Source organism: Amborella trichopoda, chromosome 9 (genome assembly GCF_054954075.1).
Source record: "Amborella trichopoda isolate Santa Cruz 75 chromosome 9, AtrichopodaSantaCruz75HAP2 v2.0, whole genome shotgun sequence".
NCBI classification, from domain to species: domain Eukaryota; kingdom Viridiplantae; phylum Streptophyta; class Magnoliopsida; order Amborellales; family Amborellaceae; genus Amborella; species Amborella trichopoda.
In genome coordinates, this window is record NC_142344.1 from 55032664 (window position 1) to 55104752 (window position 72089).

At 34.7% G+C, this 72089-nt stretch overlaps 2 protein-coding genes across 9 annotated transcripts; both read right to left on the bottom strand.

The window, feature by feature from the left end:
* Positions 1–17959: 17959 nt before the first annotated feature.
* SSE1 (shrunken seed protein (SSE1)) lies at positions 17960–34944 on the bottom strand. 6 transcript variants are annotated; one of them, XM_011630082.3, is made up of 9 exons: positions 34502–34944; positions 34249–34306; positions 33760–33973; positions 32669–33018; positions 26528–26781; positions 26075–26142; positions 25914–25975; positions 25559–25671; positions 17960–18348 (listed from the first exon to the last, which is right to left on the bottom strand). In XM_011630082.3, exons 1-8 carry the CDS (start codon positions 34568–34570, stop codon positions 25610–25612), a joined length of 1137 nt encoding a protein of 378 aa, XP_011628384.1. In that variant the 5' UTR covers positions 34571–34944; the 3' UTR covers positions 17960–18348; positions 25559–25609. The 6 variants fall into 6 exon arrangements, with proteins under 6 accessions (XP_011628384.1, XP_088702137.1, XP_088702136.1 ...); XM_088846011.1 differs by having other exon boundaries at positions 26528–26792; XM_020675729.2 differs by lacking the exon at positions 17960–18348 and adding an exon at positions 24820–25337.
* Positions 34945–49608: 14664 nt separating this feature from the next.
* On the bottom strand, positions 49609–58340 carry HMGS (hydroxymethylglutaryl-CoA synthase / HMG-CoA synthase / 3-hydroxy-3-methylglutaryl coenzyme A synthase). Of its 3 annotated transcripts, none has more exons than XR_016040209.1 (12): positions 57905–58340; positions 55847–55953; positions 54822–54954; positions 54569–54712; positions 53657–53815; positions 53025–53094; positions 52458–52533; positions 52287–52342; positions 51736–51823; positions 51182–51322; positions 50904–51053; positions 49609–50143 (listed from the first exon to the last, which is right to left on the bottom strand). XR_016040209.1 is itself a non-coding variant. In XM_011630081.3 (12 exons), the coding sequence occupies exons 1-12, from the start codon at positions 57974–57976 to the stop codon at positions 49940–49942; spliced, it is 1404 nt and encodes a 467-aa protein (XP_011628383.1). In that variant the 5' UTR covers positions 57977–58340; the 3' UTR covers positions 49609–49939. The 3 variants fall into 3 exon arrangements, 2 of the variants coding, with proteins under 2 accessions (XP_011628383.1, XP_088702139.1); XM_011630081.3 differs by having other exon boundaries at positions 53021–53094; XM_088846013.1 differs by having other exon boundaries at positions 53021–53094; positions 55847–56784.
* Positions 58341–72089: the final 13749 nt, after the last annotated feature.

A 72089-nucleotide genomic window follows, 5' to 3' on the forward strand; every position in this document is an offset into this window, starting at 1 on the left:
TGGCAAATACAGATAAAAGAAGAAGATAAATATAAAACAACATTTAATGTCCCTTTTGGACAATATGAATGGAATGTTATGCCTTTTGGTCTTAAAAATGCTCCATCTGAATTCCAAAAAATAATGAATGATATCTTTAATCCCTTTTATAAATTCATGATAGTTTATATTGATGACGTCCTCGTATTTTCTGAATCTCTTGAACAACATTTTAAACATCTTCATACTTTTGTTCATACAATTAAAAATGCTGGATTAGTAGTTTCTGCTAAAAAGCTAAATCTTTTCCAAACAAAAATTAGATTTTTAGGACATAATATAAATCAAGGGACCATTATCCCAATTGACCGATCTATTCTCTTTGCAGATAAATTTTCTAACAAAATTTTAGATAAAACTGAATTACAAAGATTCTTAGGATGTTTAAATTATATAAGTAATTTTTATCAAAATCTAGCTCTTGATGCTAAACCTTTATATGACCGATTAAAGAAGAATCCTCCACCTTGGACTGATATTCATACTTTGGCTATACAGCGACTCAAACTTAAGGCCAAAGAACTTCCATGTTTAACTTTATCTGATCCAACAGCTTCTAAAATAATTGAATGCGATGCTTCTGAATTAGGACTTGGCGGTATATTAAAACAATCCATTAATTCTAAAGAACAATTAATACGCTTTACTTCCAAAGCTTGGAATCTTACTCAAAAGAATTATTCAACTGTCAAAAAAGAATTACTTGCTATTATTCAATGTGTTTGCAAATTTCAGACTAATATTTTAAATCAACACTTTCTTATTCGCACCGATTGCAAAGCCGCTAAAGATATTCTGCAAAAAGATGTTCAGAATCTTGTATCTAAACAAATATTTGCCCGATGGCAAGCTATTTTATCTGCTTTTGATTTCTCTATTGAGAAACTTCACGGTTCTACTAATTCTTTACCTGACTTTTTAACCCGTGAATTTTTGCAGGGGGGACCGCACATACCCATCACACCCTAAAGACGATACGGTTTCATCCTACGGATTTCCATCCTACGGTTTGCAACTCTTTCTTAATAATAAGAATACCAATATGAATAATCCTCAGTCTTCAAATACCAACAAAGGAAAACAACCAATGGACTTAGTACAAAGCAACAGGTATGGGCCCCTTATGCCCATCCATTCCTCTCTAAGTCTGACACCTATGTCACCTCTCAGATCCTCAAATGTACCTGAATACTTGCTACAGACTCCTCCGCAAAGTCCAATACAAACCCCAAGTCCGGCGTTTTCCCCGGCAACATACCCAAATAAACAAGCCTCGACCTCTGCCAAATTAGTCTATACAGACATAACCTTCTTATCAGATATACCCATTTCTGATACTCATGCACAACTTGACCCAAATAAAATAGCTCCCCTTTATCTTGTAAACCATTTGAATCCATCATACGGAGTCAAAACCCGTGAATGATATGAAGCTATTCTTATGGAAACCTGTTCGGTTTCAATTGTTCATTTTTATCAAGGTACAACTAAAGTATATGCTTATTCCAAATTTCAAATCAAAAAATTACTTTCTTATGATGATTGGGGATGCAATCCTCTTCAAGGGAAAAAATTATTGAATCCAGAATTCCAATATAAATATTATAAATATTCTGAGTACATTGACGCATGGCACAAAGTATTCTCCTACCAAAATCCAAATAATACTCATTCATGGTATTTGCAATTCAAACTCCCTATTCTTGAAAGATTCCCAAGTTGGTTCCGCCATTGGTTCTTATTATGGGGATCTCAGACCCAAATTTTACCCGATGCTTTCCAAGCCTTACAGACAATACTTGTACTGACCAAGATGATTTCCATCTCTACTTCATGGCTATCTTCCAAATACCTTGGATCCTAAAATGGGATTACTCTATTTTTGAAAATAATACCAATAATTATGAGTATATTCCCAAACTTGGCAAAACCCTTAAAATCAAATGGTGGGATATTTTCAGTACTAATCATGCCTCTTTATCCCTTAAACGAATACCTCCTCAAACCAGTGTCTTCAATCCACCAGCATATAATACAATTAGTTTACCCACATTTTCGGCCTATCTAAAGAAAATGAAACAAGCACATCCTAATGCTACATTAGAAGAAATAGAGCAAAATCTTCTTCATATATTTGCTCCCGATACTACTGCACCAACAACATCAGAAGAAACTGTCCAATCAGGCAATCCCTTATTTGACGACTTCAACCAAAGACCTGATGCTTAACACGGCCCGACAGTCCGGCCCGAGATGATCCAGATAGATATCTCCACTATTCGTTGATATGACCTCACCATCATAAAGCAAGATGCCTCGACAAGAAAGATTCCCTTCTTCATAAGTGACAAGACATCTCAAAAGTAAAGATTCCCTTCTTTATAAAGTGACAAGACATTTCAAATAGTAAAGATTCCTTCTTTATAAATGACAAGACATCTCCAAATAGTAAAGATGCTCTTTTATCCCATTTGATCGATGTGACTAATTTGGGGTCAAATCATAGTCACGTTTCTACCGACATGGCCTCTTCCCCTTCTTCGTTGCTCACACGTACCGCCACTATTTCGACAACAAAAGATTCGCCATTGCATCCATCACCATCCTCAACGTCTGGCTACTCCCTGCACCTGTCACGTATCCCTCTTCATAAGACAACCTTATCCCCAGGTTCCTTCGTCGCTACGCTAACGAACCTCAGCCACAAGCTTCCCTTCACCTTATCCTCAGGTTCCTTCGTTGTTACGTTATCATCCACAGCAACAAGTTTTCCTGGGTCATTCCTCTATAAATACCCACTCGATCAGTTGAAGAAAACAGACTACATTAAGGACGCAGCAGCAGCAGCAGAAATTCTCAAGCTCTCATATGCTCTTTATGCTCTCTCATATTCTCTCTTCTTCTTCTTCTTCTTCTTCTTCTTCTCCTTCTTCTCTCTTTCTGTAGACAGTAGGTTAGTTACTGCATTCAGTCACCTGTACATCGACAAAGTCGGTAACTTCCATATGACTTCTTTATTTTAATATGTGATTGTAATCTATCTTCCTTATCTTCCTACTATCCTTCTGAGTGGAAAAAGTTTGCCAGTCTCTGTATATGTAACTAGTAAGTTATGCAATTTAAATTTGCTTTTACTTTTAAAATTTGTGACTATACTCATACTTCGTGGATCATATTTGATATATCCTTGCTTCCTGTTTTAATTATCATATTTGTGTTTCTATATTATGTTACTATTCAGCAACAATTAATTATCTATAACTCTGTAATCTTTTCATACTTAAGATAAATAGTGGTAACTACTTAGGGTAAATCTTGCGGCAAAAATTTTATATATATATATATATATATATATATATATATATATATAAGGAACCATTCCCTTATTTGTTTATTTTCTTCAGACAAAAAATCCCTTTTTACCCATTCTTTATGTATGACAAACTTATCTTGGGTTTGAATTCTAAGAACTTCGAAATCGAATTCAGACATGATTGGCTCATTAGGCTCAGTTTGAGAAGAGCTGGGAGTATTTACAGTATAAACTGGATGTTGTACCTGTTTTTATTTTTTCTTAATCCTTGTAAAATGATTTTGTCGTCATGTGCTTTTTCATAATTAAATTGAGGTACTGAAGAAGTCGAACTTCTAGAATGAGTATAAGTTGAAGGTACAATATTCCTGGTATGCAGCCTAGGACCTAAAATAGTATTTGGAATCTACTAAGGGATGGAAACTGAATTTAAATTTCTCCATTTGGATATTCAATTATTTGTTCAGAACAGAAAAATCATGATAAGAAAGAGTAACATTCATATGTAACATTTAAATATAAGTATAAAACAGAACAGAGATAGGCCGTTATATGAAGGCTTGAAGTAGACGTGAGAGGCAGAAAACAAACTTGAAGTATTCCTAGTAAGTACTCATGCTTACAACAGTCACTCAGAACTTATAATCACTCAAACTTACAACAATCACTCAGAAATCACTCAAGCTTACAACACTAGCTATAACACGTAGAAGGAAATCCCAGGGTGTCTTACTTCTGAGGCCTGATCCTCGTTTTATAGAAGAGGGGAGGGCGGATTCCAAATGCGCTTAAGTCCGCACAGACAAGGTAAGATGCCTTTTCTTTCACGTCAAAGCAAAAGTAGGGTAAAAGCAATTATTCTTGTCATTTTTTACTGTAGCAACAGTGTCGACAATAATGCCTCTTTTACTGTAGCAACAATGTCGGCAATAATGCTTATTTTACTGTAGCAATAGTGATTGATGTGTTGCAGTCTTTTTTACCATCATTTTTGGGACACGTGTTCTGAATGGTGATGGAGACATACCATCCCTGATATTTTATCTAATTTAGTTGAGAAAATATCCCTATACAATCATCTTCATTTGGAGGGTTCTGATCTTCGGTTGCTGTATCATTTGAGGAAGTTGGTTTTCTAACTTCTACTTCTTCTTCAATGGCCAAGAGTAATTTTTTCCTAAGCGCTGCTTTTGACAGAGTGGGATTTTTCTGTTACATTAGAGCAATGTAGTCGGAGAATTCCATATCTTATTTTGGTGAAGAGTTCGGAATTGCCTTCATACAGATTTTCTCGAGCTCTAGAAAATCATTCTTATAGTTGTCCCACCATTTAATTGAAATTTGTCTTTGTAGTTTTGGAATACAATCCCACCGGTCTAAATCATTTTCACAAATTTGATAGGACTATTTTAGAATCTAGGGAACCTGATATAGGGCCATGAAATATATGTGATAGTCTCATTTTAGACTAGCTTTATTATATTCAGAGAATTTTTTCTGTGATATTTGGAATTTTTCTGGAAGTATTTGGCTTAATGATCCCCATAACAGGAACCAACTTTTAAACCAGTTTGGAAATTCTGTTGGCTCAGTTCTTTTAAACTGCACATACCAGTTGTGTGTACTTTTTGCATTCTAGTAGGCAAAGACTTCGTCCCATGTCTCAATGTATTCAAAATAATGATATGATTTGATTTTAAATCCTTTTGTAATTAGTGCCCTTGGTTTTAAGGGATTCAGGCCTCAGTCATTATAAGAGATAATCTTATGTATTTGGAATTTTGAATATGCTATTTTCGAGTCATTGTTTTTATAGTGGTGTACTATTGACACTGACCCAGTTTCCATTGAAATAACTTCATACCAATCTCTACATCTTTCTCCCATATTAGGATGTAGATGATGGCGCATATATATGGCGGCTAATTCAACAGGGTCTTTTTCCTTGTGTTCATTTTCGATTATGATCAGCGGGATATAAGCTGTATCAAGAAATGAAGTTCTATCAAGGTTTGGACTATTATAGCTCAAAGGGGATTGTTGAGGTGATATCTGAATCTCTTGAGCTTGCTTTCTTATTAAAGCATTCGAATTTGATGAGGATGCCAGGGATTTTCCTAGGCTAAAACTATTTACAGCCAGGTGTTTTCTTGGGCTATTATATATAGTCCAACCTTTTCTTAAGCTAGAGACTATATCCATTGGCTGTATTCTCGGTTGTTGGCTTCTCCTTCCCTCCCTACAAAAATTCTCTAATAAAAAATTCAGGAAGATTATTTTTCCCTTGAATATGTTCAATATCAAAATTGAAAGCGAAAAGAATACATTGCCATCGAGCGAAAATTTGCTTGGCGACGAGATTTTTGACATCTTTTTTTAAAATGTCTTTGGCTGATTTGCAATCAGTCCATATGAAAAAATTTTTGTTAAGTAGGTCACTTTGAAATTTTGTGACGCAATGTATTATTGCTAAGACATCATTTTTAACAGTAGAATACTTCTGTTGTGCCGAATTCCAGGCTTTAGAGGTAAAGCGTATAAGTTGTTCCTCATCCAGGATTTTCTATTTAAGGATACCTCCTAATCCTAATTTAGAAGCATCGGTTTCAATAATCTTAAAAGCTGTAGGATTGGATAGAGCTAAATAAGGTAATTCTTTGGCCTTTTGTTTTATTTTTCTGACTGTCATGGTATGTTCATCAGTCCAATCTTGAGGATTCTTTTTTAGTCTCTGGAATAAAGGCTTAACATATGAAGCTAAATCTTTATAAAAATTTGAAATATAATTTAGACATCATAAAAATCTCTGTAATTCTTTTTATCTTTTATAATGTCAGGAAATCTGGAAGCAAATTCAATTGCCATATCGATAAGAATTATCCTTGAAAGATATTATGCCCAAGGAACTTAATTTTTTTTTTAAAAAAGTTTATTTTTCTAGCAGAAACAACTAGTCTGGCATTGTTTATAGCTTTAAAAAATATATTCAAATGTTTCCAATATTGGTCAATATTATCAGAATATATGAGGACATCATCAATATAGACCAGTGGTTTAAAAAACGGATCGGTGACCCTGATCGGGCATCCTAAAAACCGATCCAGATTGGCGAATCGACTATCCGGATCGGGAATCAGGCCGAACCCCTCTGATTAAGCCTTAAAAAAATTCAAAAAAATTATTAAAATTTATTATAAATGTTGTTTTTTAGGAATCCAATAAGAAACGAGGGTACTACATTATTAACTTTCATTGTTTTCATCAATTTATGAATATTGAGATGTTCTTTCCCTATATGAACTTATGTTGACCATTAAATTTACAGCACACAAAAGAAATCATAGAATTATCATGGATTAAGTATATAATCATATGTGGACTACAATAAAGAGTTGACTAAATCGATGAAAAATTGGCCACTAAAATAACGAATTGGCTGAAAACCCTAATCCGCTAAAAAAACCCAAATTATTACAACCTAACTAACTATAATATTATATACCAACAATATTTTAAAATTATTTTATTATATAAATAATAACAAATCCAAAATATTTTATAATATCATCTAATTTAAAATGTATTATTGACAACTGTAAGAAAAATAGTACATTACATGATTTATAATACAAAAATTAATAAATAAAATAAAAGATTTGGTTATCAATGTAGAAATTATTAGAATGCTTACCAATTTTTTTAAAATTTTTAGGTTTCTACAATAAATTAGTGGAAGATATTTTTAGTAGAAACAGAGAGATTTCAAATGGCCTCATTGTATGAATCCTATCTTTAAATGAATATTACTAAATTTATGTTAAAGACCATCATGTTATAGAAATATAAAATATAATTAGACCATTTATTCCTAGATTGTATTAAGAAATACCTTTTATTTTTTCGACAAGAAATACTTATTGTGTTATCTTTTTTTTTTTTTACAAGAAAAATATGATACTTGTTGATTATCTTTTTCTTTTTTTTTGACAAAAGAAGAAGATGTTGTACTACATTTTTTTTTCCTTCTAGTAATACTTTTTATTTTTTTTACAAGAAAAATAAAAAAATGATGCTGCCAAAGTACATTTTATTTTTTTATGCCTATTGTTTTATTTTTTTGCAAGAAATACTTATTATATTACCTGGTATTTTTTTTACAAGAAAAATAAAAAAATGTTGTATTATCTTTTTTTTATCTTTATCTTGAAAAACCTTTTATTTTATATTTTATTTTATTTTTTTACAACAGTATAATTTCTGCCTTTGTTTATTTTTTTAACAACAAATATTATTGTTTTTACAAGAAAAATAAAAAAATGTTGTATTATTTTTTTTATCTTTTTTTCTTGAAAAGCCTTTTATTTCATATTTGTTCTATTTTTTTACAACATTATTTTCTGCCTTTGTTTATTTTTTTGACAACAAAATTTTTTTTGTTGTGTGCTAGGGGGTTCGAACTAAAATTTTTTTTTGTTGTGCGCTAAGGCTAAGGGGTTCGAACTCAAAAAAAATTTGTTATGCGCTAAGGGGTTCGAACTCAAAAAAATTTTAGTTGTGCGCTAAGGGGTTCGAACCTTAGACGTCCACCGCAAAATCCAGGTTGTCAACCAGCATGGTTGCGTCGCCTCTTGTGATTTTATTTGATTCTATAATAATATATATTCAAACATCTTGCTTTAATGATTTTTTATGGGAATTATCCCACATCGAATGATGAGTGTTGCTTGATTCTCTATAAAGTCCTTTGTAATGGATGCTCCATTGCGCGTGTAGAAAAGCGAGGGGGAAGACATGTACGGTGAGTTACCACGTGTTGCTCCCGTGAGGCGGCCACTTGTGGCGACGTGTTGTTCTCGTGAGGTGGGCACGTAAAAAAAATATTTTTTCGGTGAGACTCGCGATTCGCTATTGAGAATCGCCCGATTCTCTCTGGACACGGGCGATTCCTGGTTTTTTCGTGGAACCGGCTAGGTAGCAGATGATTCTCGAGTCGAACCAGGCGAGTCCGGCTCAACTCGGCGAGTTTTCAAACACTGATGTAGACAATAATGAATTTAGTATATAGATTAAAAATGTCATTCATAACGTTCTGAAATTTTGAAGGGGCATTTTTTAACCCAAAAGGCATTACATTCCATTTAAAATGCCTGAAAAGAACATTAAATGCTGTTTTATATTTATCTTTCTCCAAAATTTGAATTTGCCAATATCCTAATTTTAAATCAAACTTTGAAAAAATACAGGCATTGACTAATCTATCGAGGAGATCCCTTTTATTTGGAATAGGGTAGCGAATCCATTTCAAAACCTTATTCAAAGGTTTATAATTTATAATAAGGCGTGGGGCTCCCCTTTCAATCTCCGAAGCTTTTTCTATATAAAAAGCTGCACAGCTCTAAGATGAATAACTTTTTTTGATTAGTTTTTGTCAAAGAGTTCTTGTATTTCAGTTTTACAAATTTTTAGAAGTCTGCTATTCATTTTTATTGGCCTAGCTTTAGTTGGAATTTTCTGTTCACTAAAGCCTGATTCATAAGGAAGTTCCACAATGTGTTGCTTTCTATTCCAAAAAACGTCAAGGATTTCTGCACAAACTTCTCTTTCTAATATCGTTTTGAAGTTATTGATTTTACTTTGTATTTGTGGAGATGTTAATTTTTCATCAATAGTTTTATATTTAACCTCTTCTTTTAAATAAAAAAAAATCTTTCTTTCGTAGAAATCTTATTTTTTATGCTATTTATTTCATGAATTCTTGGTTTATCAATGAAGTCAAATTTTACTTCATGTCGTTTAATATCAGCTTTTATTCAAGTATTATCATCTCTAATGGGATATAACATGTTTAAGAAGGGAGTTCCAAGTATCACAGGCTGACTTAATCATTTAACTATTATAAAAGGAAATTTAAAGTATGCACCATTATTGCAAACTGCTGCATCAGATAGTTTATATTTTATTATCATTTTACTACCATCAGCAATATTCAAAACCTGGGTTGTTTTGTTGAAATATTTGGTTGGAACCAGTCCTTAATTTATACAGTTTAGATCTACTCTTGAATCGATAAAAGCAGTAGTTTGAAAAGTGAATTCCTTTTGTACCATTATTTTTATGATGGTAAACCACCTTTGGGTTATCACTTTATCCGGGAGGTTTACATATTTATAATCTTGTAATTTTCTTAACATATTACAGTTATTGGAAGTTTGAGGATCGTCTATTACTTTTGGGAGTGCATCTTCTACTTCTGGTGGCAAAAGATTGTGATTATAATCATGCATTTGATTATTAAATTCTTCTTCAGGATTTTCTTCCTCATTTCCACTTTCATTCTAGTAGCTGCTCATTAAAGAATTTGTACTCTAATTTTTAGAGTTATCAGTTCATTTTGAACCTCATTTATTTCATTTTTGAATTGTAGATTCTTTTTGGTGTTGAGTTCTATTTTGAACTCTTTTCATAATATCACTAAAGCTGCAATCTTCATTAGTAGGAACAAGAGTTGGTTTAGGAGCAAGAGAACTTGAAGGTTCTTTGGCCATGTTGATATAATGAATTAAGGCTTCTCTTTTAGCCTCATAGTCACTTATTTTATCAATTAGGTCAATTATAAGATTTTCTTCCTTAGTTAGAGTATTTAAGTTTAGGTCTTTCAAAAAATTGCACTGACAATTTATATCTTCAGAATCTGAACTGGAGAAAATAATTTCTTCATCATTTATTTATTCGATGAGCATTTCTTCATCAGAGTCAAAAGATTTTTCATAATCGTCTCTTTTGATTAAGAGGATATCAAATAATTGCTTTCTTATTTCAAGGTCTATTTCTAAAGCATTTTTTTTCTTTTTCACACGATATTTATTTTTATAATGTCCTACTTTTTCACAGTTATAGCAAACTGGTATTTTTCTTTTTCCCTTTTGTTTAAAGGAGTGATCTTGTAAGAATTTCTTAAGAAATGTATTTTTCTTTTCTTTTGAATATGGAGACTTTGTCTTTCTAGAATCTCTAGAGTCTCTAAATTTCTGTTTGTGAGAGGGCTTGGAAGTAGATATTATATTAAAGCTGAATTGCTCACAAAAATCTCCCAATTCCTTTTTTCCAGTCACTCTTTGTTTCTCCAATCCCTTCAGCATATATTTCTGTTGATAATTCTCCAAGTGTGTACAAAGAATAAGGAATAATTCCTCCATGCTTATTTGTTTATCTTATCTTAACTTTTTCTCCAAATAAATGAAGAAGTCCAGCAATGAATTTTTCTTTCCATTGGTAAGCTTTACTATTTTCTCTAGATAGCAGTCTGGAATAAAATACATCTTTATACCATTTGAAATGTGAGAGAGTTGGACAATAGAGATTTGAAAGTAGATCCTCCGATCTAGCTGATAAAAGAGCCGTACTCCCTACAAAGTGGAGCGTGATAGTATATATTAGAGTATTTACTGTATCTCCATTAGTAACTATATTCTCAAGGACCTGTCCTGGTCCTACCTCACTTTTAACAGCCCATTGTTTAGTAGCATTTAAGATTTGATTTTTTGCTTCTTCGTCCATATGAAAATCCCACCATCCTCTAAGCCATCCAGTAAAACCACATATAATGGCTTTAGCAATTTCGTAGTCTTGGTTTCCACTTGCTTTATATGCGGTAGCATACACCGTCATATGTTTCATGAAATCGAGAATTTGATTCTCAGACATCCCATCTATATTCCAATTTACTATAGATCGTCATGAATAGGAGACTGAGGTAGTAATGAGGTCATATTCTATTTGTAGATCTACAGGAGTGAGCTTAGGATAATACATTCTTGTTGGGGCAACATGCCTAGTCTTTTTCCCATAGTCAATCATATTAAGCTCCAAGCTTTCTGATTTAAAAGCTTCTTCTATTTTAGATATTTCTAGATTAGAAAAATTTGTCTTGTTAAAGTACTTGGACATTACCTGATTTTTCAAATCTTTTTATCAGTTCATCTACCAATTCTTTATTATCTTATTTCCTTTTAACTCCTTGCAGATCAAATTTTCCTACGGCAATAGTCGGAGGCAGTTTCAATAAAACTGCTCTCTTTTCTTTATCTTCTTTCTTCTCTTGAGGTTTTATTTTATTTAAGATGTTTTCTATTCTATTGGTCAGTTTTCCTATAGTTTGTAGGAATAAATTTGTATAATTATTTTGTTCTATTATATGGGGTATGACTTCAATTTTAGCCATTTGGTTATCAAAATCTTTTGGTTTAATTTTGAAAGGTAAAACTTTTATGTCTTGTTTTTCTCCTTTTAGATTTAGACTAGTTTCAGGAGGATGAATAACTTCAATGCTTTCTCCTTTAACTGTATGAAAGGTTTAAAAGTTGTTTTGGATACTATTAATATTTTGGATAGTATTATCCTGAAATTATGGGTATTTTGGTCCTTCTTTTTTGATGATATACCTAAGCCATTTAAAAAAATTTACATTTGTTTTATGTGATATCATGAATTTATTGAATTTACTATGAAAGAGTTCTTTCAGTCTTTTATTGAATTCTTTGAGGAACCAGTCCTTTATTTGTTTATTTTCTTTAGACAAAAAATCCATTTTTACCCATTTTTTATCTATGACACGCTTATCTTGAGTTTAAATTGTAAGAACTTCGAAATCAAATTCAGACATGGTTAGCTCATCAGGCTCAGTCTGAGAAGAATTAGTATAAACTGGATGTTGTACCTGGTTTTCATTTTTTCTTAATCCTTGTAAAATGATTTTGTCATCATGTGCCTTTTCATAATTAGATTAAGGTACTGAAGAAGTCGAACTTCTAGAAGGAGTATAAGTTAAAGGTACAGTATTCCTGGTATGCAGCCTAGGAGCTAAAACAGTATTTGGAATACTCAATCTAGTTCTTCTAAGGGAAGGAAACTAAATTTCAATTTCTCTATTTGGATATTCAATTATTTGTTCAGGCTCTTTATTTTCGAGAATAGGTAAACGAGTCTCAATTTGTAGAGACCAATTTTCAGGTAAATTTACCTACTTCCAGCATATAGCTTTAGGTGTGACAAGATTGGATCTTTCCATATTTGTTTGAAAAAATATTGTTTGTCCCCTTTTTTCCATTAATCTTGCATTAGGACAAAGGGTGTCCATAACCTTATAACAAATTTGATAAACAAAAGCCAAATTCTGGGGTCCAGGGTCCATGTCAAAACCTTGAGTTTTAAGGTTAAGGGTTAGCACTTTTAATAAATTTGGATCGGATAAAGACACAAAAAAATTTGGAAAGCAGTTGAAATATATGGGTCTATTACAGACACTCGACTCGATCCTTAAAAGAGAGTCACTGAATCTTCTATGTCTACTATCTCTTAGACAAAGTAAACCTGAATTATTTAATCATTCTCTAGTTAATGGTTTTACTACTATTTGTACATGACCTATATGAATATAACCTTTTTTGATATGATATGCAGTCATTCTATTTGAAAAGAGTTGAAAGCTATCTTGATTTTCTATAACTGAGAGAGTATCTTCAATCATTTTTTATTGAAAAACTGCTTTTAAACTCAAAATGTTCTTTTTATATATATATCATTTGTAGGGACCTTTGGGATATTCCAGTTTTACAATTGTTTCTCAATATTATCAATTATTATTTCTTCTCTATTATTTACTCCTAGGGTATTATTACTAGAACTACTAGAAGCGGTTCTATTTGATAGTGTTCTAAACAAATTTGCCATTTTATCTTGGTTTTCTTTCACTGAGTCAACTGGAAACAGTCTCTGTACCTTACAGCCTTCCTAGCTCACGGTGGTCTTTGGGTCACGGTGATTTTAAGTATGTTAACTAGATAAATGTACAAATTGGTTCAGTTTTCTACTGAATAAACCGGCTTTGATACCATAAGTAGCGGAAGCAAGCATAAATAGCAGAAGAGAAATCAATAATGCTAAAAAAGAGTAACATTGATATGTAACATTTAAATATAAGTATAAAACAGAACAGAGATAGGCACTTACATGAAGGCTCGAAGTAGAGGTGAGAGGCAGAAAACAAACTTGAAGTATTCCTAGTAAGTACTCATGCTTGCAACAGTCACTCGGAAATTATAATCACTCAAACTTACAACAATCACTCAGAAATCGCTCAAGCTTACAACACTAGCTATAACACGCAGAAGGAAATCCCAAGGTGTCTTACTTCTGAGGCCGGGTCCTCGTTTTATAGAAGAGGGGAGGGCGGATTCCAAACACTCTTTAGTCTGCACCGACAAGGTAAGATGCCTTTTCTTTCACGTCAAAGCAAAAGGTAGGGTAAAAGCAATTATTCTTGTCGTTTTTTACTGTAGCAACAGTGTCGGCAATAATGCTTCTTTTACTGTAGCAACAGTGTCGGCAATAATGCTTCTTTTACTGTAGCAACAGTGTCGGCAATAATGCTTCTTTTGCTATAGCAACAGTGTCGGCAATAAGGCTTCTTTTACTGTAGCAACAGTGTCGGCAATAATGCTTCTTTTGCTATAGCAATAGTGATTGATGTGTTGACAGTCGTCTTTACCGTCATTTTTGGGACACGTGTCCTGAATGGTGATGGAGTCCTAATATTTTATCTAATTTAGATGGGAAAATATCCCCATACAGTCATCTTCATTTGGAGGGTCCAGAGCTTCGATTTATGTATCATTTGAGGGAGTTGGTTTTTTAACTTCTACTTCTTCTTCAAAGGCAAAGAGTAATTTTTTCCTGAGTTCTGCTTTAGACAGAATGGGATTTTTCTGTTGCATTAGAGCAACGTAGTCGGAGAATCCCATATCTGATTTTGGTGTATATATATAATATATATATATATATATATATATATATATATATATATATATATATATATATATATATATATATATATATATTTATTTATTTATTTATTTATTTATTTATTTCACTTGAGAACAAGTATATAAAAAACAAGGGTGTGGTTTATATAAGGTTGCAACCTTAAACAATCCAATTAAGGCGTACCTTCAAAATTTATCATAACCTGTAATTTTGGTGTAAAAAAATCTTCAGATTATCTGAAAATCTATTTTCATATCTAATTATACAATGTTAAACTCCAAAAATGGTTAAAATCAATAATTTAAAAATCGGTCATCCAATCCGAAATTGGGCGATTTGGATCGGGAATCGCCATGACTGTCTCGGATTCGGTAAAAAATCGGGATTCAGTAGATTTATAATAGTAGGTTGCCGATTTTTTCATGGAACCGTCGATTCATAATAGTACGCTTGCCGATTTTTTCACGGAACCATCGAGTCCAATGATTCTTCACCAATTCCAACCGATTCTTTATTAAGTCAAGTGAAAAAATTGGATGAACAAATTTTTCTTGAATTATTTTTTAAAAAATTTTGAGACAAAAATTACTAATTCCATTTATTTTTCTGATCTGATCCACCGATTCCCCCGATCTTGTTGAAATCGTTTAAGTGTATTTTCTAGAAAATATATTAGTTTTTATGTTATTTTATTAAGAGTGATGTAGTGAAGTTGTACTTGTAAGTTAGTGTAGTAGGAAGTTATGAAACCGCTAGGAGATTAGTAGTTATTATTGTAAGTTAGTAGTTATTGTTGCAAGTGGGTTGTTATTGTAGGAAATATGGTTGTAAAAAGAGAGGTATGTGGTGAGAAAATTGGGACACATGTTTAAGGTTAATCTTGGGTTTCAAGATTGTAATGCCTTTGTGTACCCCGGTGTCATATGTTTTATGGTTAATCTTGGGTGTCAAGATTGTAATGCTTTTATGTACCCCATGTTTCATCTTTGAATGAGTGTTTTTCTTCTACTTCATCTTGATTGTTCGTGTTCTTTCTATTTGGTTGTGAGTCTTGGGCTAGTGTGACATTGTTACATTAATTGAGAAGATGATTGTTCTGGTGTTGTAGCATCTGTCTTTCTCTATAGATCCAACACAGCTATGGGTATGACCGATTGGAGTCACTGATCTGTTTTTTTTAAATACTAGTTAAAATCAAGTAGATCTATAAACATATGAAAGTCTAAAAAATGGACTGTCTAGATAATGTGTTGCAAGATGCATTGTTTCTGAGACTTTTTTTTTCGTTTTTTCTTTTTTCATATTTATGCATCTCGATGTCGAGATGATCGATTAGAGGGTTTTTCAACATAAAAAGCATCATTTTTCGATGGATTTTCAAGGTGCATGTTTAATTCTACATTTTAAGGTTGCAACCTTATATAAACTTTTTCCAACATATTGTATACTAAAATATCATTTGCCTATTTTACAAGGTCACAATTACCCCTATCCATCGAAGGTGAAATCCGATGGCTTACGGTGTGTCACAAAGCTCAATAAATTTTCTTTCAGACTTTTGAGTTTGTCGATAACATACCTTCAGGCACTAGATTTTATATCTAAGGGCTAGACGTAGTTGTGACCTCCTTGCGTCAAAAAATATACAGTCTTCTTATATACTTTCCCAAAAGGAAAACAACAATTGGATTTTAAATTGCTATACAACACTTGGCTTTAACAGTCAAAATTTTTTATGGTCTCTATTAAATCTTAGGACATTTGTTTTTCACATGGATCTTGTTTTTTGGTTTTGCAAGGTTAGTTTTTAGGCTAAGAAGGTTGCATCCCGAAATTTAGAGTCCTAAAAATACTCCTAAATAGAGTTTTCAATGGAGGGAGTATATGATCTTTTGGTGTAGAGAAGTAAAGTTTTTGGTGACTGAGCACTACAGCAAGGACCAAAAAATGTATTGCTCCATCAGATATGTATGGTCTCTTTCACAGTGATAGGATTCAAACTTGGATACAATATCGTAAATATGAACAATAATTGGTCAAAACTGGCTAACTTCATTGTCGTAAGAAAAATTAAAAAACTTTTAAAAAAATTTGAGGAGAAAGGGTAAAGTTTTAAACAAAGAAGGGTGATAAAGGCAACATGATATTAACATATCGGATTTTGAAATGGGATTGAATACTATAAGACTATTTATCATTTTATAAGGTCACAATTGTTCTTAACTGTTATCGTATCCTTCTTTAAATGTTAAGTAGAGCATGATGTCAAATTAGATGGGCACATCACCAAGTTCAAGATTTTTTTTTTTTTTTGAATTTTGTGTTTACTCAATTACACTCTTACAACCACTTAATTTAAAATCTATCTGACACGTGATTGTGAATTTCTTGTGCCAAAAGTAAATAGTCTCTCTATATACTTTCATTTTAAAATTCGATAGAGAACCTGTGTTATCTCCTATAATTATCCCCTTCCTTGAATATTGACTAGAGCATGATGTCAAATTAGATGGCTTGAGACAAATCACCAAGTTCAAGATTTTTGTTTTTTTTTTTTTTTTGAATTTTAAGTTTACTCAATAACCACTCTTACCCGCTCAATTTAAAATCTCATAGACATAAGTGATTGTGACTTTCTTATACCAAAATAAATGGTCACTTTATATATTTTTTCTTTTAAAATCCGATAGAGAATGTGTGTTGTCTGCTATAATTATCCACTTCCTTTATATACGTTTCTTTTAAAATTCGATAGAGACCGCATGCTATCTCCTATAATTATCCACTTCCTTGAATGTTGAGTAGAGCATGATGTCAAATTAGATGGCTTGAGGCTAATTACCACGTTCAAAATTTATTTTGAATTTTGAATTTACTCAATAACCACTCTTACAACCGCTTAATTTAAAATCCGACTTACACAAGTAATTGTGACTTTTTTGTACCAAAAGTAAATGGTCTCTTTATGTACTTTTCTTTTAAAATTCGATAGAGACTGAATGTTATCTCCTATAATTATCCACTTCCCTCAATGTTGACTAGAGCATGATGTCAAATTAGATAGCTTGGGACACAGCACCAAGTTCAAAAACTTTTTCTTGTTTTTTTGAATTTTGAGTTTACTCAATAACCACTCTTACAACCACTCAATTTAAAATCTGACATACAAATAATTGTGATTTTTTTGTACCAAAAGTAAACGGCCTCTTTCTTTTTAAAATTCGCTAGAGACTGCGTGTTCTCTCCTATAATTATCCATTATGTTTAAAAGAAAACCCGGTATATCGCTACAAATCCCTAAATAATAGATACTTTTTGAATTGAAAGAAAAATGTGATAAATATAAATTAAATAAAGACATCACACCCATTATATTTTACAATATTGCTCATAAAACGGTTGTTTAGTGGAGCGAGAAGGGGAGAAAAAACCATATTTGTCATACCCATTGTGCGTGGCCCCTACCCAATATGGTCGGTCCAAACAGATTTTCAAACCGTGTGCTCCTTTTTCTCCTCATAGGGCATAGGTAGGGCGTGAATCAGGAGACCAAAGCCCATCCATGGTCATGTGGCAAGCATGGGCAGTCAAGATGAGAGGACTAAAGCATGGCCCATGTAATTGTATGATGTCTGGACCAATGTTGGTAGTTTCATTTCAGAGTCTTTTTCGATTCGGTGAGAAAAATGAAACTTCGGACGATTCGAAAAAAGAGTTGGATTTTTTAAAAAATTTAATATAAATAAATTAGATATTTATATAAAATATATATAAATAATGAAACAATTTTAAAACTTTCAAAAATATAGATATTTATTTGCTTAGGCCGAAGACACTGAAGCCTTTGGCAAAAATCGGTCCGAGGCAAACTTAAATCTAGCCCAAATCTGACTGAATCAGCAGCACCAAGCTTTGCTACGCTTACATCTAGGCCTAAAATCTGAAGGCTTCTGCCAAAGCAAAGTTGACAACATTGGTCTGGACCCTCCCCACCGCATACAGTTTTTGTCTCTCCATTAAGGCGCTTGACCACCTGATCATGCTCATGTTGTGGCTTCAAGGGCCTGGTCCACCCCTGCACCCCCACACTCTAAACAGCCAGCATTCAACTGATACTCTTTAACCTTACACCATAATCAGAGGACTTGAATACCTTTCCCCAACGAATGGCCCATCTGCAAAGGGAAAGAGGAAAACATCAACCATCGATTCATTCGCAGCTAAACAGCCACGCAACTATAGTCTTGCATCCTTCGGATGCTTGAATTTTATGTATTTTATGTTGGGTCAATACCCGGATCTGACCCGATAGGGTCCATGCCGGCCCCCGACATGGGACGGGTCCACATCATTTGGACCTGAACCGAACCCACCAGGTCCAATTGTCCAAAACATGGACCCAGACCCAGTTTGTGTCGAAACGCTGGGTTGGCAGGTCGACCCGACCAGGTTGCCATCCCTGCCCTTTCATGGCTTCAGCCCTCTGCTAGGGCATGCACCTTTATTAGCACACTTTTGGACTATTTGGCTGGATAGACACGAGGATTTTTGGAAGCAAGGAAAGTTGTGCAAACTCCATGAAAGAACCCTGCAAATCTACCACTAAACTTTTGGGCTCAAAGCATGTAGCTCCTACCCCACAGCCTTTCTCGCTCATCAGGGGATCCTCATTAGGTCTCATTATGGTTCTCACCTGATACCCATTATGTCATCATTATGGTTCGCACCAATCTAAGTTAAATTTTGATGGCAACTCTAAAAGACCCCATTTCGTCGACATTATGGTTAGCACCTATCTAAGTTAAATTTTGATGGCAACTCTATAAAAAACCAGGACACTAAGAGGTATTTTCAGGAACAATCTTAGTGAATCACTCATGACCTTCTCAACCCCAGCCGGAGTTGCAGACACTACCTTTGCCAAGGCCCACTCCCTGTTGACTGATCTCAAAGTGTTTGTCAAATTTTGACGTAACTCTGGTATCTGCAGTTCGCTACATATCACTTTCAAGAAATCATGAAGAGAATCTAATAACCACACGACTCCCTTGCCAAAGAAAGGGGCAGCAAAACCTAACTATTCATTTAAGGGAATATATCTCCATACCTCTTATTTTTATGTTTGATTTCTTATTTTTAAGTTTTATTTCACAATAGACCCAAAAAATTGTAAATTTTGTTTCTTCTAACCACCTTAGCTACTTTGAATTTGTTTTTTAAGGCCAAACAAATCTAAAAAAACTTGCCTTTTCTAAGAGCTATCCTCCCAAACTTCTCTATCTCCTTATACCTTTTCTCTCTCTCCATCTTTCCCATCTCTAACCCCTCACTCTCTCTCTCTTCACGTTTTCCATCTTTCTTCCCTCTTTCTCCTCCCAAATACATAATAAATATACAGAGAGAAAAAGAGTATGTTGTTTAATCCACTGGAAGAGAGAGAGGTGTTTGGATAAACATGGGAAAAGAGATGTGTTTTGATAAACACGGGAGGAGAGAGAGCGAAAGATGCAGCAAGAGAAAGAAAGAGAAGTTTGAGGGATATAAATGAAGAGAGAAGGGATTGAGTTTAAAAAGAGCATGTATTTCTCACATTTGTTCAGGTTAAAAAATAGGTTTAAAGTGGCTAGAAGTTGGAAGATATTTTTTAAAACTTTGGGTTTATTAAAAAATGAAATTTAAAAATAGAGGATATGGAGATATTTTTCCTTGATTTAAACAACTACCCCCGTAGGAGGAAACTTGCTAACAATTTTGTAGAGACCCACACCCACGTACTCTAATTTTATTAACAGTTAGTATATTATGGCACGACCACAAAGCTGTAGAAATTTGCACGTGTACTAATACAAATTGTTAAATTATCAAAAAAAGAAAATAATGACTGCATAGATTTAGGTCCAAACCCGACCACACAAACTTCCTCCATAGCATTAAGCTGACCAAAGTAGCAAGCAGAGACCACATAACCATGCACTAAAACATGAAGCCCAACATAACCAAATTGTTTAACATTAATATCAAGGATATGCAATCTAACATTTGTCTATAATTGTGCCTTTGGAATGAAAGAATGAGAAGTGTCATTGTTTCAGAAATACCTTAGGCACTGTTTGATAAAACAAAATTTAAATATTCTAATTTTTTAAAATATGAATAAAAGATATTGCCCACTTTATATATCTGAATGATATATTATCTTGATGTATGTTTGATCGTAATTTCTTAGATATAAATTATTAGACTCCTTAGAAGACAAGAGAAACCCAAAGCTAACCGCAACCCCCAATCCAACATATTCTACATGTACTGTCATCCAGGTGGGAGTTTGTGGAAACACAAAGCTAATTGCAACACCTAGCCTTGCTGTGACTTTAGATTCCAGCCACTTTTCACCCCTTACCATCTTAACCCAGAAGCTTATAAGCCCGTAGTTCCATATGCCACGAACCTGCCGTGTATATTCTCAAGCTCCACCATATCAAATCTCCTCAAAAACCCAGCAACTCATGCCGCAACCACCCTTGCCACCTCGTTCTGGCCTGGTGTGGACTTTGAAACCCTCTTGATGCCACTAGCGTTGAAATACTCTGATCAAGTGCTCCACTCAATTGTGTGCATGTTTCTCCCACCAAATACACCACATATAGCAGCAGTTGCAGTACTTGCAGTAGCCACTCTTCTGCTTGGTGGGACTCTCGTATTGCTACTACCCCTTTCCCATCCCCATACCCATTCCAACCATACATGCTTCTTTGCACCACTACAACTTCGGTCCCTGTAACTGAGCCTTTCCATCTTACAGATGTGCTTCACCTTCTACTACAGGTTCTCAAGAGAATAAATGGCCAGGAAAAAGTTAGAAGAAGAAGAAGAACCGGAGGGTTTTGATTGAGACAGATCGATATTGGCGTTAGGGCAGATAATCCTCTCAGGTTGTTGGAGAAAACCCACTTTGGTTATAATCCGGTGATTTTCCCACGACAACCTTTGAAGCCATTGATGAGTTGCAGGAAATTATTAGAAATTAGGCTAGGATGATTTTAGAGAGCCAAGCTTTTGCTTCTCTTTCAGACACTGCTTAAACCCTATTGCGTCCAAACCATGTTTAGGAGACCCTTTGGGGGGGATTTGATGGGTGGCAATGAGAATGCTGATGGGGCTTTGGAGGAGGAGAGAAAGTGAAGATATTGCCAATATTGGAGCAGAAAGAGAGCAGAGGCAACCCCCGTTGGATGAGAGAAGGGATGAGAAGGTGGGATTTGATGGATAGCAATGAGAATGCTGATAGGGCTTTGGAGGAGGAGAGAAAGTTAAGATATTGCCAATATTGGAGCAGAAAGAGAGCAGAGGCAACCCCTGTTGGATGAGAGAAGGGATACAAGAGAGCGAGAGAGAGAGCGAGAAGAGGGGTTGTCTGGCACAGGAGAAGACCCAGGCTCTATGTGAACGACAGAGAGAGAGCCCTGTGAAGTGATAGAGAAACAAAATGCCGCCCATAAAATTTTAGTATCCCAAAATTTCAACTCAGAGCTGAATTTTGGAGACTCAAATATTAGACAGTTATTTGGATATTAAATACTATGATTTGATCTTATCAAACGTGGTCCACCAACTTTTATAATTCAAATTACTTTTGATTCTATGATATCCTGTAATATCAGGATATTAGAGGGTTACCAAACATACCCTTAAAGTCCTACTTAGATGAAGAAACACTTGCAAGTCTCACCTATAACCATGCTACCATCAACATAGACACGGAGAACCACGATGCCTAATGAGAAAGTCCCAATGGAAAAGGAACAAACCCAAGGAGCATCGTCGGAAGCAAGCCCAAGTGACATCAGAAAATTTCTCAAAACAAAGTCAAAGCACACTTATCTGGGAATGTAAAGGCTTCAAAGAGAACACAGAAATGGCAAACATTCCATCCGACAATCATGTAGATGTATTCAATATAACTAGGTCTTCCATGCACATCCTCCAACAATTCTCCATGAAGACATTGTTCGGCTCATCAATATGATACTTGAGTTGAGGTATTGCATGTTGTCTGTGAATAATGAAACACCTTACATCCATTCAAGAGATGCCATTATTAAACGACATTAGCATCATAATTCTTAATCAGGTCATCCTAGACAAACTAATACCTCATCTAACTCACTCCTAGTCCTATGAAAACTCATAAGCCGCCAATCAAACCTTATAGCTTGAGAGAGAACAATTCATGTTTGAATTTGAAGCAGTAAATCTGCATAATTTCATAAAACTTTCTACCATGCCAAATAACATATCCCCAAGTAGCTGAATTTTCTCTTAGTGGAAAAAATAAAATAAAATTGCACAAACGTTTTTCTTGCAATAGATATATTTCCATTGTTGGTATAGGAAGGTGATAAAAGAGGCAGAGTATAGCAGGTATAGTTTCTGACCTTTTGCCAATAACTTATAGGTATATCAGACATAGAAGCGGAGATATTGAAGTTCAAGAATATGGTGGTTCCTATGGACTATCATTTTGCAGTACCACATGTAGACAAGAATGATGCCGCTTATTTGCTGAACACATAATATACTATCCCCTTGCGCCTGAATGAATAATATCTACAACAGGTTGGTTTTGGGCCTAATTAATGAACCATAAATGTAAACAAGGATATCACCCAAGAGATTCTTTTTGGGATAATGCTATCACCTCAGAAAGTGGTACATAATAAAACTGAAGAAATTCAACCAACCAGATGCCATCAAGTACAGATCCTCCACGCAATATACCAATGGCACTTAATACCCTTGACAAACCTAAAAGAACTCCAACCATTGCAGCCAACCCACACTCTGACAGAGGGCATACACCCAGCACACCCATACAAAGACTCCGCTTTGATAATTAGTTTAAAGATTTTCATCCCTCTTTCCCAGTTCCCAAAACAACTAATCTCGCTCCTTATCACCGCTCTTCACCTCTTTATCCCTAGACCACCATCCTTCTTCAGAATTTTGACACAAGTACCTCCTAACTAACCAATGTGAATTTAAAACCCTTTCACTTCCGATCTACTAGAGATCGCTTCATAGTTCGTCTGCCTAATCTATTGCTGACATACTCATCCAAAACCGAGTTATTGCAGTGGGAATTTATACATGTGGCCTCTAAAAGAGTGATGAGCCCCTTCCAAGAAGAAAAATTGACCTTTCAAAAGAGCCAACCTCCACTCAAACTTCTTGATTGTTGAGTCACAAAGAAACTTTCAAGGCTTTCCAAGACCCAAAAGTAAACCCAAATACAAACTCCGAATAAAAGCAGCTGCCACATCCCGGCTGCCTCTATTTTTCTTTTCCACTAAGCTAGCTGTCGTTTACTGGGATCCTAACCCTGTCATTACCACCAAAGAAAGGATATGTAGAATGAGTTCAGGAATGTGGCCTAAGGAGATAGCTGCACCTTCTTCTGTTACAAGGAGAAACCAGAAATCAAAATCAGAAAAACAAGAATCAGACTTGATGTTCTAGCTCACCAGAAGCCATTTGAGCTTGTGGACCTATTCCGCATTATTCATTAGGAAACCAGAAGTTGGGAAGGGGGATATCAGATTGAACTAAGCAAACGCCATATGCCTCAGAAACTCCAAGCATAACCAAATCCATCATAGAGAATCATTCATGGATTATTAGAATCATCCCTTAGATGCTCCATCCATGTTAATCATGAGACATAAAACATCAGAATGCCCCCTAAAACTATTAGCGAAGCACTGGTCCTACACCAGACTGATACAAACACCCCACCCGCCTGGACCTCATAACTTAGCCATCATGTATGTCCAAAGGCCTCGTACATGTTAGAAACCTAAAAAGATAAGAGGTAATCCGCATAATATGGTATCAAGCTGCAAAAGAGTCCTTTACCGGACCCATTAATTAGTAAAAGGAAGGAGACTAATTAGGTGAAAGCATCTATCCTTTCTCCTAGATGGTAATGTGAGCATTTAACCTTGTGAGGATTAAAGTTTGATCCCTACCAATGCAACTTTCTTTAGTGGCTAAAGGATGCTTGAAAATGGAAGCATCACCACTTTTAAGAAATGGTTATAATCACATCTTTAACAGGCATTAGCCTTTGAATGAGAGAGCCTGTACATTAACTCACTCTTCTTCAAATTATCTCATCCTTGGCCTGTATTCTCCTGCATTACTCCTCTTTCTTCAATGAAACGGTGAACGTATTTTTCACTAAGTCAAACTGAGTTAATAGTCCCTAGAAGCCACAAACCAATCATAATGGTAAGTATTACCAACGATTTTATTGTACATAAGAGGTAGGAGAAAACGACCATAGAAACATTGAACAGGAACTTAAACAGAACCTAAGGACATTCATGGCCTATATCACACTTTAAAGACTAAATCCAAAATCAATGTGAAACTTATTGATGCAAATCAACAATGAAGTGTTGGCGCCTCTTTCTTTAGGTATCCACAGACCATTATAAGATGTCTCTTTTATGGTTCCCGAATCTGAATACAAAAACATGTCATATGGACATGGACATGCAAATGACAGAAGAATTTTATAATATCTCATATTTATGGAGGCATGCCCGTTGGAAAATTTATAAACATTAAATGAATAAGTCTTAAAATCACCAAAATGCACTAATCTTGTAAATAATGCATGAAATATCCCTAGTTTTGTACAAAATATATAGTGCATTCAACATATGTATCCCAATATTGCTACAACAGATGCAAAACAGATATAAATTAAAAAGAAATTGTCATATGGGACAATCAAGTTCCCTTGCATGACAGGTCGAAATGGATATGCGATCCTTTAGATTGGTCCATGGCTTCAGGCCAAAGTCTGCTCTTTTGTGCTACCAATGATGAGCATTTGGTGGACCACAAAATCAGATTTATCTCAAATAACAGATTAGCATAGGTGACCTCCACCATTTCCACTTTTAGATGTTGATGCTGATGTTAAATAGGCAGCACCTGATATAGCACTTTGACAATTCTTCATATGCAGGAGTAAATTAACAGCCATGAGTGCTATAGTCCTATTGTCTTATTTTTACATAATTCAATCAGTTTATGATGCCGTTGAATCTTATTGAATCGTCGTTCTCTAGCACGAGTACATGGAATCTTCTGGTTTCTGGATATCAAATAATAAAAAATTAAATGGTAAAAGAGCTATATCTATATATAACTATACATTGATGATTATACAGATATCAATACACGCATAAGTAGAAATCAATAAATAGCATACCTAATTTTAGTACTAAATGAACTTGGATTGCTTGAGCAAGGCACAAATTCTACATGACATCATGAGAGAGATCAGGCAGATTACTTCACCCACAGAGAACTCACCTTGATGACACAAAATCTGCACAATAATGTTTGACTCCCCTCAAATTGCTCTCATGACGCTGATGTGTAAGTGTATCGTGTTTGTGCACCAATAATAAGCTCAACAAATTTAGCTGCATACAGTAAACGAAGAATTTAAAACAGATACTGTTTCAGAGAAGTATTACTTTAAATTTATTGTTTTGATAGTCAAATATTAGTTTTTTAAATTGAAAAAGAACGACAATTCACTTGAAAATCAAAGTTCGAACACCAATAACATCAAATTATTACATTCAAGATGAAAATGCATAAGAGCAAGGACTCTTAAGAGATAAAGGTTGAGCAGGATACAAATAATTTAAGGACCACAGACCTGTAAGAAATCCAACAAGCGGAATGGGGTTCAAGTATTTCTCAGTGTTCTCAATACGGCACCTAAAATGAAAAAAGGAAGCAAGAAAACCACATGAAGGTGTGCCAAAAAGAAAGGCAATAGCGATGAAGGGACGAAAGGGAATTTCATTATATAATTACCGTGAATACTTGCTGAAGAAGGGATCTCTCAAGAGATAAAGCGCCCACAACAGCTTTCTTCTTTTCAACTACATCAATCCCATAGTAAGAAGTCATTTCAGATAGGAATAGGATCATTTCAGACAGGAACAGAACCACTTAGATAAAATAAGTACATACAAGGAAGCCTGTATGACAAAAACGAATCCATATAATGAAAACCACATTAGAACTAGATCATCACTTTCCCAGAATAAATGAATAGCAGAGAGAAGTTGAAACTATAATAGCCTTGCATCCTAACTTGAGAAGGCAAAAGGAACCCTAAACATTCTCCGTCTTTCAGGAAATTAATAAATTATTTCCTATTTTATTTTTTATAAACAAATATTCAAGATAAAAAGTATTTATGCTTAATGGATAACTTGCTGTCTTAGCAATTACTATTTCTTCTTGGCAAAGTAAGAGTCTAACCTCATTAGTTTCCTCGCTAGATAGAATATGATGCTTCCCTCCATTTGTGACAAAAGAAAGAATGCCCATTGCAGCAAAGTCGACAGCTAAAGACAGCATCCAAGGTTTCCACGACCGCACTCCATGTTTTCTAATAAATAGGACATAAACAAGTGGCCTTGTAATGAAGAGCACCTCTCCAAGAAGAAATAGTACACCATGAAGTCCTTTCTCAGACCAGATGGAAGCCAATGTTGGCTTTGCTACTGCTGGAGCTGGAAGAACACTAGCAAAAATAACTGTGTAAAATTTGTGTAGTAAATCGAAGATGTGCAACATAACATTGTGTATGTATATTTAGTATTTCACACAAATTATTATAAAAGAAGTACCATCCTATACACCAAACATGGACATTGATGGCATAAGGTTAAAATTTTTAAAGCGATCGGTACCATTTAGTATACTTAGACAAAAGTCTAGAGTCCAAATTGAAACTGCATGCACTAAACCGAAAAACCAAAAAGCATGGACAAGTATTTAACAGAATCATTACCACAGCATTTATGAGAATAGAAACATTGACATGATTTCGTGGATGAATAAGGAGGCTGCACGAAGGAAGTAAGGTATCTAGACGGCATAGGCTCAAAGTGATCGATGCAGGCTCAGACAAACCTAGTAAGGCTGGAAGTAGCACCGTCAAAGAGGCTCGAAGTAAACAGACAAATGGGTGGAAACCTAGCCACTTTAGAGTTACTTTTTTATAAACTTAACCGCTATCATCAAATATGGAGAACTACAGAGATAATTGGAAAAATAAAGCACAACACAACAACGAAATATTAAATACATCTTTCCACTCAAGGTAGCTTGTCGAGAAAAAATTTTCAACTCAAGTTACAACCAGAACCACATATTTAAAGAAATAGAGCAACGAAAAAGAGTCTATTGTAGAAAGAGACTCTCTCACAAGACCATCTGGCCATCATAAGAATCCACATGAAAATTAGCTTCCCTCGCAGAGTGACGAAAAATTCTAGTCTAAAAGACATCCTTCTAAGGCATTCAAGAATCTCATCCATCAGATTTCTGAACCCCCAAGGCTGAGACACCGATGGGGTTCTCAAGCGCATTAACGTGGTTGATTAAATTGCTGTGAACCACGAGTGGGCCTATAGTACCTCAGGGCCCAGTGGGGGAGTCTTGTAAATTTTGAACCAAAGGTGTACATCAATCCAAGAAAATGAGTAGGTTAACACCTTTCAATCCTCTCAAGATACCTCCTACTCTGAAGGGCCAGAGATTGCCCACAGCTATAGTGGAAGTCAAGCTTAAGGCACCCTTCAAGCAGGGCAATCCAAAAAACTCTTGGCTTCATGGATGTCACTGGCTCCAATTCCTGAATCAAGTCCTTTACTCAAGTCCCCAGTAGTTCATTGAAGCTATAAGCCCAAGAAGTCATAGAACCCAAATCGCGCGTTGTTTCCATGATCATATATCATTTTTTCAGCCTTCAAAAATGACATTGTTCTGCTTCTTTAATATACTCCAGCAGATGGCCACAATTGGCCCATTAAGAGAGAAAGTGAGCTATGACGCAAGCTAACAGGATTATTGGATTCTACTATGGACCTCCCAAGGAAAACCCGTCAAAGTTTGGAGGAAGTGCAAAGCTTATAGTTGGAGGGTGGGAACCATGACCAATGGCTTTGATAAACTCATGGCAAGAGGTTCCCTTTATATCATCGGACTGCTCAAGAAGGAATGCCCTTTTCCTAATAGAGTGTTGAGCTGTTACTTAAAAGTAAAAATTGAGAGATATTGTGTTGTTTGTTCTTTCTAGAGAATCAAGATTCAATATGTAGTATTAGGGCCTCCACAACAAAGGCCCAATTTCTCAAGTAGGATTCCCTTTCTGGTTCTAAAGCACAGGGCAAAGGTCGCAGGGAAACTGCCAAACTAGCCTGCTATGATCAACCTTCTCCCCAACCCCCTTCGACTGTCCCCTCAGAGGCCTCTACCCCTAAAGACTCGTCCTTGAGGCATCCCTCCTCAAGATGCCCTCCCCCCCAACCCACCGCATCAGGTTAATACTCTCTTGGAATATTCAGGGCCTGGGACACCCGACTAAGCGGAATGCAGTGCGAGATACTTGTACCCACCATTGTCACACTATCCTCCGACTCTCCAAAACTAAAATGCCTTCCCCCTCTCTTCACCTGGTTAGATAGGGCCACAGGCCCTGCAATGGGATTGCCCTTCCCTCTGAGGGCGCGTTGGGTGATGGATCATCTGGGATCCGTCTCTCCATGCCCTCTCCTCATCTCATGTTACCTCCTACTCAGCGACAGTGGTTCTCTTGGTCCTCTCAAGAGTCTCGGACAGCCTCCTCTGGAAGTTCACGGCCGTCTATGGCCCGCACTCTGAAAACCTAAGAGATCAATTGTGGAATGAACTGGACCTTGTTGCAACAACTCCTCCCTCAAGGTGGTCCATCAGTGGCGATTTCAACATTACAAGATGGTCATACGAGTGCAACTCCCTTTCAAGGATATCCCCGGGGATGCTTCATTTCTATGATTTCATCTCAAGACACAATCTCATCGACGTCCCACTGAAAGGGGCTCATTTCACCTGGTCTAACCACTCTTACATCCCCCTCCCTCTCTAAAATAGATAGATTTCTGCTTTCTACTGATCGGATGCTTCCTTCCCAGGACCCCATGCCATGGCTCTGCCCAAACCGACCTCGGACCACTGCCCTATCCTTCACAACTCCCAGCTCGTGCCCAGAGGGGTCCAAAACCTTTTTAAGTTTGAAATAACTTGGCTCGAAGAACGAAATTTCTCTCACCTAGTCCCCCAGTGGTGGAATTCCTTCGCTTGTCAGGTCTCAGGTAGGGGTGGTTACTGCCTCCAACACAAAATTCGGATGCTCAAATGATCCTTTAAAGATTAGAGCAAGCACCTACCTGGCAATTGCCACTCTTGCAAAGATTTCCTCTCAGGGACTGGGATGTCCTCAAAGAACATCGTACTCTAACAAAAGCCGAGAGGCAGCAGAGAGTCCAACGCATAATTGAATACCAGTTGCTTCTGAAACAAGAAGAAACTTACTGGTGTCAACGGTCCCGAGTCAAGTGGTTAAAACTAGGGGATCGCAATACAGCTTTCTTCCATAAGATCGCAAACTGTAGGAGGCGAGACAATTCTATCACGCATATCAGAGTCGAGGAATCTATCTTCAAAGAGCCCCCTGAGGTCGAAAGGGAAATCCTCACTGTCTTTAAAGATCTCTTTGATGGGTGACCTATCTTTTCTCCTCTTCCCACCTGAGAAGGCTTCCTAGCTTGAAAGACCATTTACCGAGGACGAAATCCTTCAGGCCATACAACAGCTTAGTCAAGATTGAGCCACTAGACCCGATGGATTCCTTGTAGCATTCTTCAAATCCTTTTGGAACTCTCTTTGATCCGACTTCCTCACCTTCTTCGAGGAATTCTTTCAGCAAGGTACCCTACACACAACCCTCAATGCAACATTCGTAGACCTTGCACCCAAAGTCGAAGGGGCCGAGGAACTCAAAGACTGTCACCCCATCAGCCTCATTAATAGCACCTACAAACTTCTCTTGAAGGTCCTCGCCTCTCGTCTTAGAGAGGTATTGGGCTCTGCTATTTCCCCCCAACAAGGGTCTTTTGTAAAGGACCATCAAATCCTCGATGGAGCCTTCATAGCCCATGAACATTCTAAACACCTCTCGAGACCCCCTGGTCTGGTCGCTAAACTAGACCGAGAAAAGCCGTATGACCATGTCGATTGGGAGATCCTCGACGAAACCCTAGCTCGCATGGGTTTCGACAGCCGGTGGAGGAAATGGACCCATGATTGTATAAGCAATCCCCACTTGTCTGTCCCAATTAATGGATCCCCCAAGGGGTTTTTCCCTCTTCTAGGGTCTTCGGCAATGTGACCCTCTCTCTCCCTTCCTCTTTGCTATAGTAACTGAAGTCTTTAGCCACTCAATTCAAAGACTTTTCCACTCGGGACTCCTGCGTGGCTTCAAGATATCAACCCAAGGCCCCACAACCACTCATCTTCAATATACAAACGACATGTTGGTCTTCTGCGAAGCCCCCTCCCAGGAGGTCGACACTCATATTCCTCAACTGCTTTGAATGGGTAACTGGGTTCAAAGCATCAACATGAACCAAGTCAAAAATGATAGGGGTGGCCCTGGACACCCCTTCCACCCAGGCCCTTGCTGATTGTTGGGACCATCTTTTAGAAAGCCTTCCCTCCACTTACCTTGGCCTTCCACTTTACCAAGGCAAACCTAAACATAGCCTATGGGCCCACATCATCAACAAATTTGATCGCAAGTACGCAATTTGGAAGGGCCATTACCTCTCTACTGCTAGGCGAGTCACCCTCATTAAGGCTACTCTCTCTAATGTTCCCATTTACCAGATGTCACTATTCCTTATGCCAGCGTCCATTCACTCTCTGCTCAAGTAGCTAACGAGAAATTTCTTATGGGCCGGTGATGATCATAAGTGTTAAATCCACCTTATTTCATGGGATGAGATTTGCTTATCCCACTATTCAGGGGCATTCAGTACCTAGGGGCTAAAGAAGGCAAACATAGTCCTTTTGGGCAAGTGGTGGTGGCGTTATACCACCCAAGAAAACCATCTGTGGCAGCAAGTGATTCTCCACAAATATCTACTTTCCCACCAATGTTCCTAGCTGCCAAATTGCAAGCCAACGGCAGGTCTTCGGGTAATTGGAGATCGCTTCTTCGAATCCTAATCCTCGTCAAAACTCATATCCATTTTCATCCTAAAGCCAGCACAAAAATTAGGTTCTGGTTAAATCTTTGGATTCGCCAAACCCCTCTAAAAGACCTCTTCCCCTCCCTTTTCCTTTTCACTCTCAACCACCAAGCATCAATCCTAGACTGCTTCCCACCCCAGGGGTCTTCAAGAACATGGACTCCTACCTTCAGACGTTCACCCTCAAATTTTGAAATGCATGAATTTTTAGATCTTTCGTCCTTCCTTCGTTCCACATTCCTACCCCTTTCAAGGGAGGACAAGATCATCTGGTGTCCAGCGCCTGCTGAACAATACTCAGTCTCTTCCTTCTACAAAAAGCTCCTTGACCCCCCACCTTCCCTCATGCCCCAGCCCCCGTTACTGCTAAAGCTTGGTCTACCCTCACCCCTCCCAAGCTTAAGGTATTCATCGTTGAAAGGATTCTCACGGTTAATCAATTGCAAACAAGGGGTTTGCCTATTCCCAACTGGTGTGCACTATGTCAGGCTGCGGAAGAGACCAATGCTCATCTCTTCCTCCACTGCCCTATCGCACAAGATTTTTGGGGTGCCCTACTACGACTTTTCGAATGTCAATGGGTCACTCCCTGCTCGGTTCCCCTCCTCTTTTCTTCTCTCCAGCGTTTGCATGGGCAAAATCTGGTATCTTGCTTTGAAAGGCCTCCATGGCAGCCTTTACTCTGGACCCTTTGGGTCGAACGCGACAATACGATCTTCCGGGGTGAATTCTCATCTTTGACAGCCCTATTTGACAAAAGTAAGTTCATGGTGATCTTTTGGGCCTCCAACCACCCCTGGAAGCAAACTTTTATACTCTATTCTCTTTAATACAAAACCATGAACATTCTCAAAAGAATATGTAATATTATCTACTGAGGTGACTAACATGTCTGATTCTTTAGCTGGTTTGGGTGTAAAGAGGGAAGAATTATGTATATCGGATTTTGGGCCTCCATGGTGTGCAAATTTCTTCTACAATTAGTTCCATGAAACTAATAATTATGAAAAAGAAAAGGAAAAATTATCAAAATATCGAAATAAGAAGCAATTGAAGTAATACGTGTCAACATACCAGGACGCTTGGTGGTTGTATAAGAAAGATGATGAGGCCTATTCAACCAGGATTGAGAACATGTAATATTATCTACTGAGGTGACTAACATGTCTGATTCTTTAACTGGTTTAAGTGTAATGAGGGAAGAATTATGTATATGCGATTTTGGGCCTCCATGGTACATGAAACTAAGAATTATGAAAAAGAAAAGAAAAAATTATCAAAATATCGAAATAAGAAGAAATTGAAGTAGTATGTGTCAACATACCAGGAGGCTTGGTGGTTGTATCAGAAAGATGGTGAGGCCTATTCAACCAGGATTGGTTCGACGTCGTCATCGCATTCTCCCCAAATTTATTCAAAGCAAACAATGCTCTGTTTTCTACATTTCTAGGATTATAACTGTAAAAGCCTTGGGGATAGCCAGGCCCATGATACCCACCAGGCCTTGCAGTTTGAAGCACTGAATAATTCGGAACATTACCAGTTCTAGGGTGGCCTGAGCCATTATTTGCCTGAGAGCCCGAATTATGTGGATCCTCGACATTTGGTGACATCCCACCATGAAAAAGCATCTTATATCCACTTTGTTGCAGCAAAATTAACCGCAATAACACCCTGCATGGGAGATATTCATTTAAACAGAAACCCAAAATTGCAACTATACACTTAAATCAAGGCACACAAATTAACAGAAACTCCAGAGAATAGAGACATTTGTATCCCTGAATGGACCATAAATAAAACAGGGACTCAGCGGACGGAGTCAGGTGAGTTACTTTGCCTCAGTCTATTGCCAAGGCAAGTTCCAGTGCCCAACTTACCCTTTTTAAGAACTCCTAAAAAATCACAAATTTTATTAAAATATTATTATATGAATCAGAAACATATTCTTATATGACTTCTATGTTTTTAAGATAATTTGGGAACTTTTCTTATTACATGCTGTAAATTTTTATTTTGTTTCCTTTTTTAATTTACTGAAATACGTCACGGTACAAATCAATTTTTTCAATAATCCAATTTATACACTTTTTTATCTTTTATTGACTTTCAATGGTTTCTAATACTTACTTTAGTTTTTGCTGATTTTTAATTGTTCACAAAAAAGGAAAAAAAAATTGAAATATTGGGCATGTTTTGGATGTGTACAGGACTCATCCTAGTCCAAGTACTTGAACTCGGGCTGAGTAACTCAGTTCAGGCAAAGTTCCAAAACATTGAATAAAATAGAGATAGATTCTAGTAAATCAAGCAAGTAAAGCGCAATAAGGAACTGAACAAACATGAAGTCCCACCAAAAGCAAGTGGAGAGAGGGGGGAGAGTTATGTACAAAGAGAACTCTCTGTAACCCTTACTTGGAGGCCTCTGTAACAGCAATGAAATTCCACTTCTTGTCATCTCCATAATATTGTTGGGCAACAACTTCAACCAAGGTCTCCAAGTCCTTGACTGTAGATATGCATAAGGACCAAGGAAATGTAGGCTCTTGAGGGCCCATTCTCATTTGGGCACCAGAGGTTTCAATTATATGCTCGTTAATTGCAGTTATAACACCCACAATTGCAGTAACTAGAAAACCCAAGAATAAGCAATCACGACATAAACCAATCTCCAATAAATTATTAAAGAATCATTGAGCAAAAAACCAAATCAATAATGAATTGAATTAAAGAAAAAAAACCATTATATGAAACATTAAACCCATTAAAGAAAAATCAATCAAGACAAACCAATCTCAAATAAATCATCAAAGAAACATTAAGCAAAAAACCAAATCAATAATAAATTGAATTGAATTAAAGAAGAAAACCCATTATATGAAACATATATTTCTTGACACATACCAGCTTCCGGCGCAATTTCTGAAGCCGAGAAGCGCTCGGGGAGAAACCATGTCAAGCCCTGAAAGCGAATCAATCATAGAGAAAACAAATGAATATTAAACTTCCAATGGAAAATAGAATAACAAGCAGGACAACCCAAGTGGGTCTCTCTCTTGTCTGAGGAAAATCAGCAAATAATTGGATGGTATGTCGGTATAGGCAAAGCAACAACATGAAACAAACTTTTGATTTCACAGAGAGAGAGAGAAATTACATTAGCCAAGCTCTCCAAAGAATGCACATATTCTCTGTTCTTCCTAACCCACTGTTTGTATGCCTCCATGGCAGAAAAGGGCTGTGCTATTCCAAGACAAAGACAAGCTCTCTTTCTCTCTCTAACTATAAGCAGATGGCACAGAAACTCTCTCTAACTATAAATACAATCTCTGATGCATCTCTCCTGTTTTCCCTTAACCTCACACACGCGTGCATAACAAGAGAGAGCTAGAATCAAGACGCTGCGTCACCAGTGTGAAGAGGGAGAAACAAAGAAGTGCACCCTTTTCGATGAGGATGAGATAAACACACAGGAAAACAACGTGATCGAAGAGAACCAGAGGTATTAATGTGAAGAAGGTGTCACGTCATCCCTGATATGATAATTGGGGAAAATACATTGCCCCACTATAGCAACAAGATTCTCCCTCAAAGTCGTGTGAAGAGATTTATTGCTCCAGTGAGAGCATATTGTGAATTTGCTCCGTCGGGGTAAAACCCTTTTTTTAGGGTCGCACATACTATGCTCCTGCGGGATCATACTGTTAATACTTCCCTTGCTCAAGATATCTATGCAGCAGAATTTTCGTAGTAAAAATTTTAATGGAGAATCATTTTTAAAATAAAAAATTTTGAATTATAAGTTCTTTAGGTTTAGTCTTTCAAAAATTGGATGGTCCTAGCATAAGTTTTTTTCTAGTACTTAGAGAGTTTATTTCAAAAAAATTTATGGAGATATTCTATGGGTTGTAAAGATTAGTTCACCAGTTTTTGATATCTAAAAAAAAGAGTAATGATCCAGACCCTCCCACACCCATGTATGTAAAACCTCAAAGTATCACCATTAAATTTGGTACACGCTCTAAAAAAGTCAAATCTCATACCCATGTCATAACTTTTCTAGATATATGTGCCAGTGATCTTTTGGAGTCCTACACATATATGTATGGAGGGTCTCATAGGATCATTACTCTCCAAAATGTTATCCATATTATTTTGGTAGACAGAGGAAATGGTTAGTATCCTCCCATCGGCAAAGGAAATCCTTTGGCTTTTCTTCAACCCAAATTTTGGCTTTAGAACCTAATAAAAATAAATAGAGCTCTCTATGGTCATCGGAGAATTTAACATTAAGAACCGTTCAATTTTTTAAAGCCAAGATCTAGGTATTCAAGAACTTAGAATCCAAAATAGAGCCCTCTATGTTCCTCGGAGAATTTAACATTAAGAACCGTTCAGTTTTTTAAAGCCAAGATCAAGGTATCCAAGAGCTTAGAATCCAAAATTTTCCTTGGATATAAACATCTTGTAATAATTAGATGGATTCTGCTCAAGTTATTCTTTTGCCTAAGGGAGTTGTTGTATAGCATGCTCCCATAGAAGTATTCTATACTTGCCCCAAAAAAAGTTTCTATAAGGTTGCAACCGATAGAATTACATGTGCTCGTCAAAAATCCACCATAAAAGGTTATTTAAATGTTGGAAAAGTCTCTAATTAATCATCTCGACATCAAGATATATAAATATGAAAAGAAAAAAAGTTTTTGAATCCATGAAATAGTGTATCTTGCAATGCATTAATTAGATCGTTCATTTTCAAGATTTTCATGTGTTTATAGATTTATTTAACTGGAACTATTTTTAGAGTTTAAAATTTTATAATTAAAGATGAAAATAAATTTTTAAGCCTTCGTAATAATTTTTTATATAAAAATTATATTTATAATAAAATTTACAGGTGGGCCTGGATTGTTTATGGTTGCAACCTTATAAAAATCACACCTTTATTACTTCACTTTTTATTATCGGCCTCTTCCGACATACCCTCAGTCTTACTCTTTCCACATGAGCTTCTCTATTAAACTCATAATTTCTTGATATTTACTTTACAAATGGTTAAATAAGAATTAAAAAGTTATGTGACCTTTTATAGGCTTTCCCGACAAACTTTAAAGGGCTTGTTTGAATGTATTGGTTTCACACTAATTAACTATTCAATAAAATCAATATTGATACTAAATTATTTATTCTATGGCAGTGCTCCTTGTAAAATTAGTTGAGATAGCAACTTATATAAGTTTATTTTTTTGAAAGCTATTTGTATTTTAGTTAAGATAATTTGTTGAAAATCACTTGTTTTTAGCCAGAAACAACTACAAATGGAAGAAACTTATTCAAAATTTAAATAATTAAATAATATTATGCAAACTATATCAATTTTAACTGAAAAAAAACTCTACAATTTTGTGAAAAATAACTAGGTATGTACCAAACAACTGAAAAAAATAATATTATGTAAAATATATCAATTTTAAATAAGATAAACTACTCTCTATAAAGCGTGTAGTTTGTATAAGGTGTCAACCTTAAAAAATCCAAATAGGGGGCACCTCCAAAGCTCATTAAAAGATGTAATTTTGTTAACATAAATTTCAATAATGCCCTTAAAAATTACTTTACATCCAATTATGAAATTTTAAACTCAAAAGATGGTATTGATCGAGAAACTCTACAAAGTGATGAAAATCTTTAGTGGACAGTCTAGCTAATGTATAAGATGTACTATTTTTGGGATTTCACAATCTTTTTCTTTCTTTCATTTTTTACATGTGAACATCTTGAGGTGAGATGATCAATTAGAATTAGAAGGTTTTTCAGCATAAGAACAATTTTTTTGGATGGATTTTTGAACCGTACCCTTTTCTATAGTATAACGTTGCAACCTTATATAAACTTTTTCCTTTGATAAATTAAATGTTGTGCAAACGGGAGGCTTCTCACCTTCATGTCCCTTGTCGAATCTGTACAATCACCACTGCGCCAATGCTCAAGGGTCTCATATTTACTCATAATCACTTTTGTCCATCAAAATTTAAATTGGGTTGTTGTAAGTGTGTTATTGACTAGCTTCAAAGTTAAAAATAAAATAAAAAATTCTGCAATTTTGTGATATACCCCAAGCCATCCAATTTAAAATCTAATGGCTAGAAGTGAATGTGACTTTGTAGCAATGATAAATGATTTCATAGTATACTATCCCTTTTGCCTCACTATGATGTAAAACTTCTGGAGTTGTTTAACAATCCTTAGTTTGGCAACTAGAAATGCTAAAATGAAACATATATCAAAAATGAGAAATATGTTTTTCTTCACCACACCCTCCCACCCTCGAATGGAAGAGTAAAATTCCAAGAAAATGGAAATAGTGGATTTCCCATTTTTGGATTATTTGGTTGTTTTGAAATGTGGCACATATTTTTATATGTTTTTGTTTTTCTAAAATCAAATCAATATTAAATTTGGGAGGCATATATATCTCATTGGGGCGCATTTGTAACAAACATAAAAAAAAAACAATTCAAATACAATAAAATATAAAATATACCCCTCAAAGTATGAGGAGTATTTTGGTTTTAATTTTCCACATTTTTGTATAGTTTTTATAGGTTCATGAGGTTTGAAATACCCCAACATTCACCACTTACTAGAGTAAAATTGAACTTGTGATGATATATTAGGATAAGAACACAAATGTCGTGTGGTAATAGTATAAAAAATTTTAGAGAGAGAGGAATTCTTTTAAGAAAAATAATTCTGCCCCATACTATTTTGTGGTGGTTCTTTCATTGTATATTTATAATTATTTAATACACACTTTCCTATCTTGTTACATTCTCATCTCAAAAGGAAATGGCAATATTTTTATTGTGGTCTTTCCAAAAATTGGAATTGGATATTGTTTCTATTATTACTCCTCAAACTCGACGAAGAAGGCATTTGAAGCTCGAGTTTGAAGCAAATATCTCGAAAAACATCTCATGGCAAAGGCTTGGTGAACATATCGGCTACTTGATTGTGAGAGGAAACAAAACAAGTGATAATTAATCCAAGAACAATATTTTCGCACACAAAATGATAATCTAACTCAATGTGCTTTGTCCATGAAGAAAAAACAAGATTAACTATCATATAAAGAGCACTAATATTATCACCAAAAAGTGTTGGTAGCTGAGGAAGAGGCAACCAAATATCTCAAAGAATAACAGAAAGTCATGTCAATTCTGCAGCAATGGATATCATAGATCGATATTCCGCTTCAGCACTAGAACGAACCACAGTCAACTGTTTCTTAGCACTCCAAGATATGCAGTTAGAACCAAGATAGGTGCAGAAATCAGTAGTTGAACGATGAGTGGTTGGACCTCCAGCCCAATCTGCATCAGAGAAGGCATATAACTCACGGGAACAGACATATAATATTCTTAAACCACAAGATTGTGTACCATTGAGATAACGAAAAATCCGCTTAACTACCTAAAAATGTACAATCGTAGAGGCATGCATAAATTGACACATTGTATTAACACTATACGAAAGGTCTGGCCGTGTTATGGTTATGTGTTGCAGTACACCAACAATGCTCCGATAAAGAGAAAGATCAGGAAATGAATCAGAATTCTTGGGAACATTATTCTTTATTGCCATTGGTGTTGAAATAGGTTTGGCACCAAGTATCTGAGCATGATCAAGAAGATCCCGAGCATATTTACTTTATGAGAGAAAATTCCCACCTGAAAAATAAGATACCTCTAGGCCAAGAAAGTAGTTAACAGATTCAAGATCTTTCATTGTAATTCCCTTCCAAGTTGGGAAATAAACAATTCTAAAATAGCTGAATTATCACCAGTAACAATAATATCATTAACATAAAGAAAAAGGATAATAGTACCTTGAGTAGTGCAATAAACAAATAAAGATGAATCAGCTATGCTACAATAAAACCCCAATGATAATAAATAGGTACTAAATTGATTAAACCATGCCCGATGTACTTGCTTGAGACCATATAAAGCTTTTTTTAATCGGCAAACATCATTTGGATATTTTTAGCTCACATATCCAAGAGGTTGTTCCATAAATATAGGTTCTTTAATAAAGCCATGCAAGAAAGAATTTTTCACATCAAGTTGTTTGATAGGTCAGTGGTGCACAATACTTATGGTGAGCACAATTTGAATACTAGCATGCTTAATAACATAACTGAATGTTTTAGAGAAATCAATTTCAGCAACCTGATTGTATCCTTTAGCAACTAGTATGGCCTTAAGTCTCTCTAGGCTCTCATCAAACTTTAATTTAGTCTTATAGACCCAACAACTTTCATACTTGGAAGATGCGGAACTCGCTTCCAAGTTGAATTAACATGTAGGGCTTCAATTTCTTTTTCCATCGCATGATACCAGCCTGGATGACCCAAGGCAGACTTAATAGTTTTAGGCTCTAAAGGGACAGCTTCAAAAATAGGAGCACTTGAAATTGTTGCCATGGAGTGGAGAATCTGAGGTCTTCGAGTACCATCTTGAGTACTTGTGACCATGTGATGATAATGATGCTCATAGGCTGGTAAAAAATTCGATTTGTTGGTTTCATTAGCGGCAACATATTCATCATCATGATTGTGTGTTGCATCATCATGGACATGTTGGATTGATGTGCAGTGGTCATATCTTCCTCTACAAGAGAAGTTGGAAAACTATCATTGGTGATGGGCAAAGTAGGACTTGAAGAGCCAGATACATCAAAGACGTTCTGCATATGTGGTTTATGAGGACGTGATGAATCAAAAGAGGAAGGAGTTTGTATGTCAAATTCATCACAATCTGATTATTCTGCATAGGTAGACAACTCCCCCTGAACCTGAGCACTATCAAACAAAGGATTGGGGTTAACTAAAGGATAAATATTTTTATCAAATACAATATGTCTACAGATATAGACTCAGCTTGTAGGTAGATATAGACATCTGTAGCCCTTATGTTGGATACTATAGCCCAAGAATACACATAGAAGAGAGCGGTGACTAAATTTGTTTACAGCATAGCTTCGAAGATATGGAAAACACAACAACCAAATACTCAAAGAGATGAGTAGTCTGGTAACCATTCAAACAATAATGAGTATGTTGAATCCATCTTTAAATTGGTAGAGGGAATTCTATTGATAACAAATGTTGCAGTATGAAAAGCTTCAACCCAAAAACATTTAGAAATTCCTGCATGAAACATCATGGTAAGGCTTAATTCTACAATATTTCTATGTCTCCTTTCAACTATTCAATTTTGCTCAGGGTTCCCAAACATGATAATTGTTGCATGATTTCATTGTCACTAAGATGAGCAACAAATTCTTTCTTAGCAAATTCACCACCTCCATCACATTGAAAAACTCGAATTCTTTTATCAAACATCCATTCAGCCATGAGATGAATTTCATAAATGCAACGAAAAAATTCAGATTTTCGTTTCAAATGATAAATCCAAGTAAAACAAATATAATCATCAACAAATACCACATAAAATTGATAGCTCTTATTAGATAAAATTGAAGCATGACCCCATAAGTCTGAATTAATCTTAAAGAGAGGTTCAGTAGAAGTTTCATCAACACCATTGAAATGAAGCTTGCAACTTTTTCCCATCTGACAACTAGCACAAACAAAATGAGATTTATTCCATGCATCAACATTAATTAATTGTTTAAATTCTAAGTAACAAACAACTTTATTTTGAGGATGTCCAAGACGTTGATGCCACTTATCTTCTAACGTTTTTTTGTTCCGATTAGATAATAAAGCTTGTTTCACTTCTTCAAGTGCATATAATCCTCCCTTTCTACTCCTGATGGCCAGAGTTCTCTCTGCGCTCATTTCCTTAATTAGAAATCTATTTGATGAGAACTAAAAAATACAAGGGGAATCTGTTGTAATTGACTAACAGATAATAGGTTCTTTTTCAGTTCAGGCACAAGAGGACATTAAAAAAATTGAATTTTTCAGAGCCAGTAGCAATATTTATATCACCAACGTGTAAAATAGTTAATTGTTCAGCATTCCCAACCATGACTCTATTTGTGCCTCTACAGGAACGAAGATTTTGTAACTTACTTGGATCTCCTGTCATATGGGTAGAGGCACCTGTGTCTGGGAACTATTATAAGTCTTATGAATCAGCTATAGTCATTGCGGCATGGGCCTGATAAATATCGTCTACTTGGTTCGTGTGGTTGAATCGATGCAAACACTTCAATGTAGTATGTCCAAGTTTCCCACTAATTTGATACTTTTCTCGAGGTATCTGACCTGACTGTTGTATATGGGAATATTGTTGCAAGCCTTAATCCATGCGTCGCATAGGAAGTATACTATCGTTTTCTTGATTTTTCTAGGGCACCCCCCAACCCCCATTACTGATCTGGCTAGTTTGAACAAATCTACGTGCTCGAGAGTTGAAAAAACATTGACCAACAAAGTTGTTCCTCCATCTACCTCTGTAACTCTGATTACCTCTATTGGGTCCAAAAAAAATTTGTTATCCAACAAAAACCATATTTCGATTTAGATTTGAGTGTTCATCAAAGACATGAGGTTAATTTTTAATCTCATGGCTTTGAATAAGAGGTATAATTTAAGACGGAACCAGAGGCTTAAGCATAGTAGTAGCAAAACTCTCATATTTTTTTACCAAAGTCCATTAATAAGCCAAAAAACCTTATTTTCATCTAGTATAGGTTTTACAATAGTCGTCAAATCATCACATATACTCTTGAATTTACATATATATATTATGATAAGGTTGAATTCCCTTTCTTACAGAGTTGGAGTTGCTGGGTAAGTTGGAACTCCCTAGCTTGAGAATTACCTACATAAGTACTCTTCAGGCATTTTCAAACTTCTACAGAAGTCTTGAGGCCAACAACAAGGCCAAGACACTCTTCTGATAATGTCCATGTGATCCAAGCATTAAGAAGCCGGTCGAACTTTAACCATGATTTGCAATCTAAGTTTTCCATTTCGCTCTTACTATCAGGAGAAGAAATCTTTTGACTTGGTGTAGGGCAATCACCATTAATAAATCCAAATAGTTTTCGACCTTCAATGAGATAGAGCATTTGAGTTTCCCATAAGAGATAGTTGTTCTGCGTCAACTTAATAGACACAAAGTTTCCTCTATTAAGGGTGGAGGGATAGGGATATTTGTTTGATGAGGATAAAGTATCCATTGGAGCGAGTAGGTATTTGAAGGGAAGGGGTGAGAGAGTGGATTTGAGGGGTTTTTTTTTTGGATAAATTGGGTATGCAGGAGAGGGTTATATGAGTGGTGTATGACTTGGTTATTAGGATAAGAAATAATATGGAGAGTGGAGTTGGTTTTAATGGTGATAGAGGGAGTAGGTTAATTAAGAACGTGACGTTTGAATTTGTGAGAGATAAAGAGAGAGAGTTGGACGTAGGATGGGATGAAGCGAAGAAGGTGAAACAATGAGGAGAAGAGAGAGATTCTAATGGCTAGAAGGGAAAAAAAAAAAAAATGTGAGAAGGAATAGTGGTGTAAAAAATAAAAGATAATGACTAAATAAAAATAAAAGATGGGGAAAGATTGAAGTACCGTGAGTCAAGATGAGGTTATTGCCTGCTTTAGATTGAGAAACGACTTCAAGATGAATTGTTAAGAGGATCGGTGATGCTCTAATACCATATATAAATTTTTAAAGAGAGGAACTCTTTTAAGGAAAATAATTGTGCCCCACACTATTTTGTGGTGGTTCTTTCATTGTATATATAATAGTAATACAATTATGTAATACACACTTTTCTATCTTATTACATGCAATATATACTTTCCTAGCTTGTTACATTCTCATCTCAAAAAAAAATGACAATATTTCTATTGTGGCATTTCCAAAAACTGGATTTTGATGTTGTTTCTATTAAATATTATATCCATTCTCAAAAATATTTAGAGAAATATTCATTAATTATACATACAATAATTATGTTAAAAATGAATATTTGTTTCAAATTAAATAAGAGAAAGGTTTATATAAGGTTGCAACCTTATACTTTTGAAGTAAGATGTACCTCAAAAATCCTCTAGAAGAGAGTGTTACAGATTAAAAAGCCCTCCAATTGATCTTCTCAACCTTGAGAAATATGGATATAGAAAAAAAAAAAAAAGGTTCAAATCCAAGAATGCATCTTGTAACAAATTATCTAGACCGTCTATTTTCAATATTAGTAAGTATGAATAGAATAGCTCCATCTACACTATTTTTAAAATTTTATATTTCATAATTAGAGATAAAAATAGATTTTCAAGCCATCATAAGATTTTTTACATCGAAATTCCATTTTCAAGTGAATTTTAAAGATACACGTTACTTCTATAGTATAAAAAGGGCGCCTTATACCCATTAAACAATATGCATCTAATTAGGACACGGGTATTAATTGGGGCACGCAGGTGGTTGGAAGCGGGACCATCTCCTTATTGCAACTTGGACACTTATGGGGAGTTATGTGCTCATTCACATGACTGGAATTAGGGCCTGGTCCAACAAAAAGTTTCTTTTTGAAGTGGAAAACTAAGGGCTTAGAAAACTAATAAAAGAAGATGAAAACTATGGGGCACGTTTATTTCGTGGAAAATTCGATCTAGAAGAGAATTTTCCTGGTGGGTTGCTATTGTGTCATGTTTTAACTTTGGACCACCACTTTTTCATTTTTGTTCAATGGGAAAGTGGTGAACATGGTAGCACTTGAAAAAGCACTGTGCCAAAACCACTTTATTTTTGTAAAAAGTTATATTCATCATCGTCATCTTGATCACCATCATTATTTGAGTATTATCTCAACTATTTGGAATCAACGATATACATATTTTGATCTGAAAGCTCTTTCGTATATGAAGCATCTTTCACCATAGAAAACTCTCCCAAGAGAGCTTTCATTTCAACATGCCCACAAGAGAATCAGATTCTAAATTGGCTTCTAGTATCTAGCATGGGAAATCCGATTCTAAGTTGTGCTTGTATTGAGCTGTATTCCATTTTTGCAGAAACCAACCCTTCCTAGAACCCTTGTGTGGAAACAACTGCAAAACCGTGATTTTAAAAAACGCCGGGTTGGCACGGAATCGTCAGGTCCGACATAGAAATCGGCCACCTCATGCCGATTCTGTCAATATACTGGAAATCGTCTAGGTTTAAAAGAGAATCAATTTTCTATAATAAAATGTCATTTTGCTACATTAAAAAATTGATTCACTGATCTTGACCAGTTTTTTACCAGTTCACTATTTTTGCATGTATTTTTTTGCCAGTTCACTATTTTTTTCTGCACAGTAAATTGGTAATTCGAACCGGTTTTTGTGATGCCCAATCCTAGTCAGTGATCCATTTTTTAAAGAGAAAATATAGAATGAGACAATTTACTGGTCACATTAATCTTGATCATTGGATGTGAAATTGGATGGCTGCAATTATTCCGTTGACCAAGCTCAAACTTCAAAAGGTAAATGGTTTCATTGTATACAATCCCTTTTTTCAATCACTGCTGCCAAATAATAAGTATTTGGTAAAACCAACATGGAGAAAGTTCTCGTTTTCGCTTATTCTATAACTAGTAATATGCATGTGCAACTTGCATGTGATATGAAACATTAATCACTAAAATATATTTATCACAGAAAAATATTTTCAATAAAATGTGGTCTTAGATATCATTGAATTTATCATCACAATTGAATAATTTTATGAAATAATTATAATTTTTTGAAAACCATGCCAGAAATAAATAATTCAGATATATTATTTGTGACAAAATACGATTATAGGGAGACTATAAATTTCAAATGCTACTTTAAATAGAGGAATCAATATTGATATAGTGCAAATGAAAAATAGTGCAAGAAAGCTAGAGGAGATGGGATTAAAATTCATAATTAGAAAATAAAAATTACTCAAGTATCTTCCAAAAACATAATTAAATCTTACATATGCTTCATCACATTTTTTTTGCTAAAAATGTAGCATTATGGTTACAAAAGCAATTTAATGTTCAAATAGTTATAAAAATTTTAAAATATAAAAATTATAATTAAAATACATATAAAGGAAAAATTTGAGATGAAAATAAATCTATACATCATTTAACATAAGAATCAAAAGAAAAAATTACCAATTTTCTTTAGCATTCATGATCTATGGGCCTTACCTAATAACATATAAATAATTTATTAAAAAAAAAAGTATTTCCCAATAGAAAGACCAAAAGAGACGTAATCCATTTGGAAATAGCGAGAAAAGCTAGAAGAAAGAGTAACATTAATAAATAAGTTATAGGAAAATTAAAATAAATATTATTATTAATAATATGATTCAATAAAATAAATAATAATAATAGTAATAATAGTAATAATAGCAAGGAATGAAACTTGAGTCGTTGAGCTCTGAAAATCTAGCCTCTACCATCTTGACCCAAGCACATTTCCTAACTATTATTGTTATTATTATTATTATTATGTTCAATTAGATAGATATATAGAGAGTGAGTGAGATCAAACCACTTATTTTCTATAATTAAAAAAACTACATTATAACTTGAAAAATATACTATACATAAATACAGACAAATAACATACATTCTACCTTTCTTTTAGATAAATATTTTTAACAAAGAAACCTGCTAGAGAGAGTGGTAGGACAGTCAAGAGAGCGAGCTTCCTCGAAGGATAAGTTTGGGTGTGAGGTTGGGGTGTGAGGGTTTTAGCTTTTTAAGTGAGAGATGATGGGAGATTTTTAAAGAGAGATTTAGAAAGGGAGAGATTGAGAGAGAGATTTTTAAAGAGGGCGAGAGGAATAAGAGAGAAGAGAGATTACCGAAGAGAAAAAGTTTCTTTTATAGGACGTGTTTGTTTTTCAAAAATTATTCTTTCAAATTTTGAAAAAGTTTTGTTTGTTGCACACTTTTCATGAAAAGTTTGGAAACTAATATTTCAACAAAAGCTCTCTTTTGTTAAAAAGTGAAAGATTAAGTTCCTAAGGTGGGAGGAACTTAATCTTCGAGAACTTTTTTTGTTGATCACTATTCACTATGCATAATATAAATACATAATATTAGTATTATTAATATGATATAATATAATATATTATTACTATAACATAATATTATATAATATAATATTATATTATATTTTTATTTTTATTTTATTAATATCATTTATATTATATAGTATGTATTGATTATATATGATATATAATATAATATAATATTATAAATTTATAATATTATATTATTTTATTGATTTATTTTATTAATATAATTTATATTATATAGTATATAGTGATTATATACTATATGTAATATATAATATTATTATATATTTATAGGGTACGGTTTGCATAGAACCTAGGCAAACAAATTAGAACCTACCTTCATATGGTGTCGAGAAATATGGTTTCAATACTAAAAATCTTTGTGATAGCCTTAAAATATATTTTCATCTTTATTTATAAAGTTTAAAGCTTCAAAAATAGTATAGATCGACCGATCTATGAAAACTTGAAAATCTTGAAATTTGACGGTCCAAAAATGCGTTACAAAATACATTATTTCCAAAACTTGAAATCCATTTTTTTTCTCTTGTCTATGCATCTTGATGTCAAGATGATCAATTTGAGGATATTTGGGCATCAAAACATCTTCTAGTGAAATTTTTGAGGTAGACTTCAATTTGATGGTTTAGAGCCTTGGCTCTATATAAACTTTTCCCATATTTCTAGTATATTATATATAATATATATTATATATAATATATAAATATTATATACATTTTATTAAGTATATATTGATATTTTATATAATATTATTTAATATGATAAATTTATTATATTATAAATAAATTATTAAATAAATATTATATATAATATAATAAATAATAATATAAATATTATATGAATAATGATCCTATAGGACCCTCCCCCACCCATGTGTGTAGGATCCCAAAGGATCACCATTAAATTTGGCACGGATCTCTAGAAAAGTTATCATATGGGTGTGGGACTTGACTTTTCTAAAGATCCGTACCGAATTTAATGGTGATCCTTTAAGGTCCTATACATATGGGTGGATGAGGGTCCTATAGGATCATTTCTCATAATATTATAATATTTATTATATTATAAATAATATAATTATTATATTATAATAAATATTATATTATATGTCATATATAATACTAATATAACATTAATAAAATATATTATATTATGTTACATATGTTATATATTTATATTTATATGGTTAATATATATATATTATCAAACACACTCAAAACTTTCTTAACATTCAAACAGGTTATCAAACACAGCAGGTTATCAAACACAATACCCATAAGTTATTTAAACATTTCAAATCATAACATAGATATCTTTCAAAAAAACCAAGGTGCCCAAAGACCGATAAAGAGGGAGATATCGAGAGAGAGAGAGAGAGAGAGAGATTTAAAAAGAAAAGATGAGTGAGAAAGGAGAGAGAAAGGTGAGAGGGGGAGAGAAAACGTGGGAGGTAGACACACATTAATGATTTGTTACATAGAAAGAAAGAGAAAGTACAAGGGAGAGTAAAATGTGGGAGGTAGAGAGTAAATTAAATAGATATGGAAAGAAAAAGTGGGAAGTATAGATATCACACTACAAAAAAGAGTTACATTCAAACATTACACTAAAAAAAAGAGTTACATAAGTGGGAAAAGTTTATATAGAGTTGAGGCTCTAAACAATCAAATTTAAGCTTACCTCAAAAATTTTACTACAAGAAGTTGTTTTGATGCTCAAATATCATCAAATTGATCATCTCGATATCAAGATGTATAGACATGAAAAAAACAAAGGATTTCAAGTTTTGAAAATAATGTATTTTGTAACCATCAAGTTTTAAGATTTTTAAGTTTTCATAGATCTATTGATCTACACTATTTTTTAAGCTTTAAACTTTATAAATAAAGATGAAAATATATTTTAAAGCTATCACAAAGATTTTCAGTATTGAAACCATATTTCTCGACACTATTTGAAGGTAGGCTCCAATTTGATTGTTTAAAGCCTAAGCTCCATACAAACCGCACCCTATATATATTTATATCTTTTTATGCATGTAGGAAGAAAAGAGTTACATAAAAACATCATGCTAAAAAAAGAGTTACCTATATTTAACTAAAAAAAATGTTACATATATATATGCCTTTTTATGCATGTAGAACGAAAAGAATTACATAAAAACATTACACTAAAAACAAATTACCTATATTTATGTCTTAAACGGAAGAGGGAGATTCAGAAAAAAGTCGATTATAAGAAATTAAGAGAGACAAAAATAGAGAGTTCGTATGGGGAGAGAAGAGACAAGGAAGAGAATAATATGAAAGGACAGAAAAGATAGATTAAACGGAAGAGGGAGATTCAGAAAAAAGTCGATTAAAAGAAATTAAGAGAGAGAGATAGAATGTTCGTATGGGGAGAGAAGAGACAAGGGAGAGATTAATATGAAAGGACAGAAAAGATAGATTAATATAGAGGAGAGATGTGGGGAAAAGAGAAAAGAGATGGTTACGAATAAAACAAAACGTGGCAAAAAAATAAGCCAGGCAGTCCTCTCATAGATGCGGGGGAGAGAGAATAAATAGTTATTAATATAGTGAAACACGTCAAAGAATTAACAGGGTAATCCTCTCATATAATATATAACTAGGTAGTATGGCATTTTCAATTATTTTATAATATATGACAAAATAACCTTAGATGCTCAATTCAAACTCCCAAGACCAAAACCATTTACTTTTGATACAAAACCACGTCGTTCATGGACACAAAGTTCAAAACAAAATTTTTTAAATGTAAGAACACAATTTCATCTACTAGATTTCACGGCTACAAATAATTACGACTTTGTACCAAAAATAAATAATCTCATAATATACGAATCCTTTCTTATATATTTAGAATTTGGAGACTTTTGTAGACATCTCTCATATCCCAAATGTGGTATACTCTTTAACTCTTTTGCCATGGCACACACTACACTCTCTCAGCATGTTTGGTAATACTGTGGCATGCACTCTCTCAGCATGTTTGGTGCACTCACTCTCTCTCTCATACCCCAAGTGTGTGGTATACTCTCAAAACTCTTTTGGCATGGCACACACTATACTCTCAGCATGTTTGGTACCCTCTCTCTCTCTCTCTCTCTCTCTGAGACACTGTTGCAAATTCTTTTGAGTGAGGTTAGAGGATTATGCCTCATTTAAATCTCGGGTCCAGGACCTTTCTCACAACCAAAACCAATTATCTGAAAAACATTTACGGATCGGTAAGAGATTGCATGCTACCGATAAAGAGATCAGGGGGCTGCAAAAAGTATGTAGAGGAATAAACCACAGTTTCCCACAACAAATGCTGCTCAAGAACACATTTTCTGCAGCCACCCCAAGAAAAGAACAGAAGATATGGTGTAAGGAAATACATCTCTAAAAAAAAGCTAAACCTATTTCCACCAACTACCACTGGTTTCTTAACTACCACTGGTTTCTTGAGAATTGCCACGTCAGGACCCATTGACAAGCACACCATTGCTCGCACCATCATCCCCAACCTTCTTGGCATAGTATCTTCGGTACAGAGCGTCCACCTCCTTCAGATAATACGTTTCTGGGCTCAGCAAGCTCCTATCCTCACTTGTGACAAACCCCTTAGCCCCATACCTGTGCTCCATAAGATTCATGATCTCGACAAATTTCTCAGGCGAGAACTGCAAAAGATAAGCACATTTTATAAGTACCTCTCATGCACGTCCAGTTTTCTGGAGAGGTTTCTTTATCGGTAACTAGGATAAAGAAAATATGTAAATTGAGATCAGTTGAGAATAAGATAATTGCAAGTTTGCAGACGGGAGTTTATGCGTAGGTATAACTTGTCCAACTGATGCATAAGTTTATGCAGGGTTGCATTTTGATCTAGAAGTTAAATTGCAAGTTTTTAACATGGGGGAGTTTATAGATACATAATTCGTACTCTTAGGATGAAAATTTATACATAAATCAGCTGAACAAATTAGTATGAGAAGGTACCCTAACCTGGCTGGAATATTGCGACATAAAATATGTGTCATGTTAAATTACTCCAAAAATTCTGAATTTTGTTCTTTAAGTTCTTTAATATGTTGGGAAAACCATTATGCAAATTAATCATTCAGAAAAAACAAAAGAACTCATCTCATGTTTGGGACCCCAGGACATTATTGAGGCTGCAGAAGATTCAGATGCAGTGACAAAGGATGATGGCACATTACTACCAGTTTCAAGCTTCCAAGAACATCTCAACATAGGACTCCAGATGACTCGGCAGGGACATCGTAAATATCAAATGCTCAGTCAACACAAAATCAAAAGGGTAGAAAATTCATGTTGCCAAACAAATGGCATATGATTAGTTCTAATGAACGATTTGAACCACAACTCAGGCCTTATAAGATAGTTTAACAGCAAAAAGCAAAGCAAGAAGTACAATACCACTTGTCTAGATTCCAGCTTTCCAGATACGTTGAGCACACTTGCAATATTTGATATGCTAAAAGGATGCTGACCCTCACGCATTCTGAATGAAAACATTGTGGAAGACAAACCACTTCCATAGGAGAACATCAATACGCGTTGACCCACCTGCAAATCAAAATAAATCAAATTTTACTTTTGATCACATTCAGTGAAAGGGAATGTTCATCAGGGAATTGCATGGTGCCAATATTGCAAACCAGAACACATGAAAAAGAACAACCAGGGAGAAATACCAAGGATTCATGTTTATTATGAACAATTGATGCAAATGCCGCATAAAGGGATGCCGTGTACATGTTGCCCACTTGTTTTGGTAGCAGTGTCGACGGCTGCACTTTCACATCGTACTGGGGCTTTGCGACTTGTTGGGTCACCTATAAATCCAAATAAACAACCAAGCAGCTATTGTGTTAATAAGTATCGATTTCAGAATCCAAATACACATCTCTCTTGCTGCCCCTCCCTACCTCTCCCTTGCATTGAGATGCATGAGAGATGGGAGGAACATGGACAATAATGTGAATAGGGGGAAGGTAGCTTTTGATGAGACATCATTTTAGAGGGGATTAGTCCTTGTATAAGTGATTTAGAGTGGTGATGGGGATTGGACCCCTCTCTCGTGTTGTTCCAATTTCCTATTACGAGCTACTTTTATTGATTGTCTATCTTGTATCAACAATAACCATAAAACAATAAAGGTGCATATACAAAGCTGCAAGGAAAGCAATAAAAATGACTCTTGAATAAAGAACAGCCAAATTCATATCGATAGCAAGGCTTAATTGACCTTCTCAAGATCCCGGCTCTGATAGCTTTCTTCACTAGACAAGGTTGAGAATGGCCCCAATTTTTCATACACGTCTTTATTGATAGAGCTTACAAATAGGAAACAAAAGGAAATAGTATAAGTCAACAGAATAACTATTTAACTAGATAACATTAATGATCTTATGATACATACTTCACATGATAGTTTCCCCTACATACGATATTAGAGACACTATCAGTACCAATTTCCCTCAATATGAGCATAATTCTACCAGTGATGCTTCTAGTACTCAATTAAAATTTTCCTACACTTTCTTAGTCTAACATTCATATTGGATGTAACATACATAGCCCTAGAGGATGGATGTATTCATCACAATCTTAGCCAAAAAGATTTGGATTCCCCTGACCGCTAAAGGAAATGTTAACATTTTGTGCTTTCTAACTATACACAAGCCCTAAAAGTTGGTGCAGGCCCAAGTGCACATGAATGTGGATGAGAGAACACACAAACAGATATTGAGAAACACGAAGGAAACATCATATGGACTACATAAGACAGGTAGAAACCTGCCATTCCTCAAAAAATCGTTGAAATAAAGGCGGGCGAAGCTCTTCTGGACAAGCTGCACAATCAAAGTATGAGACAATTAAAAACATATCATTTAATCAAACAGTTGAAGTAAAAAAAATTTATTAAAAAAAATTTTGAATTAAAAACTGTGCCTTATCCAGTCATACCTTATTATATGGAGAATGAAATGCAACATAATCAGCATCAAGAATTGAAAATTGCTTTCCCTCCAAATCCTCAAACCTGAGAAAAGTTGCACAATGAAAACATAAATGGATAATACAGTAAATATATCAAATTCAGTTGGCCAAGGAGATTCTTTACTAGAGTTGACAGAGAATCTGGACAAACTGTTTCATTCTTTCATATTATTTGGTGCTTTATCCCCCTGACATAGTGCTTTGGGTTGCTTTTTCATCTCTAGCCTTTTCCTAAACACTGTCTTTAAAATTTTATACGAGAGAATAATTGACATGAACACCATCTTTAAGATCAGTTTGCAAAAATGTTACAACCAAATCTATGACCATTTATTTTCTCATTAGCTTTTGAAGTTTAGCTTCCTATACAATTTCTTATTACAGCGCAACCCAGAGGAGACAAATATAACATCTATACAATTGTTTTAAGAACCATTAGGATCTTAACCATCTTTACCATCCTGAATATACGTAATACTCAAGTCAGAATATTAACAGAAAAGATCAACACTTCAATGATTCCAACTTACTTACTACAATATCGCTTATAACAAGAGTCAAGTGCCATGAGATAGCAAGTCTGCGAAAGCTTCCCATCAACAACCTTCAAAACAAACAATTTCAATACAAATAGTCAACAACCATCACTGGTTCTACAAAATGATAACAAGGCCATTACGAAACTACATCTCACAAAGCATCCATAATCCATATAAGTGTGAAGAATACCATTATAAACCATACTATTGCTTCTAGAAGCACAAATTACCAAGAAATGATTCATTTCTAAATAATAAAAAATGATCCGTATATTAGAAAGAAAAACAAGCAAATACAGGGTTTCCTAGAAAGAATAAAACAAACTGTCACATAAAATCCAAGAGTCCCAACATCTTCATATTTTAAGACACCTAGAACTCTAATTCAAGTAAAAGGTACAACAAAGAAGACAAAGGTAAAACAATCTCCACAATTTTAACATTAAAAAACAAGAGAGAGAGGAGAACAAGCCACAGAATGGAGAAAATTTGGAAAATCATCATCCACATGCACTAGGACTTGCAATTCCCACAAGCACTAACACCAAAATAAATAGCATGACAAAAACACCAAACTAAATAATATGATGAACCTAAAACGAATCCAAGAAAGGGACAAAGTATTACTGGATACTCGCTTGCAAGATTAGGCTTGTAAAAATCATAAACATGAGACATATGGCTCCCTCTATATTTGCTTTCAAAAGCAATCGGTGCATTTGGTCCAATCAACATCGCCACAGCGGCAGCTCCTCCTGTAGGTCGTGCTGGTCCTTCAGCATAAACCTAAAACATATGAAGACATTGGTGAACACAAATCTCATTATGAGAAACGAAAAGGAGATAATCACCAACACAGAAATGAACACAAGTATGGAAGACAACAGAAGGGAAGCGAACTACATGTGTTGCATGTAATTGTATCTCATTCAACCAAAAAGGCTTCTAAACAATGTAAGATCAAGCAATACACACTTTTTTTTCCTCCTTTTAAATATTACTAACTATCAATATGCCATGCATTAACTTCCATCTAATTTTACATGACTATATGGAAACTCCAAATGCCTCAAGTTTTGTCACCCTGGCTCACACAACTTATCTGCATGTAAACGCTTTCAAGCGTTATGATCAAAACAGAGTAAGTGAATGGTAGTGCAAAGCCTTTTATGCAAAATTAGTACCACATAACATAACCTGCATTTATAAGTGGAGAGTCATCATGGCTCCTTGATAAAGTAAAAGACACAATCATTGCACTATATACCGTAGTCATGTTTCTCCATGATTATAGGCAAGTTGCATAGGTAATCTTAACAAGCAGACATATCATTAGCTCTTTAACTAACTCAACATTTGACAAATAGCCACTTTGGTGATCTTTTCAGTGACACCCCATCCAAGGTTTATATGCCCGTGTAACCAAAAACTTCATTCATTTTGACCAATTCCACCTCTCATCAGTGCACACACAAATCCAGATTACATGGCAGAATAGTTATGATAAATATTGAATTCGACAAAGGGAAGTGATCATACCGCACTATCTGTGCATACAACAAGGCCATACCGCCCATCCCAAGAGTTACTCTCCACCCAATTTACACAATTCAATAATGCTGCAGTTCCTCCATAGCATGCATTTGTAGAATCAACTCCTTCAATATCTGTATTGCCACAATCCTGACAAATAGAAAACAAGAACACAATACCCCATTTATCAGAAAAGAGAGAGAGAGAGAGAGAGAGAGAGAGAGAGCTAAAGGGGGGGGGGGAGGGAAGGAGAGGTGACCTCAAAGAGATCCATCAGCCATGTCTTTATGGACTTGCTCTTGTCAATAACAGTCTCACTGCCTACTTCTAGGCGACCAATTTGTTTTCGATCAATTTGGTATTTCTCTAGAAGGGATGACACAACTGTCATACTGAAATATAATTGCATCAGTAATCAAATCATTGTTGTAGCCAGATAAATGCTACTAATTTTTCATTTCATTCAAGAAGATAATGGTCATAAACACATTATCCTTTCTCCTTTCTATTAGTGCATGAAACAAGGCCAAACTTAAAATAACAGAAAAGCTTGCCATATATATCAGACAAATTTCAGTGTGGTGAGACACTCTATAAAAAAGATAGATATGGTGACCTAAACACAAGAATGCCATCAAAATAATCAAACTAATTCAAATATCACCAGTAAGGTCAAAAAATTGAGTACTGCCCCACTTAGAAAGTCCCAAAATAGATAGCATCCAATCGACATTTAGGATCTTTCCAAAGGAAATAAATCAAACTATAAACAAACACTTCAAATATAAAATAAGCAACAGAGCTCCAGCTAAGTAAAGACATCAGTTAGTCATCACAGACCCAAGAAATATGGTCAAACCCAAGTTAGACTGTTAAAAGTAGAACAATAAATTGCAATAGAGCTCAATAGGGTATCAGACTTCAGAAATTCAGGGGCCTTAGAACAATGGCCAGCCCAGGTGTGCACATATTTCTTCACCTATTTCTTCAAGAATACTTGAAAACATATATTAGAGAATTACATCACATGATGCCCTCAATGCCAGCTTTGGAAATAATTATTTAAGAGGAAGGCTCATGCAGATAGTAAAGCCATGCTTTCTTCTGATCTGACCATGCCCTTCTTTTAAATCATAATAATGCGGATATACTCAATAAAATTTTCATCTAACAAATTTGGAAATAAGTCATAAGCAAATAAGCCAATCAGCATATAAAGCATACGATAAACACACATCCCCCATAAATGAAAAGAAAGCAGAGCATGAAGTACAGTTCTAAGACCTCATGGAAATAACATCTTCCAACTCTGTACAGAAAGCCATGCAATCCTGCCCAAGTCCAATAGTGTATTTCCCTTTGCTTGCTCCATCATGGGCTTCCAAGGATTCCTATAGTTGTCCATGCACAGAATAAGAGAATGCTTGAGAAAATTTCATTAATTAACGTCAAAATTGCAAATTTAACTAATTGTTAAATTTTGCATCAGAGATTAATAGATAATAACAATCAAGGAAAATATTCGGTGAGCAATTAGATATCTATCAAGTAAATCGATAAATAGTTACATATTTAATACCTACACATGATAGATATGTGTATCTAGCAAAAATACTGAACTTCGAACTAGCAAATACATAGAAACCATAGTTGCATATACCAATTAAATCATTACATCAACTGTTTAAACTGGGTATAGGAAAGCAGCTAATCCACAAAGCAATGAAAGATTCTTTATGCATTTTTTTCTTTTCAGAAGTCAATATAGTTACAAATATATAAAAGAGATACTTCAAATATAAAAAGGAAGAGAGTACATAAAGGAGAAACAAAAATAATTTGCATAAAAGAACTCCTAGATGAAAACTTTTCTGACTGATGCACGACCCGAAACCAAGCGAATGGTGATACAAAGTTCTCTAGCTGATGTGCAACCCAAAACACGCTCTGGAAACAAGATACCTCTGCCATAGATTTCCATAGAGCTCGTAATTTTATTTTCCATAACATAAAAGAAACATGCCTCCAAATTACTATAATCCGAATTGACACCACTACCCTCGTACTAAAAAATATATTGGTATGATTCAGAAAGCCAACTCCAAAATAATCATTTGATCGATGCTAGGGTTGCCAAACTTCCAATGAAAATGCAAAGCGTTTCGATGGGTGATTCCTCTGATTACTTCCTGGATACCCTCCCATGTTAGAAAGGTCTACAACTGGTAGAAGAGAAAAAAAAATCCAAAACAAAGAGGTAGAACATCATTCCAAACATGCATCATTTATTCATGATGTCATAGTTATAAATAAATTTGAAACATAAATAAATAAACAACTAAAAGATTATTCATAGGAACATTCGGCATCGACACATCGCAGGGTAACAATCTTGGAATTGTAATAATGAGATTATGCTTATCTTTTAAAAAATTCAGTGAGTGCATAAAAATAATTATTGAATAAAAATATTGTGAGTGTGAGTGCATAAGAATAATTATTGAATAAAAATATAGACAATTTTCACAATATCATTTCTATGAGCTAATAAACTGCAAATTTAACTCAGCCCTAACAGATGCAAATCTACAATAGCTCCAAGTGTGAAGCATGTGGCAATTTTGCACTGGGTAAAATCCATGGTCACATCTAAGAAGCAATGAGAAAACATTAAACAATTAACCACATTCACATCTCTCAAGAATCACATTATTCTCCATAGAAATACTATGATTACACCTTCACTAAAACCCTATAAATCCAATCTCCTAAAAAATTGTCCTTCTTCAATGAAAGCCCAACTACTACATCCAAAATCAAGAAAAGCCAGAAAGTCTAGATTAAACGAACTGAGGCAATAAAAACCATAAGAAAGAACAGTTAATTGAACACAACCAACACAGGAAACAAAGCAGAGAGAGAGAGAGAAACACACACAAACACATGGGAAAATCAAGAAGTGGCACACAAAAAGAGAGAGAGACCACAACAAGAATCGATCAGGATAACAGGATTCAGAAAAAGAAGAGATCCAAACGATATCATATCGAAATAACGACATGCAGAGACAGCAAGAGCCAAAAACAGACCAAAAGAAAATGATCCCCATTGAGAGAGAGATAGAGAAAGCAAGAGCTGAAAGAGACCAAAAGAAAATGATCCCCATTGAGAGAGAGAGAGAGAGAGAGAGAGAGAGAGACCTCAATGAAAACAAAACAAAACGGGAAAAACCAGAAAGAGAGAGAGAGAGAGAGAGATATCTAAATAGAAGGGGGCCAAACAAAATGACCCACCCCACAGTGAAACACAGAGAGAGAAGAGAAACGAGGAGAGAGAGCATGCCTGCTGAACGCACGCTCGAGGGAAGTAAATGTCCATGGCGAGGATCCCCACATTCTTCTGCTGCGAACCCATCTTTCTCTCCTGTCTCTCTCTATCTCTAAAACTCAAAGGAATAGAACTCCGGCTCTCCTATCTCTCTCTTAAACTCGAGCTCTCTCTCGTCTTTCTCTCTCTAAAACTCAGGGGAAGGAAGGTGAGGAAGGCAGGGGATTAGCGGCAAAGGGTGGTGGGTACGAATTCCTTGCCCGCTATTTCAGTGCGAGCGTGCCTTCAAAGTCGGACACACGCCAACCTGGATACCGCATGCACTAACAGGTCGCAGGACCTCACTTTCATAGATACACAACCCTAGAGAGAGAAAACAAGAGAGAGTATAAATGCTGTAGAGAGAGAGATTCGAGGTTCAAATGTTGCAGACTCGTGGAACAAATGCTGTAGAGAGAGAGAGAGAGAGTAGAGATGTTTTTTTTTTTAAAATGGAGAGGGGTTTGAAATACGAGGCCTGCGAAGAGCAAATGCTTAGAGATACTTAGAGAGACTAAGGAGATGGTTCAACGGATTACGAAAGTTCGAGATGGAGAGAGAAAGACCGGACATTCCTAGAGAGAGAAACTAGATGGCATAACGGACTACGGAAGTTCGATAACGGGCCACGTTCAGTGTTCGATTGCTCGCGCGATCCAATTTGGACTCAGCTGAGTATCCCTAGTTCGTTGGTCAAGCTGGAGGACATTTAAAAAGTTATGAAAATTTTAAAATAAGAAATTTATTTGTAATATATTTTTTATGTTTTTTTGTCATTTTTGCAAATAGATGGAAGAGTTTTGGAAAAGAATGCGTGTTTTTTACGTTTTTCTTTCTTTTAGAATTATTTCTAAAAGGGAAAGTTTTTATAAAGATGCAACCTTATAATGTAAAACTACATGTGCCCTTTAAAAATCCATCGAAAAATATAGTTTTAATATTGAAAAACCCTTTGATTGACCATGAAAAGATAAAAAGATTTTAAGTATCACAAATAGTGCATTTTACAACATATTATCTACACAGTCCATTTTCAAAATTTTCTTATGTTTATAGATCTCTTGATTTTAACTATTTTTTAAGTTTAAAATTTTATAAATAGATATAAAAATAGATTTTGAGATAATCCTAATAACATTTTACATCAAAATTATATACATGATCAAATTTGAAGGTGCACCTTACCTCTATGCCTAATTACCTCTACACCTATGTATGCCAACTGTACCCATTTCTAAAATATCATCAATCATTTCTAAAATATTGATTTTTTAAAATTCATTTTTAACTAAATTTTTAACCTCATTTAGATGTGTTTTTTTTTTAATTTTACTTTAAAAATAGGGAAAAAAAAAAAAAAACTACACTTTTTATGCAACTTACTCCCAAGTCCCAACCTAATTCTTTCTCTCACTTTTTTCCCCAAAATAGACTTTCTTTGTAAATACCCCCAACCAAATAAAAAATAAAAAAATTACCGAAACTACCAGTCTTTACTTTTACCTTACCCATTCTTCTCTATCCCACCAAAATAGGGGCTCCGGCATTGTGTAAGTGCGGTTCGGCAGTGGGGCTCCGGCACTGTGTAAAGTGCAATCTGGCAATCTGGCAATCGGGCTCCCGCATTATGTAAAGTGCAGTCCGGCAATCAGGCTCTGGCACTACGTAAAGTACGGTCCGGCAGTAGGGCTCAACCACTGTGTAAAGTACGGTCCGGCAGTTGTAAAGTACGGTGCAACAGTTGCAAAGGGAGGTCCGACAATTGCAAAGGGCGGTTCAGTAGTCAGTTTCGGTCCAATAGTTATCTTAGGGCAGTCTGATACTTAGGGGCTCCGACCATGTGATGGTGTGTTCAGGCAATGTACTATGGGGGTCCAAAAGTCAACATCAAATCTGGCTAAAGTGATTTCTGTGTACAATAAAAGTACTTCCATCTAAAAAATAAATTTTTTTCCCTTTGGGGTATTTGCATAGAAAGTATGGTATTGTGTTTTTTTTGTAATTTACCCTAACAATACATGGACTTTGCCCACAAAGTCAAGTAATTGGATTCAGATTTCGACTAGGGTTGGATCGATTGCTAAGTGTGCGGTTCAACCCAACCAGTGTTGAAAACCATGACTATAGGATGGAACTTGACCATAGTCCAATCCTGAGTAGCTGAATAACTCGAGCTGAGTTCCTAGTTCCTTGGCCCTAGTTGGGTAGGTCCAACCAGGGGTTAAAAACGTGTTAAAAAAAAAAAAATGCAAATACCCAAAATCTATTTTGGGGAAAAAAGTGAGAGAAAAAGTTAGGTTGGGGTAAGTTGCATAGAAAGCGTAATCTTGCATAGAAAGTCTATTTTGGGGAAAAAAGTGAGCAAAAAACTTAAGTAGAGGGTAAGTTGCATAAAAAGTGTAGTCTTGGGTTTTTTTTATAATTTTTCTTATTATTTATGGGTCGGGTCTAGCTCGAGTGTAGACCATACTTGGTTGAGTTGAGGTCGTCTCGATCCATTTTGTTTGTATAACATAAAAGTAAGATACACCTCAAAATAACTTAAAAACAAACAAACAAAAGGAAAAAAAATAAAGAAAGTAACAAACACCTCAATAATCTAGTGAACAAAAATTGTGCTTATGTTGGAAGAATTTCCTCTTGATCGTCTTAGCCTCTGAAAAGTCAATTTTAAATATTAAAAATAGTGTATATTATAACACATTATTTGAATTATTCGTTTTCAATATTTATTCGGTGATTATAGATTTTGTTTGATCTATACACCTTTTAGCTTTAAAATTCATAATTAATGGTGGAATTGGATTTTAAGATCATATTAGGAGTTTCTGACACTAGAATTATATCTTCTGAAAGGTATGTCTTATTTTGATTGTTTAAAGTTGACAATTTATGTAAACTGCAATATATATAATGAGAAATGATTCTATAGGACCCTCCCCACCCATATGTGTAAGACCTCAAAGGATCACCATTAAATTTGGCACAGATTTATAGAAAAATCAAGTCCCACACCCATATGATAATTTTTCTAGAGATCTGTGCTAACTTTAATGTTGATCTTTTTAGGTCATACACATATGGATGGGGGAGGATCCTATAGGATCATTACTCATATACAATTGACCTTTTCCTATATTGTTCCAATTCTCACCTAGACTCTGCCAAGTCAGTTTTAGATTGGGATCGACCCAACCCAAACCCGACCATTTAGAGACGATTTCTTCCTATGAGATCATTGGAGTCCCAATCTAGGCCAACTTGGGGAGCCCTAAGTTGGCCAAGCAATCTTCAGCTACTGCTGTAATTGTGTTTGGCCCGAAAAACCCAAGATTGAGTTAGCATCACTTCTTTTTGTTCTGTAAAATATGATTAAAATTTTTCGTTAAAGCTTCTCCAAATCGACTTAAAATTGGCCGAGTAAACCGAAGGTGAATGATACCGAGTCCCTCGAAGAGACCCAAACCACATTTTTTCTTTATTTTTCTTTTTTGTAATGTTGCCCAACGACTTTTTGTTATCGCTACTTCACCACCATAAAGAGGGTGCACAAATGCATGGGAGAAAGACACTAATCTTAGACACATTCCTGGAGAGACAATCAGAGAAGACATAAGGACAAAGACCACACAAAAGTTAAAGACCACACACAATACTAAAGAGAGTCCAAAGACCACACAAAAACAAAGAGCTGCGTACCGCCCCAAGGGACTAGAGCCAGGCCACGTACAAATACAAAGCGAGCAAGTGAGGAGAGAGAGGAACGGGAGTACAAAAGCCAGTCATTTTATCACATGTTCGGTCTCTCATTTAATTTCTTTTGGAAAGTATTTGACGAAGAGTAATGATCTCAGACCCTCTCATACTTATGTGTGCAAGACTTTCAAAGATTACCATTAAATTTTACACAGATCTCTAAAAAAGTTATCATATAGGTTTGGGACTTGATTTTTTTAGAGATCTATGTCAAGTTTAATGGTGATCCTTTGGGGTCCTACATGAGTGTGGGAGAGTCTCTCCAGGTTATTTCCCTTTGATGAATCTGGGTCCACATCCGTTATTATGCGAGTCTTGAAATCCAAACCATTCGTATAATTGGACAGGGCATATTTTCTTTAAGGAACCAGGCCGGTTTGATAACTGGAAGGTAAATGTTTTCTGGAAATTAAAAGTTTCTCTTTGCTGGAAAGAAAAAAGTTATTTAAAGAAGTTTTGTGTGTATATATTTGATAACTTGCTGGAATGTTAAAATTTTTAGGTACCTATGCTTTGACAACCTGTTGAAATATAAAGTTATATTTATTTAAATTTTATTAAAATATTATATATTAAATACTATTTTTATATTAGATATAAAATAATATATAATATATATTGTATTTTAAATATATGTTACATACATAAAATATATTATACAACAAAATATTATATATATTATAATATAATATGTTATATTAAATACATATTATATATAATATATATAACATAATATAATATATAATATAGTGTATTTTATTTTGTTTATTGTATAATATATAATATATAATAAAATGTATAATATTACATAAACGCATAATATATATAAATATATATTATATATAATATATATAACACAATATAATATATAACATGGTGTATTTTAAATATAAATATAATATATATAACATAATATATAATATATTGTATTTTATATTTATTCTATTAATATATATTTGTATTATATATAATTCTATAAATATTTATTATTATGTAATTAATATATTATATATTATACAATAAAATATAAAACATATATCATATATAACGTAATATAATATATAATATAATATATTTTATAAATATATATTTATATTATATATAATACAATAAATTATTGTACTAATATTTATTTGTATTTTATATATATATATATATATATATACACACACACACACACGCACGCAGGATAGGGCATAAGGAGCCAAGTTCCTATTTTAAGTTCTATCATTTAAGATGGAACTTTTTTTCTTAAGCAGAAGGGAATGAGGAAGTTCTAGGTGGAACTTCTTTACTGTGTAAGTTCTATGTATCAAACACAACTTGTATAATAATGGGGAAGTTCCTTCTTCCCCTTCCTATTATCAAACATGCTCATAGAAAAGCACAAAATCATTTTTTTTTTTAAAAAGTATATCATTAGACCATTTATCTTTTATACAAGGTGGTCACAATAAATCTTGACCATTGAATGTGAAATTGGGTGGCTGTATTTATTTTATTGACCAAACTTCAAGCTCAAAAGTATTTTTCTCAAACTTTATGACACATCCAGACAGGCAATTGTGACATCCATATTCCAAAAGTAAATGGTCTCATTGTATACAATCTTAAGGGGAAGAAAATGTGAGAGATAAACTCTCCTAAACATGAGGCAAAAAGTATACACTTTGGCTTGTAATGGAGAATCGCAGACGACCTGATACAAATGTTTTGCTGAAATTATGTTGTTTCTTCGGAGATTACACACAACTGAAAGGAAGAAATTGGCAAAAGCCAAAGGCGATTTCTCGCCTTTTCGCTCCTCTTTTGACAATGGCTTCTCTCTGATAAGAATATTAAATTCTTTATTTAGAGCATTTAGGGAAGAGAGTAGCCGAAGAAGAGGCACAAAATGCTTTTCCTCTTGAATTTGGTGTTGATTTTAAAGAAGGAAAATTGTTTCATGCGGGCTGGACCATATTTCTACATAAGCAGTCTAGAAAGTGTAAAGCATCCATCTTAAATATGGATGCAAATAGGTGTTCTATTTGAAAGCAATAGAAACTAACGGTCCAAACATTTTTTTTACTAAAATTAATATTTTTAATTTTTAAAATTATTTATTTTTTCATATTCATGATCTCCATGTAAAGGATTACATGTTTTTAAAAATTAAATCTTAAAATCCATCTCAAAAATAGCTTTATTAAGAGGCTGGCATTTATACTTATGCGGGCTTGGCCTCATAGAAACCGAGTCCTTTAAAGAAACATTAAACTCAAATTGAAATTTAACGAGAGATTGATGAATATGGCGATGACATTTTTTCTGTGTGTAAAACACTGGATTTTGATGTGGACCTTACATTTATAGTGTGAGATTCTTATAGAGATTGCAACCGTGTATAATTTTTTCCTTTTGTTTTACATGGGCTTCCACCACCTCGGGGCTTCTGCGAAATGATTCGAAATTCCAGTACTGCCCTTGCAAAAATAATAGAGAATTTCTATACACGTGAACAACAGTAAAATGAAGAAAATCACGAGGGATACTTTCGGTATTAAAATCATTTAATATAGTAAAGTATCTTTTGGACTGGAGAGTTGAAAAGTAGTGCGCTATGGCCTTTATAAAGCCGTAAATGACTTTTTGGTCTGGGTATATAAAAGGTGAAGACTTTGATATGATTTAAAAGGGCATATATCATATATATATATATATATATATATATGTTGGTGACCTTTTTCAAGCCTTTTGGGACCTACTAGTGTGGACACCAAGTGTGCACTTTAGCAATGGCCACTCAAAAGTTTGCCCAAAAAAGGGTAGGTGTCTCCATGTTACACATGCCTATCAGATGCATGTGATAATGTCTGATTCACATGGGCTCAGGCTCAAACTCAGGCTCAGGCTACGGATTGGACTCATCAAGGTCTCAGAATTGGGATCAGACTCGCCTGTCCCAAGGGTAATTACCTTGTTCGACTCGAGCAAGCCTTTTGAGTTTGAAGAGTAATCTTTTTGGATAATAGGGTTCAAGGGCTGATTTGGGGTGAGTCTTGAGATTTTACCTCCAAGTCTATTATAGCTTTGACCCCGAGCCAAATGGGGAGAGTCCTTAACGACCAGTTTTACAACCTCTGGACAATAATACCCATGGTAAATATGACTTATTTATATTAAAGAAAAATAATATTAGAGGTGATTATGACACTCTTGTAACGGATTATTGTCAAGTAGTGAGATTTTAATACAATGGCACTTTCAATAGCCAGAAGATCACATGCACTAGATTCACTTACTCAAGTAAAACATTTACTAGTATTTTCATGAACTCAAATTTTGGGGGTGTAACCTCCTCAACCTAGCAACCAACCTATGAAAAAGAAAAGAGGATCATACACCCCCTTATGTGTCCCTGAAAAGAATAACATCCTATTATTTAATAAAGACCATCCAATATTAATACAGTCAAATCTAAGTATTTAGAAATTTCCCTATTTTTAAAAGTTCTCATTTACTTACTATAAAGCGGATCCCATACTTTCAAGGGAAACTTATAAAAAAACATCCTAAAATGAATTATCTATGCAACTTACCCCCACCCCAATCTTTTCTCACACTTTTTTTCCCCAACTACCTTTCCTCGCAAACCCCCCTCCTAACCTAACAGTAACATGAAATATGACTAAAGTACCTTCGTTTCTTTTCACACGGCCTTCTCTCTCCTGTTTCCCACAGTAAAGATACGCTCCGACAGTCCCAATGTGCGCTCCGGCGATACTTTGTCTGACCCACAATGCTCCGGCATTCTGATAACTCGATCTGGCAATGCAACTACTCTGGCAGTCACAATGTGTGCTCCGACAGTGCTTTGTCTGACCCACAGCGCTCCGGCATGCTTAGAACTGCGCTCCGGCAGTCTGAATGCGCTCTCCGGCAGTCTGAATACGCGCTTCGGCATTCCCAATGTGCGCTCCGGTAGTCATTTGTCTGACCCACAGTGCTCCAGCATTCTAAGAACGCGATTCGACAGTGAAAATACACGCTCCGACAGTTTGCTCTGACAATGAAGTCTCTGGAGCCACAACGCTCCGGCAGTGCTCTTGAGATTCCACTCCGGCAGTAGTATACTGCCCTCCGACACTACTCTACTTGGGATCCGCAAATTGATTTGGTTTGCGCGAGAAGGGCATTTCCATCAAAAAAATAAGAATGTTTTACCTTGGGGGGTTTTTGCGAGGAAAGGTTGTTTGGGGGGGAAAAGTGTGAGAAAAGATTGGGGTGGGGATAAGTTGCATAGATAGTTCATTTTAAGGTGTTTTTTGTAATTTTCCCTACTTTCAAATCTTAAAGATCCCCCTAAATAGGTCTTTTGTTTAGGGGAGTAGATGTATAGCATGCTCCACAAGAGCACATTACACACACTCTTTCCATTGTTTGCAATACTTTCTACTTATTAAATTTAATCCTTGAATGCTTCATGGCTTGGTTGTTCTTGAATGTAATCACAAGTATAGGAAGTACCCACAAAAAAATTATAACCATAGTTATGGGTACAACTTGAATCATGCCTTCATATCCCAGCCCTAAGTATTTGATTAGAAATCAATTAGCATGAAGCTTTAGAATCTTGAATCTACTCTTTCATTTCAAGAAAGGATATGATCTAGGTAGGTATGGCAATGGACCCGAGACCCGACAATCGGACCCGATCCTGTTTCGGGCATGGGTCCAAAAATTGGACCCCGCAGGTCGGGTCCGGGTCCGGGTCCAGGTCCAAATATTAGACCCGAACTCTATTATTATTTAAATAATATATGAATATATATAACTATATATTCTTATTTAATAATATTTGAATAAATATAACTATGTATTTTTATTTGCAATATTTAAATAATACATATATAAGTTTAATATAAATATAACTATTTATTTTTAATTTATTTTTGGGTTGTGTCCAATCAGTTCCGATCTGGTCCCGGTCCAGCTGGATCCAAAACTGACGCGACCCATTGCCACCCCTAGATCGAGGGGTTAGGAGGGTCATGCTCTCCCTTACATGACCATCCGATGGTGAGTATACATGATGAAAAAACACAAGAGTTCTAACAAGAAAAGAATTAATGTCTCGATAAAATTTGATTTAGAGGAAAGGTAATGTACACTTTTCTTTTTAATGATTGTTAGATTTCTTTAGAAAACGTTAAGATGGGAAATTTGTGATGATTTATGATAATTCAGCCATTCAATTGTTCTCATGGTTCTTCTACTTTTTGGAGCATTGTTCATTCATATATAATGAGACCATTTACCTTTAGTATAATGACCACAATTAATCTTGACCATTGGATGTGAAATTGGGTGGCTACATTTATTTATCAACCAAGCTCAAAGTTCAAAATAATTTTTTTCGAACTTTGTAACACACTCAAGCTATCAGATTTCAGATCAGATGGCTGTAAGTAATTATGATCTCCCTATATCAAAAGTAAATAGTCTTATTGTATATAATTCCTTTATCTAGTACAATCACTTGTTAACGATCTAAAAAAAAAAAAATCCAGTGGTTCCTCGTTGCTAGGGTTTGGCAGTGGCATTGTTTATTTTCAGTGAGTATTGTAGAATTCCGAAGGAAATATATTTCAATGATTATATGACTGTAACGGCATATAAAAAATCTATATTCAAGGTGGATTGAGGACCCAAAACTCGACAAAAATCATTTGAGTTAACCTCCATAATAATTAATTAAAAAAAGAAAGAAACATGGATCTGAAGCTCAAAAATGCTTCTTCTTCTTCTTTTTTTCCTTTTTTTTTTTTTTTTGCAATATCAAAATATGTTTTGGACCATCCGTTTCACGATTGTGACTGTAATGGATTTTGAATTTGTGATTGTAGTCGTTAGAATACAACCCAAATTTTATGTAGGCCAGACCAATTTCTAAGATTAACATATACTTGAAGCAACATTAAGGAGTTTTCTAATCTAATCCTTCTTATTCTTACAGATTTTGTGCATATTTAAAGCCATAAGTCATTATTTGTTTTTTTATGTATTTAGTTATACTCATGGTGTGAGTCAGGGTATGACCTAAATAGAGCGAAATGGTTGAAGAAAATTCATATAACCTATCTAAATAGTTGAAATAAGACTTAGATGATGATGAGGATGATGATTCATTTGTGATAATTTGTACGTTTAAATAATGAACCCCTGGGCTTAGGAAAACGTGGTCTAATGGACATTTATTTATTATTGGATGCTTTTTTTAACATGTGTGGTTTGTATAAGGTTGCAACCTTAAACAATCTAAGGTGCACTTCCAAATTTTATCATAAATATACTTTTTCTGTAGCAAATTCTTAGGATGGCTTGAGAATCTATTTTCATCTCTAATTATAAAATCGTAAACTTCAGAAATGGTTTAAATCAAGTAGATCTATAAACACTTTAAAATCTTGAAAATGGACGGCCTAAATAATATATTATAAGATAAACTATTTTTAGGACTCGAAATCTTTTTTTTCTTTTCATATTCATATATTGCGATGTTGAGATGACCAAATAGAGAGTTTTCCAATACCAAAACAAACTTTTATAATAGATTTTTGCAGTATCTTAATTCTACATTTTAAAGTTGCAACCCTCATATAAATTTTTTACCTTTTTAAATGTTTTCACTTTCACTGCACCCTTTTCAGACCACACCTAACCCCAACACCACCCTAACACCTACCACTCATAAACAATGACAACATGAATCTTGCATTTAAAGAATAATACTTTCCGGATCTTCAAAATTTAAAGAATAATACTTTTCGGATCTTCAAAAGATAAATGGTTAGAACGTTTTGGTTATAATTTAGTTACATTCAGGCAGAGGATGGGCCCATGGAGTGGGGGATTTGCTTATTGAAAGAGCTTTTAAATAAGCCAAAAAATGTTCTACTCCATCGGGATTAGAATGTTTATTTGCTCCCTCAGGTGAAAATCCATTTAGAATTATTTTAGGGCTTCAAAATTTTGGGACGTAACCTATTCAACCTATAAATTAATCTCAATAAAAGTAAAAGAATCTGATCGTGTCTTCTATGCAGTTGAAAAAAATAATGTCTTAAGATTGAATAGTGATTATCTCAATTTTTAGATGGTGAGATCTAAGTGTTAAAAAACTCAAAGTTTCAAATTCTCCTTTTAAGAATAAGAATCTAGTAATTTTTAAGGGACTTTCAAATTTTTCATAGGGAAACAAATCCTCCCAAGTCTTTATACGAGGGAATAGAAGTAAACTATGCTCCTTCGGGAGCGTAGTATATGAGCTCTTTAAATAAACATCTGTCATGTTTTTGTTTCTTGTTATAACTTGTGTAGTTGTTGGCACGTGCCTCCACCAGAGTCACTCCCACATTGATTAAAAGTTTCAAGACTCCAAGTATAAAATATTCAAGGAGAATAATTTGTATAAAATGGTCAAGGAGAATAATTTGGGGATAAAAAACTTTGATAGATGTGACCAATTTGAAATTTTCAAGATTTAGGACCCAAACTGCATCCAAAAACATTTTGGCCAAGAAATGATCTTGGAAGAATTAAAATGAATGGCCTAGTAAAATAAATTGTTTCGAGGCTAAAAATTTGACTTTTTTTTTTTTTTTTTCTTATATTCATGATTGTGATGGTATGCAATAGCAATTGGAAATCGCCTAAACGAATTGAGAATCTATGATTTGAATTCGAAATCAATAGTGACAATCCTATTTGTAACCAAAACTGAGTCATTTGGATTTTGATAGACTCACCCAGTTCTATTGGAGAACGTTAGGGAATCGAGGGATTCAAATATGTTGAAGCAGATGATTCTCACCCATTTTATTATATTATTATTTTAAATATATATATATATATATATATATATATATATATATTAAAAAATACTATTAAAATTCTTTTGGACTGATTCGCTTACTGGTTAGAATGACCCAACCTAATACACGATCCATATCCATATTGACCGATGCATACTCCCGATCTGGGTCTTAAAACTAGTGTACATGACACACTTGCAAATTTTTAGAGCCAGATTTTACCTGCAAATATATTTTAGGAATATGAATTCAATATGGCTAGTGGTGCAACAAAAAATTAGAAGGCACGGTTTTGGTGCGTAACCGGATACTCACATTTAAATATGGCCTCCTTTAGAAACCCATCGTAGAGTTGGCTTTTGGATTTATATTTTGACCACCATAACCAGAAATCTAAAAACGAAAAAAAAAATATTTAAGCCTTAAAAATAAACTATCTTAAACATTATTTTTGGACTCCATATAATTCTTGATAAATCATTATGGATTGGTTTTTGAACGACAAAATCACAGAAATAGAGAGAAAAAATTTGAAGGGACTAAAGATGCGTGTGACGACATAAATTATCTAGAATGGAATTTTCGAAAGAGACCCTATTTGATCGGGACCTAGGGTTAAGAATTTTACGTTTCAATCTGAAACCTGAATTTTGGATCTGATTCAGATTTGGGTAAGGATACGGATCCAAAATTTAGATTTAAATAGACCTGATTTTTAAAATGGTATAATATATATAGGAAGATACTGATGCTAGCCCAAGGGCTAACAGAAAGATATGAGCCCAACGGCCCAGATTGAATCTGAGCCGATCTGACGGTCACGACCTTATTTCGTGTTTTAATTTTAATTTTTTTCTACAAATGTAAATCACTTGAAATTTTAGGCATGTATTCTTCACATCAAGCAGCACCAAATAAAAATATATAAAAAAATAATAAGCAAAAAATAAAATTGATCAAAATATCCCCGAAATTTTATGGGGGTATTTAGGTCAAATTTTTTCATATAAAATATTTTTTTGATTTTTTTAAAAAATTCACCTATTTTTTATGAATACACGCATAAAATTTCAAATAATTTGGATATCAAATCGGCCCAGATTCAATCTGAGTGGATGGGGTCATGTCTTTCAGTTAGCCCTTGGGCCAACACACACACACACACACACACACACACACACACACACACACACATATATATATATATATATATATATATATATATATATATATATATATATAATCATGTGAGCTAGTGGGCTCACAAGAAAAAATGAGTCCAACGGCCCAGATTGAATCTGGGCCAATCTGATGATCACGGATGTTCGGTAGTGTTTAAATTTATTTATTTTTTCTACAAATCCAAATCACTTAAAATTTTAGGTGTGTGTTCTTCTCATCAAGCAGCACATAATAAGAATATAAAAACAATAATCCCCCCCCAAAACTTACGAGGGTATTTTGATTAATTTTTTCTTGTAAAATATTTTTTTGATATTTTTCAAATATTTACATATTTTTTTATAAACCCATGCCTAAAATTTCAAGTGATCTGGATTTGTAGAAAAAAAAATTAAAATTAAAAAACTATCGGCCATCCGTGATCATCAGATCTGCCCAGATTGAATCTGGGCTGTTGGGTTCATTTTTACTTGTGAGCCCATTGGCTCAATGGATCATTTTCCACACACACACACACACACACACACACACACACACACACACACACACACACACACATATATATATATATATATATATATATATATATATATATATATATATATATATATATATATATATATATATATATATATATATATATATATATATATAAAGATACTAAAAAAAGACTCGAAAATGAATAGTGATTTTGCCTACCCTTATCACCATTCAAACTTCATCGCACGGTCACAGTTGTTCTGTAGTGTTTTATTTTTTAGTTTTTTTTACTAATCGAAATGATTTGAAATTTGCAGCGTGTGTACATCTTAGTGAGGTGCATCTAATAAAAATATGAAAAAAATAATCCGTAAAATATAAAGAGACCAAAATATCCCCATATATTTTCAGGGGTATTTTGTTTAATTTATATTTTACGAATATATTTTTTCATATTTTTATTAGGTAAGCCTCACTAAGATGTACCTACACTCCAAATTTCAAGTAATTTGGATTCGTAGAAAAAAAAAATGAAACACTACCAGACAACTGGGACTGTGCGATGAAGTTTGGATATTGATGAGGGTAGGTGAAATCACTGTTCATTTTTGCTTATAGGCATTGGGAAATTTTTTTCATATATATATATATATATATATATATATATATATATATATATATATATATATATGTGGGAAAAGATCACGTCAGCCCAAAGGCGTACTGCTGCAATAAATGCCAACAGTCCACATTGAATCTGGGCCGATCTGACGATCCTTAATGTCTGGTAGTGTTTGAATTTTGATTTTTTTTCTCTACAAATCGGATTGATCTGAAATTTGGTGAGTGCGTATATAAAAAATAGGTGAATCTTTGAAAAAAAAAAC

What these genes read in the sequence shown, in the direction of transcription:
- HMGS (XM_011630081.3), bottom strand. Translation starts at nt 57,976, where the DNA reads ATGGGTTCGCAGCAGAAGAATGTGGGGATCCTCGCCATGGACATTTAC. An exon ending in ATCTTGCAAGCGAGTATCCA is followed by an intron (nt 53,095 to 53,656) that starts GTAATACTTTGT and finishes TTTGTTTTGAAG; the next exon opens with GTTGTTGATGGGAAGCTTTC. An exon ending in TTCATTCTCCATATAATAAG is followed by an intron (nt 52,343 to 52,457) that starts GTATGACTGGAT and finishes TTGATTGTGCAG; the next exon opens with CTTGTCCAGAAGAGCTTCGC.
- SSE1 (XM_011630082.3), bottom strand. Translation starts at nt 34,570, where the DNA reads ATGGAGGCATACAAACAGTGGGTTAGGAAGAACAGAGAATATGTGCAT. An exon ending in AGAAATTGCGCCGGAAGCTG is followed by an intron (nt 33,974 to 34,248) that starts GTATGTGTCAAG and finishes TGGGTTTTCTAG; the next exon opens with TTACTGCAATTGTGGGTGTT. An exon ending in CTAGCGAGGAAACTAATGAG is followed by an intron (nt 26,143 to 26,527) that starts GTTAGACTCTTA and finishes GGATTGATGTAG; the next exon opens with TTGAAAAGAAGAAAGCTGTT.